The following is a 63,392-nucleotide window of genomic DNA, read 5'->3' on the forward strand; positions in this document are numbered from 1 at the left end:
CAGCCTCCAAGGTCGGCGAGCTAAAAATAGATCGGTCTTTCTCATCACAAAAGGAGTGGTAGAGTTGGGATTGGGAAGTTGAACAAGGCAGAATTGAGCTCACCGACAAAGTTTGGCCCGTCAAGACGCGAGATCAGCTTAACATTGATTTCTCCTGATGTTTTTATTGGTTCGCTCATTTATCCAGATTTACATCATAAGAATGACGTTCTTTTTCGGCTTGACCTTCGTTAATCGGATATTATCAATCAAACATCACTGAGTTCCATTTCGTACGAATGATGGAATCTTGGAGTTTTTCTTCAACACCCTATGAAGAATCTGATCTGGTTGCCCTAAAGGGCCTAAGAATAAGAGGAAGAGAGGAGGAGACCTTGGTGTACTCTTTCCGGAACAAAGGAGTCTTTGCCTGGCGGGGGAGGCTTCTATTTTAGGAAACATAACGGCCTTGCAGTATGACACGAGGATAATTTCTTTCCACACCGAGAGTAAGCTGAATAAGAGCGACAACATCTCCGGGAATCCACACTGTGCTTGGCTACGGGACGACATGGAAACCAAGGAGAGGGCTCTTAAATATCACCATAGATGTACATAGTACGAGCGTTTAAGTAACGGAGGCAATCCCACTTTCGCTTCGCTTACTCAATGCAAAGGCTCCCAAATGAAGCCATGTCCAGTTGTCCAGTTGTTCCCGGTCGTACTTTCCTTGTGGCAGAGGAGTATCGTCAAGGCCAACGTACTGTATGAGCTCTTCCAATACCTAGGTTTGAACCAAACGGGAGGAAAGGAAGGGAGCTAAAAATAACTTGAAGGTCAATCCCACCCAGTCAAAGGTTCACAAGCAGGAAATTTATGGTAGCCATTCAAAGGGAGCTCTTGGTAACGATCCCAACTGTTGTTTGCCCTTGCGTCCCTATGAACAAGTTTTTGTTTCTGTTTTTCTGTCGTTTTTTTGTGGATCGCCAAAAGTAACCGTGAGAATAATGGTTGGAGTTCTTAAACTGGAAATTGGGATGTAGAAATATTTGCAGAAACTTTGTTCCAGATTGTCTTGAATTTCTTTGCTCTCAACAACAACTCATACAATGGCTTGACGTCAGAATCTATCAGAATGAATCAACTTAGCTCTGAGATTGATGCAAATGTGACGCAAGCGGTTTTCGATAAACAGTAAAACTTTCTGCTTGTTAGTGCTCCTTGAATTCAAACTTTCAGGCATAGGTGCGAAGAGATTTGGTCCCATTCTTAGATGCACTTCAACGGCAACTCCTTTTGGGACAGAATGTCTGCTTGGAAATAGAGGCTATGCTATGAATGAGAAATAATAATCAATTGGGACACCCCATGACGCATGAAAAACCGATTTCAAATAGTAAAGACAAGTGTCATCTTGACATTTACGACCAATTGCTATTTTCAGCTACTGCAATGACGATCCCAGGCGGCAATGTATTAATTTGAGACTGCAGCTGTTTTGAGGAAATGCCTTCTCTTAAGAATGATGCGCCAAATCTGGCCCTTGAATGACCTCATAAAATAATGCCAAGCGAGGCTATTACGTTTTGCACGAATACTATAAATACCCTTAGATAGTCGTAGAAAGAACCTTCTAGAACATGGTTTAAGAAACCTTGGTGCGATCGCTCTGGTGTTGTAGTGAAAGGGTGGAGAAACCTCTGGAATTTCTTGTCCTCGTGTTCTTTTCCCCCTTTCCCCGCAAGTTTTCAACATGAGCCGTCTCATCCAAAACGTAATGGCGGCTGTGATGTAAAAGCAACGCAAATGACGTCATACCAGACAATGACGTCATGGCCCGGGACCTCCAAAAGCCTCCAGTGCCTTTCCTAGAGGCCCAAGTGCGTGCCTACCCCATAGTCTGAGGGTCATGGTGAGGTTCTCTCGTCTGACTTTCCACCTGGCAATGGAACCCAGCTCAACCCTGCACACCATCTATGTACAATAGTGGGCGAGGAAGACGGGAGTGCAAATCGCCCTGCCTCAAATAGCCCCAACTCGGAAATTCGAAAGGCCCAGGTCTGACAAGTGGAAGTTAGGTGCGAGAGGATTGGTACCTCTTACTTGCACATCTTGAGCGAATGCAAGGGGCACGAGAGTAGTGGAGAGGAGGAGAAAGATCGAAGGAGAGGGAAGAAGTAGCAAAAGAGGCCTTCGAATGGGCATGTCGTCACCACTGCTACGCATCCATCTATCTTCTCCACCCCTCCTCTTCTCGTCTCTTGTTCTTCTTCTTCCTCATTCGCCTCCTCCTCCTCCTCCTCCTCCTCTTCTCCTCCTCCTCCTCTCCTCCTCCTCCTTCTCTCACCAAAGGCTGTCGTTTGGAGTGCCATCATCGTGTCGCAGTTCGCCAACACCGAGAACCTTGTTGCAACAATCGAGGATGGTATTGTACTACTATGAGATAGTATCTGGCTACGCTCGTCTTGGCGAGCGTTTCCAAGCAAAACTTGGGTGGACTTCGAAGACAGAGGAGGAGAACAAGGATGGCCAAGCTCTTGGTTCCAAGACACGCGCGTGCATGCTTCCACGTACGTACGTACGTATGTTCCTTGTTTTATTCCGCGTGTGTATGTGTAGTGTGAACATGGTGAAAGTGGTGTACGCTCTTTCGGGTGGTGTGGATGGTTTTCATGTTTGGAAGAGATGGGTTTGGGTTTATTTTGGGCCTCGAGCGCGTCACCACTGCGGCGTCGAATGATGTTGGTCCAATGTCCAATTTCGGCGTTCAGATGATCACTGCTGTCTTGAACTCAGTTCAAGTGACACGTCCAACTCATTTGTTACCCCATTGCAACCAAATGTTGAAAGGTAAGAAAAAGTCCAGCCCCGAATCATTGTTTGAACTCTTTTTAACCCCATATTATTTCGTACAAGTGAGGGGTGAAAGCGATTTTTTGAAAGATTTTGATTGGCTCAACTTTAAAACCCGGGTATGTAGTAAGCTTTAGAACATGTAGGAAATAGGAGCATAATGAGGTAATGCCTAGAGGAAAAAAGTCCATCTGCCATGTTGACTTCGTCATCTACCTACTCATAGTGAAGCCATATAAGGAAATGAAGAGAATTTTCGAAATGTTTCCTGGCTTGGTGTACTTCGTCATGATAACGGCCCGATCAGCTCTAAAAAACATGCTTAGTTCGGCAATTCAATAGGCGCAGATCAAAGAAAACGGATTCATTTATTAACTTTTTGACCTTAATTGTAAATGACTAACTTAATTTTTTTTGCATTTGTTGATTGAAAATCATTATCTTCTTTTGATGATGTCAGAAATGAAAAAGAAAAAATACAGACCAAACTGGGTTTTCAAAATGAGCTTGATTGCAAGTTAATAGTGAATTGACGGGATGATGCAAGTGGGCCTAGTGATGATTTGATTTTTAATGAGACATTTCATACTGGCCAGCCCAAAAGTTTTCTTGTTTATTTGTCCCAATCTGCTTCAAAGGCTCTGATGACAATAACCAAGTAATATTTCACTTGGGAAAGAGCTCGAAAGTGAAAAAATTGAAACTCCTCCGATGGTATCGAATGTGAAGCGTTGTGTGTCTTTCATACTTCAGATCATAATCCTCTTCATCAACACCGTCAATACCAAAATTTGAATAACAATGGTCGAAAGATTTATTTCCTTTTTATTAGTTTTTAAGCATTTTCCCATCATATCATACACCAGCTGTGATCTCTTCTCCCAACAAAAAGTCTTTGCAATGTGTCAAATCTACTTTTTTGTAATCAGGCCGACATTCATTTTAAGAATACATTGAAATGATTCATTATTTGACCCTACAAAAATGAATTACTCTAAATAAATAGCCTTGAAATGTATTTTCTAAGGTATCAGAATTAAGTCATTGGCCAAGACGTTCAATACTTGAAGCATTTATATTGTTTAAATGGTAGGACAATATTTGGGCCTAAGGCGATCTGTTTTATAAGAAGGGTTATCAAAGATAAACATTTTCCCTTTCATACGTAGACTGACCTGCTTGAAAAAGTGCGATGGTATAATTGTCGATTGTTAATCAGAACTGTTATGACATAGAAGGCCAAAATATATTTCAAAAGCTACACCTCCTCTTAACTCGTCTCGAACCTGGACAAAATAGGCTTTATTCCGTAAACATAGAAAATATTTAATCTATAGGTACTAGTGTAGGTGTGAGTCTACATTCGAGTCTTTTACTAGAAGAAACTTTAGAGAAATTGGCTGGATTCGAGTCTTATAGAAAGGAATCGAGTCCGAGCTCGTAACAAATTTTCATTTGTATGGATTTCTTTAGAAAACGAGTCCTCTGACCGACATATGTCTTTTTTTTAATTGACTGGAGTCCGGACTTGGGGAATGAGGCAAAGAAATTAAAAACATGCAGGTCTCGTTGAGTCCACCTTCTTGCCGGCCTCGCCCAGCAAGTACTAAAACGAGCATATAATTACAGATGCACCCTAACACGAGCTAAACCAATTGATGAAATACTGGAACGTACTGAAGTAGTGTATTAAATCACAGTAAAAAGTGGTCCTGAATTCCAATGACATTTTTGATCCATGTCCATTGATCCATTAAAATTTGCGACATTCAAACGACTTGTTATTACCGTTTTTTCCTGCTTGTTAAAAAGTCTATCAATAAGTGATAATTTCAGCCCATTTATAAAGTAACAAGGATCGAAATTTCAGCTTCATCATCAGATAAACCCTTATATAATTCAAGGCAATACGAAACGCTACGCCTAAAGCTGCATAGAGCATGTTTAGTTGTGTCTTGGTAGTGTCTGTGTACTTGAGCATATGCTGGAAAGAGTCCTCTTCTTAAAGCTAGGCCTTTTCTGTCGAGCGGCATTCACATGTGTTCATACAAAGGACTTGAAGTAAACTCTAAAGGAATATTATTGCTCTTATTCTTTATTGATGTCTAAATGGCATTCAGTGAAAAGGCTTGGCCTAAGAATTTTTGATCCAATGTGTACATCTCATGACAATACTAGGGGAAATATGTATCTCATATTTACCATCCAAAGCCAAGGGCTAACTTTCACTTTGAAGCCAAAGCTGATCAAACTATAATTTAGTCATAAGTTCGCCTTAAGAAATAGCAAGATTATGTAATATGATATGATATTTGTACATTTTTGATGTCAAAAATGGTAGCAGATCGATTCTCCGATTATGAGTCTGAATAGGCGTCGAAGTGTTCCTGACTTGAGAAAGCTTGGTAGGAGATTCGAATTTGCGAAAGATTTTATAATGGGGACTCTGCAAACCACTCTCCCCTCCTTGCATAAAAAATAATGAAGTGATTAATTTTCGACTTTTTGATGATTGAAATAGGACACTGCAAGTTGAATCCTATCACTAGAGAATTGTATATATCTGTAATTCTTATACGTATAGTGAATGAAGCTAACTCGGAGTTTTACAGGTAAAATATTCGGATGAGCCCATCTAACTAACAACTTTGCTCCATCAGATCGTTCATCAGTTCTCGAAAATTGTTGAGGGAATCTTCCCCACCTGCTTGAACGACCGATTTGGAAGTGTGAGGAATGTAATATCCAGTGCTGCTAATTTTCTAAGGACATGGTTGAATCAATTGTATTGCGACCTCCTTTGGAAGAACTTGAGATCCGCATTAAGGACAGGAAACAAGAAAAATACGGAAGAACGCATTAATTTTCATGCAACCACTTATTTATTGGTTCATTGCTCTACTGGTTGGAGAGGGTGACTGAAAATCTTAAAACTACATAAATTTCATACATAAAATAGAAATAATGCTATGTCAAAATTTCGAAAATACGAGATTTAGTGATGTTTAAATATCTCGTTTTATCTCATCTTCTGATTCTTGTATCGTGTTCCTTTTGTTTTGGGGCAAATTTTATCTGCCTTTTTTGATGAATTTCAGACGCCCTTGAATTTCATTACACTCTGCAAAAAGGTATTTTCATTAGAGAGCCCATAACCTCTCAATAAACTGAATACTGTTGGACTACATCAGAAGATAAATTAAGAACAAAATCAATCTCAATTGCTTTTAAGGCAGGATGTGATGTAACACACTGTATTTAGGTTAGAAATAATAGGACTCCTCTGTGTCTGTCAAACAAGCACTGAAGATTTTCAACTCTTTCTCCAGTTCCCATTTCTGGCTTGTTTGCTTTTTATGTGCTCCTTTGAAATGATTTGCTTGTTTTTGTTTGTTTGAATCCCTTTTAAGCTGGAATCGGCTGGCGCTTTCACTTTCCAACTTTTCTGCAACCTTGAATTTGAAATTTGGTTTGATCCCATCACTACTATTTACTAAACGTTAAGAAATCGCAGAACCGGTTTGTTCGGTTTGTTACAAAGTCACATGGTAGCTTGTTCGCTTGGCCTGCTATCTGGATATTCCCACCTCGTTGTCTCAGCCAAAATTTAATTATTACCCACCCTCGGGAATGACTACAGGTTCGCCCATTGAAGTTGATAAAGCAGAAACTTATGCTGCAATTTAAATACCATAGAGAAGCTTGGACTTGGCTAGCCTGGGTTCGCAAATTGAAAAGCGGATGCGCTACCAATATGATATCCAGCAAGCGTAAGCAAAAATGGTTTTTTTTTGCAGTTTAAGGCCCTCCTAAGGAACGGTAACAGTCTTATTTTTTTGATAACGGTTCAAGCCCTCATTAATTGACGTTCGGCGGCGTTATGTCACAAAAAGCAAGCTAAATGTAACCAAAGACTGCGTACAAATAAAGTCAAACAGGCAGTTCATGTCAAAGTAAAAAGGCAAAGGAGGTGGGAAATTCAAACTGAATGGAAATCGTCTTTCTCAAGGTCATAGTTATGGATGTCCAAGTCAATAACTTTGTCAAGCAGGGCGTTCAAAGAGGAGGGGAGGGCCAAAAAACCAGCACTTCTGCTCTTCCTATTTTTCTCCAGGCTAACTCCTCCTCAGAAGCCTCAGATCTGTCTAGCTCCGGTCAGTATATAAATCCAAGAAGAAATATGTTAATTTGGGAAATGCATCAATGTTTCAGGTCTAATGTTGAAGTAAGTTAAAAGCACTTCAACAGTTAGCTTAACCATTCCTTTGACCACACATTGAATGCCAATTTTGATTATTGAAATGATTCCAAATTTGGCTTTTTAACCTGGCTACGTTAAAACAAACCGACTTTTGAATGGTAGATGGGAAAAGCTTAGGAAATGATAGCTTCAGATGCCAACAACATTAAGTCTTTTTCAGCAAATTTTAGCTCACGTTCAGGTGAAAAAGGCAATGCATTAAAAACTAAATTTCTTTAAAGTCAGGCCCAATTATCTATAAAAGCTTTCCTCACAATGATGTCCTGAGATTTTCAAATTTATCTTATAATGGGGTCACTTTAAGAAATATTTACATGGTGAAGATTTCTTCACTACGTATAGCAGGGTTTTCACTCTAATGGGGATCACTATAGCAGTGTTCTTCAGCCCTTCATTTTAACTGTACTGGGAATCACATTTCCCATAGAAGCAAGAAAAGCTTGGGAAAACAAATCCAAAACTGCACCATTGTTTCTAAAAAGGGCTGCACCATTGGCTGCAAAGAAGGTCGCATAGATGGCTACACTTAGGCCCATGCAGTTGGTTGTACCAATGGGCACCCTTGGACATGAAGAGGGCCGCTAGAGGGAATCTGAGAAGGTAACTCAGACCAATGCTATTATTCAGGAAGTAATATGTTGACAGTACTGATGGTTATCATATTAACAATCACGGGAAGTTGCGACAAGGGCTACCAATTTGCATTTTCAATGTTCTATGACGTTACTGATAGAATGTCCGAAACCCGTTACTTAGCCTTAAAAGGTAACCCTGATTCTTCCCCCGTCAAACTAGGATTGATTTTTGCGCAAACTTAACTTTTTGCGTTATTGATGGAAAAGGCAGGTACTTTCACTTTCTATATTTTCTAGCAACCTTGAATTTGAAATTTGATTTGGTCCCAGCACTAGTGGACAGGGAGTAAAATGTGGAATGGAAGATTTTATTTCAAGCGAGTGTGCAATGGCCTGGGTTCAGCGATTGTTAGGGTGGAAAAAAAAATACTTTATCTTTGGACGATTCCTGTTTTAGAATTGAAACCAAGTCCAGTTCTTCTAAGCTTTCTATAATTATAGGTCAGTTTTCGTCTTTGAACTTGAGCTTGGTCGGACCGACATTTTTGGCCAGTTTAATTCTAGACTAGGCTCTTGAGGTATGGAGATATGACAGATTACTACGTGTCATCAGATCAGGGCGATTGGAAAAGACCAAGTCCAGAACTCCGTTCACATTGGTGGTTACCCCAACATGTGGAAAAGAAATGCGCAAGATTGCAAACTCCTCCAGCTTTTCAAACGACTGAGATGCCGATTTCAAAATGGGAATGTATTCATCTGGATTAGCTTCCCATTCTACAAGTTCCTGAAAATTGAAGTCCCCTACAAAGAAAGCCTTCAAACAAACTGCCTGGTCCAACTCATTTCCTTTGAATTTGATTAGAAATTTGAACATGTTCAAATCATTGCTAACATATACGCACACACCCCTATATGAGAAAATGGGACTATCAGGGCGTACCCCATCGCAAGGCTTGTTTTTTGTCGGGCCAAGTTCGCTAAATCTTGGTCCATCCATTGTGGTTCCTCTATCGGTTGCATCATAACACTCGGCTACAATAGTTCCTTTGGATTGACCAAGCAAGTATGGTTTGATGATAGTGATTGTTATAGAGATCAAAAGTACAGGTGAAACTGATTTCAAGTTTTATGTGTCTGTTTTGAAGTTTTGGAAAACCATAAAAATATGATAAGGCAGTCTGACCAACTCTACTCGAGAGGTCTTCAAAAAGAAAATTTTCTCCCTCTTGACCACTGGTTTATCCCCTTTACAGTTTGCTAAAGTTCTAGATGTAGATAAGTCACTCTGGAATTAATAAGGCTTCAACAAGCTCTTAGCTTCAACGACTTGTTCGAAATACTTTTGTGGAACCGAAATAACGCAAATTAAAAAGGCCCTTGAACAAATATTTGAATCGGTCAAGGCTGCCCGTTCGCTTTACTACAAGAAAAAAGGTTATACAAGTAACCTTAGAAAACTAAGAAACATGAACAGAATGACTAAATTACGTTTATTGAGTAAAAGTAACATCTCATAAAATGAGAATCAAAAGGGTTGTTAGCTAGCCATTGAAGTTCATCTAACAGCGCCTTTTGAGGTCCTTCAATAACTAGAAGTGGGTATATTTTCAGGAATTTTTTAAGCCTAAATTTTCTCTATTTGTTATTGCTCTCATCAAACGCACATGGTAAACAATATAAAGGTATGGTGAAAAATAGCTAGTTGTGTAATTTAGCCTCTGCACCACACCTGGTTATTTAAAGGAGCCAGAAAATAATGCATTTAGTTTGATTTATGCATTGAAACATGATTTCTTTTTCAGGTCATATTGTAAATATCCTTTTGAAAGACGGAGGTGGTGGAGGAGCGGGGCCATCATGCATCAAAACATGAGGAAGCCAATAGATCCGCTAAAGCTTTCCCTAACCGGATTTAGTTGGTTCCTTGAAGCCAGGAAAATATATTTTTCTAGTCAACATTGTCATGATTTGCTATGCATTTATTATCGAGAACCTAATGAAACATACAGCCTTGTAGCATATGTAAATTTCAGCTTTGGAAGACAACTCCAACAACTGACAATGAGGTACTCGTTGCGTGTGAAAGTCTTGAGCTCTGGGCTTCGTCAGCCATTCCAAAGGCTTCTTCTTCTTCCTCCACCACTACCACCATGATCACCACCACCATCGCCCTCACTACTAGAATTCTGTTTGTCGTATGCCTTGGTTGTAGATGTTTCGTCCGTAAGTTTGGCTTGGCTTCCTTATTCATCCGATTAGCAATCCCTCACCGGACTGAGGTCTCGCTACCATCCCTCCATGTATCCATACATCCTACTAGCCAACCATCGGGTATTTAAATTGGAGAACATCAGGACCTGACCGTCAGTGCGGTTTGGAATCATCACTTCTCAACACCTGGGTTCACATCCGTCCAACAACTTCAAATCAGTAAGACCACATTGTTTTAAGCTTTGAGTTCGATGATGTGCCAAACCTAAATTTTTCGTCATTGATGATGATATTTTAAAGGCATTTTTTCTTATCGTTGCTCCTCAGTAAAGCTCAATGGTGATATACCTTTGATAAGTTTCAAGGAACAAATATGCTTGTTCGTTATTTCAGTCAATCCTTTAATGAAGCAAACATTGTCCTCACTAAATAGATGGCCAATGAGTATTAAGGCTTTTATATAATTATATAAGCCTTTTGAAAAATACTTTCTGCGCTTGTCTGATTGCAGGTTAATCAACCCAGACTACGCATGTTCTGCGAATGTTCACTCGTATTGAGGACATTGGCCAAGGAGAAAGGAAACAACCCGAACCTTATCTTTCAACAGCTGCTTTGACACGGCGCAAAAATCCCCACGTGGACTCTTGTGCGTGTGACAGCGGCTATTGCGAGATTTGATAAAGCCTTCATTGGACATCTACATTGGTCTACTCTTCATCAATTGTCATGATGATCATTACTGTCATTGTCGTTAGTCCCAGCAAACAAATATGCTTCACAGAAATGTAACAGAACATCCGTTCGTTCATCAAACCACCCACGTATGTATGTACTCCTATTCATGAGCACCGTTTAAACTTGGAAATATTGGATGGTAGAGAACATTCCATAAGCAAACAAATAGTTCTTGATTGGATAAGAAAATTTCCATTGTTCAGAGAGATTGTGATATTGAGGAGGTTCCAACACTAATCTAGAGGGCTTGTCATTTACTGTTCGGCATAATTTCCCCTTAGTTTTCACCAATGGGACTCTTCACTGAACTATCCAATTAGCTTTTGATATATATCGTGTCCGTTAAACGAAAAAAAAGAGTAAGCCAAGCTAATGCAAATTTAGAAACTACTCTTTCACCTTATCTCTTTTTAAAACCGGTTCTCATGGGTAGAGTCTTGCCTCTCAAAAAGAAAACTAGACGCCGTTGTTAGAAACTTTAGTTCATGGACTTCTGTTCACAGTTGTGGCTGGAAAATATGATTTCAGTCATTAGTGAACAGAAAGTAGATTTCCATGTGGTGTAGTGGTTACTACAGTGTCCTTGCATGACAGAGGCTGATTTGATTCCCCTCTTGACCTATCTCTCAAGGAAGCTGTTAAACGCTAACCTCACCTAGATCCTACCTTAGCATCCAATAATAATATAAAAAAAATCGTTTTCACGGAAAGACGAACTCCTCAAAGGTATCTTGACCATGTGAGCATATTGACCATATTGACCATATTGACCATACCTTCAAGCATCATTTTACAAATTTTCATACAAAGAAAGCAACGCCTTAACGGCTATTAAATGATAGGGGATATGAAGAAAAAACAAACCAAGTGACTGAATTCAATGAATCAAAAGTACAAGCAAGGTTCCGAGCCAACCTACACCATGCTTGGATAACATTAGTCAATGAGTTCACATTATCGGCTTGTTCGAGCAAACGTTACATAGATATTGAGCCGTGATAGTATTACGCTGTCAAAGCTAGACCAAAAGACATTTGCTTGCATTTTGTAAGACAACTCTTCCAGATGTTGAACATTTATTTAGCTCATTGTGCCCGTTGGTCCTGAATTTTGCCTTTGCTTTTTCCCTAGAAAATGATAACAAAGGCCAAAATCAGGGCGACAATCTTGATTTTTAATTCCTTATCCTTCACTTCACAAGTACAAGTTGTAAACTGAAAAAAGCTACCTTTCAAAGTTCAAAAATAGAATTAGGGCGTTATCATTTTATGTGTGCAGAAATCTAAGCTGTTTCCGTCAGCGCTCGCTGAACAGTTTTCAAATGTTAAGTCGCATAAAACGTGGTGTTGAGAGATCTCGGTCTTGGTTTCCATTAAGGCTTTCTATCGGCCCCTTCGTGGTTGGTCTACCCCTTCTATTAAAATCATATACATATCTCTTGGATTTCATTGGGACATTCGGAGGTTCCAGAGAGTGTGATGATAAGAATGAGCAAGCAATGCCTTCTTGTGGTATCACAGAAGTATCATAACTTCACCGAAATCATTCATTTATATTTGGGAATTTGAAAAACTTCGGAGCTACTGAAGATGGAGGTTTTGTGATGTAAGTAGATCATGTTACGGGAAAAAACTTTCCCCGTGCTTAAGTGTTTTTTGGCCTACTTCAATCATTTATTTTCTTAACCAAAAGGGTAACGACTCGCACAAATGTCACAACACTTTTAATTAAATCAGGCTTGTGATAGGGATTTGCTTCAATTCTCTGTCATGATGATACCCCAAGGGTGAACGCGGATCTTCTCTTAATCGGCAACAGGAGTCTTTAAAGCAAAACAAGAGCACAATCAGACATGGATAATACATTGTAATAAATGTGATAGGATCGTTTTCTGATATGGCTATCTTGTCTTTCTTTTTCTAGTGCTTATTTGTCTTACCTTAGCCTTGCCTTCCTTTTCACCTAAGGCCCAATCAGGTTTTTTCTGCAAAACGAAAGATAAATTGATAGATGCTTCTTGATAATTAACAGCAACGAAGTTTTTGCCACACTTATCAAAAAAAATGTAGTCTAATAAGTGCACAACTGGAATTAGATAGTTATTGAAAAGCAGGCAAACAAATCCTCGAATATGTTTGACAAATTGACAGTTCTTGGAGATTTGTGCAAGCCAACTTTAATTAAGATTTTTTTTATTATCACCCAACATTTCTGATTATGATACTACTTCACCGCCATGTGCACTTTCGGGGGGTTTACCTCCTGGAATAGAAAGATACGAGTTGGAATAATGTTAGAAACGAATAGCCTAGTTGAGTATTATACGTACTGCAGTTTCGTCTTCAGCGATTGAGAATTCCTTTTTCTTGACGGTTTTGAGTTGATTTCTAAAGTTGAATTCCGCCGCCTTCTTCTGCAATTTCGCGAACTTATTCTCATATTTGGACACCTTCTTCAACGTAGGTTTGATGCTGAAAAGGTTTTAATGTTCAGAAGCGAAATGTATTATCAAACCTTGTCAATGAAGTCCTTACAATTTCCCTCGCATATCATTCACAGCAAAATTGAGCTCGTAGATCTAAAGTCGAAAAGGAATATCAATACATTCAAATGTGCGACGTCTTCCAATATATCTGCTCTTTAATACAAGCTCACTTGCAAGTCCTTCATGGCCAGAGCTTTCTCCAAATCGTATTTGGACCATTCAATCCCCATGATCTTCTCATAATATAACTTACAAATGGACTTGAGCTCGGCTGAAAAAGAGGTCCAAGAGGCTATATATGTCACCAAGTCTTCGAGGAATGCACACGTATGCAGTTGGACACACATCCGTAAAATTGGGAGGAGGCCTACCTTCGGAAGTGTCTGCTCCATGACGAGGTTTTCCACAACGTTCCTCTATGACTTTTCTCCTCTCGGCCGCATTCAGTTCTTGCTCTTTCTTTAACTCCTCGGCAGCTTTCTTACGCAACAATAACTGGAAATGAAATCGAATTCACATGTGTTATCAACTAGACTTGGGTGGGATAGAGGTAGTGCACACAAAAAGGACAAATCTATGTGTGCCATTTCGAACTACTTGTGCATGATCATTGATCATGATTTGAACGCGGGAACTTGAACTCAAAAGCATGTTTAATGAGTGCATTGTTAATGTGGTCGAAATTTTAGATCGCTGGTTTACTATTGTTCATTATGATCATTATCTTTAAGCCAGTTTGTGTCAATAAAGCCAGTTTAATAATCCAGAATTCATAATGACTTCTGTTCGTTCATTTTCCAGTTGCTATTTTCGTCGGTCGTTGTATAGCCAATGATTATCATCCTTAAAGTAATCATTACTAGTGTTTTGTTTTGTGAAAGCGAGATCAAGAAACACAGAGATTTTTTTTTTGAATCAAGATATTGTTTTCAAGAAACATATCTGTCAAGGGAATTTCTCGATTGTAAAGTCTCCAAGTTGAGCAATAATCACTAAACTCAAGTCAACCTTAATTGCATTCTCTGATTCTCCTTTTCAGATATGGAATCCACGGAAAAAATTATTAAGGTTTATTAATTAGTACATGTTAGGTTCAATTCCTTTATTGTCGATGACCTGTTGAATAAATCAAATACATAGCATGTCAATCTTTACATTTGTCTTTTCATCTGCGTTCCTGTAATTAGCGTTCGATTTTCACATACACCAATATATGGTACTACTGTAGACTCTCTTTCTCTTCTCGAGGATAAGTCTAGGACCAGTTTTTTTTGACGATCAATACTTAAGAAGCTTCCGATCATTGTAGAATTCCTTTTGTTGAATGTATCAAAACTATCATTTCAGCTCCTCATGGAACATAATGCTTTCCTGAGTTATGGAATCGACACAGTTGTCAAGAATTTATAGGAAAAGAGTGCAAGTATTGACGAAATATTTTTGTGAAAGCAGCAAAGACGAAGGACTTCGGTCACCGATCCAAAAATTCAATCTTTGTGAAAACACAGGTCAATTGACCACATTTTGGAAAAGTAACAGAATCCTTAGGCATCAATCTGTGGAATATGAAACGGATGCCAGGGTCTAGAACTAAAATTTTGGAAGCGAGTATACGTGGTGAGCTATCCTTGCAATGAGACAAACTGCCGGTAGCTACTATTAGATATTACATTTTAATTTTTAGCTTGATTAAATAACTGGATCAAAATTAATGAACTCCCAAAGCGCAATACACACCGGGACACAAAATGAATCAATCCAAGACATTCATTTTGTGTTGTGTTATGTGAAAACCTTTAAAGGGCCATAATTTTTCACTCAGTCATTCGATTTATCTGAAAATTGAAAGACTTAGGGCGGCTTTACACTTGGATAGAAAACCGAGATTGAATCCGGTTTGAGTATTGAAGTATGATGAGTGCTGGGGCGAGTTTTTGGTGTACGGGGCGTCTTTTTATTCCACTTGAGTGACTCTCCCCATCACTAGCCCTAATACTTCAATCCTCAAACCGGATTCAATCTCGGTTTTCCATCCTAGTGTAAAGCCGCCCTTAGTCGTATCGTCCTAGGGTCAGACTCATTTGAAGAGGAACGCAAAGCCCTGACTCGATTCAGAGAGGTCAATCCTCGACCCTAATAACCCTGTCCATATTCTAGTGGTTTTTTGTACCTAGGTTGCCTTGGGTTACCGTGAAATCCGCATCAATTGAATGCGAACGTACGTTTTCTGTTGGCAATAATTGGAACCCAAAAAAGCCTTCTTTCAGACCAGGAAGTGGGCCTTGTACCAAACACGAGTTCCATACAAAAGCTCCAGAGACGCAATTATTGAAACTTACCCTGAGTTTCTTTTTCCTCTCCGGGGTCATGAAACCTTTCTTCTTTCGACCAGAAGCGGCTTGCTCCTCCAGCTGTTGACGGATCTTGGCCTTGCGGGCCTCCTTCTCACTTAAAACATAGTTGCAAAAGAAAAACGATACGTTAGGATATTCGGAATGGAATTCTTCCGAGGTACCTACTCATCTGCTCCCATCACTTGAGGAAAAATATCACTACTGAAGAAGTGATACTAATGGAACAAGATGAACTAGAGATCAATGTTTGGACCTTGCCGATTTCAGACTCTTTGTCCAAGAGCTTTACAAATTTCGCTTATTGACAATAACCTTTCCCACGTACAGGTGAGTGAAGTCGAGCCATTTTCGTCTCAATATTCCACACTCTCAACATGTCACTGGAGAAATGAATCGAATTTATTCGGGGCTGACCAAGACGCAGGCAGTTTTGAAAAATGTCTTCAACGTGGGAACTCAATTATAGAGAATTTTCAATGGTTTGTTCTTTCTTAAAGGGCAAGACAATTCTGACAGAATTTAAGCAGTGTAAAAAAAGAGGCGAAGTCTGTAAGGAAGACCCGTCGATGATCGTTGGAGAGTGAGTTCATTTGGTGTAACCTTTTCCAACTATTTTTTTCTGCACAATGGACAATTTTCACGAGTTTGGAAGAAGGCCAGGAGTTGCTCTACTCCCTCCGCTCTGAATGAAATTCCCTCTCGGCAGTCGATTCACTATCAAAAATGAAATCATAAGGACATATGCAGCGGCTCAACAACACATGAAACGACATTTACTGCCTTGTAGAAAGAATCGTGTTTCAAATGGGCGAACTTGACATTTACTTCGTGCCGTTAAAGCTCAATTGCGTTTCAATTATGGCGTAACAAGGCATCACCATTCGTTGGAAGAAAGATCAAAACTACGTATGTAACAAGAAAAAAACATGATCACAAAGGTAACGTCTAATTATTTCATTTTTTCGCGGAAAATATTTCAATATTGAACACAAACGGAAAACCTTTTGCCACCGAAATGTATTGTTCAAAACCACGCAACCTCAACAATAACATAAAAGTTCAGGCGATGGAACTTTCTATGATTAATGTCGAACCATGATTGAATAATGTGTATGTATTAAAGAGGTAAAGTTTATACTTACTATGCTCTGGTCAATTGATTAAAGTTCAAATCTTTGTTTCCGTGACAAGTTTATGAGATCACAAAAAACGGCATTGACAAACAGATATCAATGTATCTTGGTCTATTCTTTTGAACTCGTTTTTTTAGCTTCAACTGAATGAAGAGACTCCTAGCCATGCTTGCCACGAATTTCTATTGATATGGCATTTCACATGTTTGCTTCATAATTTTGATGAATCCAATGTGCAATATTTAGGTGCATTTTCCATCAATAAAGCGCACTCAAATTTAATGCCTTCAATGTTAAGGGACGGTTCAATGTCAAGCGCATTTGGTCGTTCATGCATATTGCAGCTTTATTGAAAAACTCGGCAAGAACTTTCGATAAGCCCTTTAAAATCGTTCTTCCTTTCAAGTTCCTGGGCCTTCAAACTCATAGGTCCCAATGAAACAAGATTTTTGCTTATCCAGAACTTTTGGAAAAAGGAGCGTTATAAATAATGACTTCCAAAACACAACTTGAAGTTAATAGCAAATGTCTCGAAGCACATTTTTTCTTATCTATGGCAGATCAGCGCATATATTGACCCATTTAATTCTCACTCGACCATAGCAAGGCAATGAATGAGAAACTAACCGATGCTGCCAGTCTTTGGACTTTGATATCAAGACGTGAGACCGAAGCCATTCTCCGAGCTCTGAGCTCTCGTTGGATTCTCTCCTCCCGTTCCACTCACATGGGTTGGTTGGTTGGTTGGTTGCTTGCTTGCTTGCTCCATCCAAGCGGGTTGTTACGGGAGAGCATCAAATATGGATGTGATCTTTGCCATGTCAAGACGGACAAGGATCGCGGCTGGGGAAAAGCAGGGATTTTTTTTTCAACCTCAGTCATGAATTTTGAATGAGAGCGGGCTGCTCTCCGAGATGGTATCCGAGAACGCCATAGGAATCGAATTAAGATTCCCGCCAAAAACCAGACGCATTTTTTCTTGAGCGGCAAAAGTGTAACAATAAACCAAGTCCAAGATGAAGCCTCTCCATTTGGGCGAGCATCTTGAAAATGATGACGGCACCAAATAGCGATCTTGATTGGACCTCGACTGTTACGTTACGGAAATGAGGCCAATGGTGGACCACATTAGCTATTAGCCAGCTCATTTGTTTGACCGCACAGACAGACCATAACGACACAAGGTCTTGCTCGCTTAGCCTCGCTGAGGTCCCGAAAACTCGACGAAAGAGATATTAATTACAGAAAAATTGGGCAACGGTTAAGAGCATGCAAATAAGTATTAGTTTGGCTGGAGAAGACCTGCGCGACATATTGGGGACGTGCTTATTAGCACAAATATAATGAAATTAATTTTTTCAACTCAAACTGCATATACGTGGTCGACGATGTCTAGTATTGAACATGTGTGCAAAGACATCATTTCGAGACTTCTTAGATTCAAAATACGTTTAAGCGCAATTGATGACAAAGTTTGACATATTTCAATAGTTGGGCCAGGTTTTTGCTTTACTTTGGGCATCAAAAGTAAAATTAAAATTGGTCATTTGCTTTTACGAAGTATTTGGCTTTTTATCAAAAGCAGGATTGGAATATCTGACACAATCATACCAACACCTTTTTGCATCAATTCATATCTTTTTTGGTCCATCTCATGTTCAAATTCCAACATTTCCATAACAAATGGAACATAATAAATTGTTTTTCTATCATAAAAGTCGAAATTTTACTTTTATGTCATTTTAACAGCGTCGGTAAACAAACTTTGGATTGAGCCAAACAGGCTTATATTATCGTTACTTTCATTCACAACATAACTTTATTTCTTTTAGTAGAGTGTTGTGCCACGGCAGTTTTCAAGTGTCTCCTAGAAGAAGGATCGTGCATACTTTAGTGGAGAACCAAGCGGACTCGTCTCTTCCGTCGGTGGTGTACGTACATACGACAAGAACTAGCCTTCCCTACATGTGCACTCTTCTCCACGACTGTTGGCTTCTAATGTGAATGTAATTGTGGAACATATGATAGATTGATGTGGGACAGTTTTTCCACTGCATCAAGAATGACCGATGGTTGTCCCGGTGGTGGCGGTGTGTGGGTGAATGTAGGATAGAGGAAGAGGAAGAGGAAGGGGAGTAAGTGAGTGAGTGAGTGTGTGTGTATGTGTGCATGCTTCCAACTAGTTGACCTAAATGATGGGAAGGACGACACCCAGAGGATCTCTAATTCCATTCCGATGAAGCCGGGGATGGCCTTTTTCCACTAGATTACAACTCATGAACATGACCAAGTATCAAATCCAACCTTGACGATTCGTGGACAGGAATTCGTTACTATATTATTCATTGATATGCCCTGGTTTCCTCTTTCTTTCTATCTAAACATGTCTCGAAACCAATTAAGAGTCTATTCGAAGAAACGAAAATTGCTTTCTGAGGTTGCGGCATTATTTTGAATGTCAAATATGTCCTCCAATGCCCCAAGCTATCCTGTTAGCAAATAGGCGAGCGAGACGTTGATGGAAAATGTAATCCGCCAGACGCCAATCCATGCGGATTTTTTCATGCCTGGATTTTCTTGTACAAAAAGCGAGCATAGTGGGCGAATGACTTTCAAGATATGAGGACCATCCTCCTCAGTTCCAGAACAGGCATTTTCTGCTGGTAGTGATGAAGAAGTCGCCAGATTCTCCTCCTGCCCCACCCTACTTGTCTCTCATACGATGGAAAGACCAAGGAAGTATCGCACGATCGTCTGCGCGTGATGTCACGTCATCGTTAATTTTTTATCAGTATTTTTCAGAGTGTGTAACCAATCTCGGACCCACGACTGCACTGCTCTGTGGAGTCAATTTTCTGAGATTCCCGGAATTGCCGAGGAGTTTGACTCGGCTTAGAGTGCTCAACACTGATAAAGCTCACGTAGGCATTGCTAGAAGGACGTTGTTCATTTGCGCCATGAGATTTTCAATCTTCAGTCAAAATACATCTCTCTCCAATTGTATACCTAGATATCACTGTCCTGAAAACGCGGCTTATCTCTATAGGGACCTCCAAACAGAGCCGCTCCTTGAACCATATTTGTGACTTTGTGTAGGAAGCATCTAACCGAGTCAGATGCTTCGTCTTCTTCTTCTCCTTCTTCTTGATAACGTGTCCAAAGTGGAAAACATTTCGAGATGCCAAAAGTCTATTAAGAAGTGACTTCTTCGGATAGAAACTTTCGAGAGCTAGCGAGGAAAAGAATTAAGTCCGACCCTTCTCCGGATACGAAAAAAAAAATAACAAATCTCAGATGCCACTCAATGGCCAACAGGAGGAGGAATACAGAGCTGGAATAAAAGCACCGCACTAAAACATTGATGCATTCGGCCTTCATGCTACATATTTGGACAGGCTGAGGAGCCATGAGTACATTTCTGAAAATGGAACTACCTAATACCTCTTGGGGAGGGCGAACAAAAATCGATGGCACTTTTTCCATAAACTGGCCTTATTATAGCTCTGTTTTGGTCTTAGTGTCAAGCGAGTGCCATAATTTTCATGTCACTCTAATGGATGTTTACGACCAAGAGTTTGCGGTGAATCTGGCCCTTGCGAGTGGAATCATTATTACCTCAAAAAGAAAACCAGAGCCCGAACTCAAAGCAGTGGTACTCCTTGCTAACCCATGACAAACGCAGGACTTGCCAACAATAGAAAATACTGCATATAAATATTGACGTCCTGTACGACAATCGAGATGACGTGTTTGATTAGATTCAGACGACAAACCATTATTATTTTCAATTCTCCACGGGCTTTTCAACTACTTCGAAAAGGGACATGCACTGGACAATAATACTCAGAAAATGTCATCAAGATTACGATCCAATCCCTACAGTATAAGTCTGTCCAGTCTACATTGTTATTACTATCCGGCCGTAAATTGGATCAATGCCGTCGAAGTAATAATTGGCTTGAAAGCCCCACTAATACCCTCGTCCTGCGATCAAGTAATGCAGAACCCTTGCGGAGGAGCTCGTAATATACCGTAAGTAATGCCCATAATGCTTGTTGCTTGAGTTGGGTATGATCAGCTAGCTCGGCTCTTTCCCCGCGAGCTTGGCTGGCCACATTGAAATAATATCATGCTATATGGTTAAGTCGTTTGTTTGCTCTCTTAATGGCCCTTTCACTCACTCATCAGACAGATGGGTTGTGGTTCGTGTCAGGACTGGTGGAGAAAACATCGACAACTCGAGCCGGGTAAAAGTGTTTCATTCTGGGCGGGCCCCAACCTCGGCGTATTGTTATTATTGATGATGATACACGTACCACGATGACGTAGGAAGCCAGAGTTGCTCGGATGCGTTCACGAATGAAACCTGAGCCCACTTGTTGCATAAGCAACCCTGGGTAAAAGAACGGTGATATCTAGATTGGGTTTGGAGTGACCTCAAAAGGCAATTACAGTGTTGATTGCTTTTTGTCAACACACTTCTGTGCCTGTAAATACTTGACTGACTCTGTTAGTCGAAGGCGGCTCCACAACCCCCCTTAATGATTTCAGGGGACAAGTCACCTTGTCTCATAATTGAAGCATAAATTCCCCTCCAAACGGGCCAAAAGGCCACCGAAGGCCGGCCATAGGGACAAAGGAAACCGTTTAGCCTACTGTTTACCGCTGGGCTATGTATGTAAGCCATGTAATGGATCGTTTTGTCGCATTTTACGACTAACCCGCGTTTTATTTACATTTACGATCCAATGCACATTGCCATGATATCTTTGAGTGTACGAGTGTGTCCTGTGCAAGAGTCTATCGGCGGATTTCAGCTTGGTTTGAACACAAACTTTCAGATTCCCAGACCTGATTACGGGGTTGACTTTAATTTGGATCCCATGTTCGATGACCGATTTTTATCAATGCAAGCGATGAAAGCTAAAATCAATGCTGCGGGATTAAATAACAGTCGGTACATCGACGTGTAATATGGGTTCCCTATTTTCGTCGATTGATTCAGAAGCACTCGAATTAATTAAGATGTAACAGCTTCATTATTGGAGGAGTGCGTACATAAGTGTTTCAAAAGCCTCAGTCGTCCTCGCCCTTGAGGCCTTCAAATATTTATCTCTAACTGTTGCTCGCGTCTGTTGGTGTTTTCCTGTTCTAAAATTTTAATCAGATCATAATTGATCAGTTCAGAATACAAAGAAAGGAAAAGGAAACAGCAATATGGCTGGCTGCACTCAGGTCTCGGCTGAGATGACGAAATATTACGCCATGGGGAAACCCCCTTCTACCTTATTCATAAGGAGTGCAGAGCCTTTTGGGATGGAGGTTAATATTGCATGAAAAACATGCTGCAAACATTCGTGCATTTCTGATCTTTGCCCAGTCAGTTCATCAATGTTTTAATGGATAACTGTGGGGCTTCACGTAGATATTAGACCTATTGTTCGACTAAAAAAAAGACCATGACGATCTTGAGCGAAAAGTACAATAAAAAACAAGAATTAAACAACGCCAAAATTTGTTATCATAGCTTTAGCTTCATGTCATTTCAAACGCTCTTTCAAGAAAAAGCCAATACATTGATATGATTCAGATTTACGAGATCACGTACCGAATTGTTCAATCGGTTCAAAAAGATGATGGTGGGTACACTGTTTTTTCATTGGGAGGCAATTGACAATTCAATCAAAATCCAAACGTTGGTTATTTCCTTGAAAAGGTCTCCCAAGATTTTATGGATATTTAAAGTGATCTGTTTTGTCGGCATCTCCTCAACTGGATGGCGCGAGTTTATAAGAAAGACCGATATTTTCCACATTTAAATTTAGATGGAACTGTTGTAAAATGCAAGGTGCAATTTAAGAACCGATAAATGGAGGGTGAGTCCAATGCAGACTCATGGCCATGCTTCAAATTCGATGTTCAATGGAAAAAGCTCGATGCCGTGATCTCGTGCATGGAGGAGAACACATACGTACACATACATACGTGAAAGACAGAGGTAGAGAGGGATCATCAATTGAATTTGTCGATTCGAATGAAAGCTTTGAATCCACGGAGCACAATAGGCTTTGTTTCAAATGGTTTCATCCACTCTCCGAACGACCCGTGCACACATATCCCCGTCAAAATGTCTGAGGAACAATCAACAATGAGAAAGAAGATATCCCTTTCAATTTTCTTTGTAAACACACACTGATCAAGTTTTTTAGATATGATATTTCGAATAATGATCTAATTTTGACTGGAATCAATGATCAATGATTTAGCGCCAGAATTCAGGTTGTGGGAAGCATGGCATTGATATGGAAAGGGCACTGGAACATTTTGGACAAAGTCTGTCAGTCGGCTTCGGGGTAAAATCAATACACGAAGGTAAAACTTGAGAAGGCCATAAACTTTTGAATAGATTTTCTCATGAGCCAGTTGTTTCCCTCAATCTCGGGATCCTCCTCTCAAAAGATTGCCATTTCCAATTTCCATTCACGATTGTCGTACAATTCAAGCTCTATTAAAGGCATTCATAGAACTAGCTTGGTGCTGGCCAAGCCTTGGGAATTTCGGACCTTAGTCCAACGTATAACAAGGAGATCAAGGTCCAGATTTTCCTTCTCCCATGCCTCCTTTGGTTTGTTCCAATGTTCAAATTGCCTCAAACCTGGACCTGAAGTAGGATCGAGCGAGTCAAGAAGACCCTTGTCAGAAGGTCTTCAATAATAGATTAAGCAATGAAAAGACTAATCAGAAGTTGTGAGCTGGATGCTGGAACGAGAATCGCCTCACCCCCAACAAAAGAAGGGCAAGCGAGAAGGAAGAAAACTTACCAGTGGTCCGTGATATTGAAGAATCTGACAGGAGCCTTCGAGCCAACGGAAAGCAGAGCAGGATTTATGTCATGAGTCGAACCATACATCGTTTTGTGCCTTGCTTTCGACAAATAAACCAAGATCACGACGTAAAACTTGCACTCAATGGAATGTATGGCGAACCAGAACCGCATTTGCCGCTGTTCTTGAAATACTTCTGGGAGAGCTGGAGGATCTCCTCGGTATTCCTCAAAGGAGCTAAAGAGATTGACACTCGTCCTTTCCAAGACAAAAGAGTGCGAACAAGTTTAGTTTTGGGTGCCAAATCGCGTCAAGATCGTACCCAATAGACTACTACAGCCCTTATCGACAACTTTCCAACTAGTCAGAATGTTCCCGGATTGGTTTCAACAACATAACTTCAGGTGTCTTGGGCCCACTTTGAGTCAAGTTCACAAGAGCCGAAAGTAAGTTAGTCCACATATTGAGCTAAAATCAAGTGGCCGAGTGTCCAACCAGTGAGGTCTCCCAATATTGCATCCGTCGAAACAAATAATGAGAATCAGATTAGTCATGGTAATCATATCAGAATTGCTTTCTAACCATCTCTACTATAAAGGCATATCGTCTATTTATTCATTCCTGATTCAAACCATCCCATTCCCCTTCGTTTTATGCACTTGACAGTTGATTTACACTGGGGACCGATTTTTTGTTGTCGATTACACTCGTAATTTTCCATTTTCCGTCATAAAAGAGTGCGTTATTATTCCTGGATCTTTCTACCCCATTATTCGTTCAATTTCCCCAGAGACCCAAGTTGGCATTAAAGGAATGGGGCGAAAAAAAGAATGAGCAGAAGTTACAATTCCTGGCTGGCTTTCTTTCTGTTGCCTCGGTTCTCGTCTCGTCTGGGTCTTATTTCGTTGGTAAACAACTTTGAGGTGCAAATCAATGGACTATCATAAGGCTGATGAAGAAATTGTAAGATAGGAATGGTCAAACGTAGGGACTGACTCTCTCTCTAAGAACAGAGTGCATTTCACACACTTGACTAAAAATAAGCCACCTAATATGCGTCTTTGCTCGCGCACCAATCATAATAGTAAAGGGAGTCAGATTTGCGTTCAAGATTGTGAGAGCTTGAGAGCAGAGGAAGGCTGAGATTTCAGTTATGGTGCTTTTTCAGCGGCTCTCTTTTTTTTCCTTCCTTTGTTATACGTAGCCTATTGTCTTCTTTCCGTTCCTCTCGAGCTTCGATTTGGATCTCGGAGGGTGTTTCTCCTCGCGACTGACGGTTAAGCTTTGTAAGGAGAAAAACTCGCAAGCTCCGGAGAGCGAAGAGAATCGGCAAGCAGCGCTGGGGAAAAACGAGAAAGAGAGAGGGGAAATGAATGGTATTGCCAGGAACAGAGAGAGAGAAAGAGAGAGAGAGAGGGAGAGAGAGAGAGAGGGAGGGAAAAGCTGTCCTGGCCGAGAAAATCATGCTCCACGGTCCAGTGGTGGTAGTGACAAGCCGGAGCGGAGGGAACCTGGAAAAGATTAACTCTCCTCGGGCGATTTCGCCGCCATGAGCTTTCAAAAAAAACCATATTTTTCGGCAAATATCCGCGCTCAAGCAGACACTCGCATACACATCGAATGAACTCGTGAAGAGGGACAAAGAGAAAGGAAGGAAGGAAAGAAAAAAAGGAAGAAGAAGAAGGAGGAGGAGGAGGACGATAAGGAGGAGAAAGAAGAAGAGACGGTGGACAGGGAGGACGACCCAGCTGCCGAAAAAGAGGATCCTGCTTTGTTCCACTCACACTCATGTCGTTTGACTTTATTCAGGTTTGCTAGTGTGCCCATACAGTCAAGACTGTGCCTTCGACACTCACTACAAACGATCGTGACTACACCAGAATAGTGCTAGCCGTCATCTTCAAAATCAAGTCCCACCACTATCTAGTCGTGTTTGTCGCTCCATTCAGCTCTCTCGTTGTCTTGGTGTTCTTCGCTCCTCGAACTGGAATTGGGGCTTGAAAATTTAATCAGTGTCAGCAGAGGTTATTAATATTCCCGGGCCACATTACTGCATACTCGAGGCTGGTCGCTCCCATAAACTATTTATACCCGACTAAAGGTTTGTAGTAAGTCAAAAATCCCGCCGGGAGAGTACCTCGGCCTTCATTCATCGGACCACCACCACCAACAGTGTGATTAAGCAATTTGCCACTTCAAGACACTTGTGGAGCTCCCATGTAGTCAGAAATTCCTCGACTCGTTAGGACCCGTTGCTTTGGCAATATTGCTTCAAAGCCATCCCATCACAATCGTGTTCCATCACGAGGCAGACCAAGAAACTTTGAGTCCGAACCTCCTTGGCTATCACAGACCACAGTTCAGCACTTACACAAACCCATCCATCATCCTTCTGTCTGATTCGTTTGCCACTGTTTCCGTTGATTTCTCTCAAATGCAGTTGCACTTTACCTCCGAGAGCACCTCTCTTAACCGCTTCCTTGGTTTGGCCATTCTCTGAGTGATTTGTTGTGCCTAATTTTATGTTCCTTCTCGTCTTCATGTGGAGACTCCGAAATCCAACCTCGCCAATTCGGTTGTTGGCCCTCCCAGTGTGATCACATCGCAAAAACCATCATCAAACAAAGTCACCCCAAATCCAATCAGTCCAATCGGCAGCAGCACTTTTCAAGCACTCAATCACCAATACCACCACCAACACTACCAAGTCAGTGGCTTGAGCACTTTGAAGCAAAAACTGGGGTCCTTTGCCAACATGTACGGGATGATGTACTCTCCCGAGCATCACCCTCATCACCATCCTCATCATCACCATCATCATCACGCCCATTCTGCGCATTCAGCGGCCAAAATGATGATGAACAGCAAGCCCTTGGGCTCACCCAGTGGTCAATCGCCCAATTGCTTCAGTGGTAGATACTCCCCCACCTACAGGGTCCCAGATCAAATGAGAGATCCCATGAGGAGATGCATGACCAATCCACCGGTAAGTCCGAGTTCATTTCCTATTTGCAAACACAAGATATCCGTGAATTGGGGATAGGATTCAAATTTGTGAGGCATCTGGATATACAGGAGAAGATTCTTAAATTGGTTTTTGTTGTCGTGTATGTCTTTCCTCATGAAAAATTGAAGGGACACCAACTCCATCAAGAAACCTGGATGCTTTTAGCCGGAACTCGTTGGTAGAGTTCTGTCAGTAAAAACAACACCAGAGGAATGGCAATTTGGATGTATTAAATATTTATTCGGAAGCATAATGAGATAAGTGTTTTTTCTTCTCTTTTTAACAATTAGCTAAAACAGAGTTTGGCATTTTCGGTCCTCCGTAAAGATTTCAGTCCTTTCAGACTTCCATGAATCGGAATGACGGAGAAAGAAGGTTTTTTTTTCAAGTTTCTTTACTTTTTACTTCATCTCGTTTTTGGAACTGTGCTAATTCCTTTGGAAACTTTTTACCCCTCGAAGGCCAATCTAATGTTGCATTAGTAGGATTTTTACCATGAATAACTAATTTGGGAGAGGCAGCAAGCACTACACTAGCATTCAAACGACTGTGTTCTGCAGAAGTCAGTTCATGGTAGGGTCCGTCTAAATGAGGATCGTTTTGTCATCCAAAAGCGTGTCTCCTCTCAACAGACACAATTTTGGATGAAAGGAGATATATGAATACCACATACGCGTATAATTTCAAGGGAAGCCCGTCCTTGAACTGAAGGAGTTGTCCTAAAATAAATATATTCCCAGGTATTGCTCCTTGGAACTGATTGCCAAGCTCGGTCTGTTCTGAAGGATACTGGGCTTGTAAAGAACGAAATCAGTGAGGTTAGCAGAATAGCTTTTCCATTGAGGCGTATTGTGTCAATATGACAAATCACATTCATCACTCAAACCTATCCGCAATCCCCAGCGCAATATCATGCAGACTCATTACAATTAATGATGCCTAATTGTGAGTTTTCTGCATCCGGCCATCGGGTTCCACATTTTCCGCGTTTCTCCTCACATGATAAATTCCATTCCCTATTTTGCTCGAGTGCGAGACGACACTCGGCACTGTTCGAATTCTCTCTTGAAACAAAGATGACAGTCTACGCTAAATGGGAACACTCAAAACGAGAAAGTCTATCCAAAGAGCTACTTAACCCTATGCCATAAATTATCAAGGCCAATGGGACTGATTGAACATATTTTGATCAGTGTGTATCCGTTAGATTGGAGATTCGAGTGAGCAAATCTCACCTGAACCTTCCCCACCCCAGAGGACCTAAGGACCAAAGGAGGTGGTCTGTCTGCAATGTTCTGACCGTGGTTCAGCGTGACAATTGGGATTACTAATGCTTTGACAGAGCGTAGGCCACTGAACTTGTACGATTGGCCTGCCTACCACCATGACGAGAACTCAATGTTTATCCTCTGAGGGTGTTTCACAATCTAATTGTTTCATTAGTTTCCCATTCAGGGTGGCCTCATTTGCTCATGACAAGTTCCAGGATGTTAATAGTGGTGATCATTCACGCTTACTTAACCCGTGAAAAGTTCATCTAAATAAGAGGGTTTAGGTGTGTGGCCATTGAACCACACACACAGACCAAAGGCCACATCATGGACCATTGTGTGAAGCAATCAGTCTATGTAAACCCCGTTTGAATTTCCGTCGTGTCAAGTTTTCTAAAAATTCAAATAAGCGCTAAATATAGCTATCGATCAAGATGGCACGGTACTTAGTGTCTGTGGAAGCGATCGGTTTTTTACTGACAACACACCAGTAATAGTATCAATCATTGCATTTAATCTCGACCAAAAGGGAAGCATTAAGGACCTTAGTTAAAATTATGGAGGAACTTTGATTAAATCGGAAGCTGCGCTATGTTCCGTAAGTACGTACTCTCGAACGAGATGATGGTGATCATGCGTTCCTATTGATTCATGACAAGGTAATTGTCATCTTCAGACGTAGATTTGGTAGAGGATCGCCCTACAGAACTTCCTAAACAGCACAAAAACGGGAAGGGAGTTGCGGAGGTTTCAGAAGCTGTCCCTCTCGTGCTCAGTCAGAGGTGGGCTAGTACTGTCGTTCACCTACGGTACCTTTCTTCCCTACGTACCTACCTACAAGACGAATAATACACCTGCTTTGTCAGTGCAAGTAAAGACCATCTTTCAAAGCTAACTTGACGGCCAAGTCAAAGTCAACCACGATCCAGCTGCGAGAACACAAAAAGGACTCAGTGGAGAGGTGTATCATCCTCACTTTGATCAACTACCAAATTGCCCTCGAGAGCTTATTAGAGGCTTTGATGGCAGACAAGGAGATGTATCTTCACTACGTGGAAAAAATCTCGTTGTTTTTGAATATGTATGCATAATCCAAAACTCCGTGTCAGTGGCCGTCGGTCAATAATGACAACTGCAGGACGAGAAGCACACCGCATATCACGTATTGTAACTACCCTTTTGCGTGTATGGTTATTGTCCCGAAACCCCTGTCTTTCCCTAGTTTACGTACATATCGTATACTAAGCACACACACACCCACACCCATACACACATGTAGCTGGAGACATGGACAAATTCAAGGGGTGCCATAGCTATCACATTGCTTTTATTGGCCACATGTTGGCTTTTTATTTTTCCCTGATGAATGGACGTTTGGCTGAACATGTTCCTGTTGTTGCTGAATAAGTGTATGTGTGTATGTGTCCATTGGACGAAGCACAATATCGTCCAACCACGGCTACCACAAAACATAAAGACCGTCGGAAAGCGAGTGGTTCAACAACCAACGCAAGAACCAGTCAGTCACCATTCTTTTGTGCCTCCTTTTGGCCGCTGGTTGTTGCTGTCGTTGCCTTTGTGGTTGTTGTTACTGTTACTGTTGTGGATGGTGATGATGATGATTGCTAACCACTTTCATGTCCTCCCTGGTCGCCCTTCCAAAACCGAGGGGAGTTCGATTCGAAGTAGCTAACTCAACAAGAATGGCACACCTGTTTGGAACAATTAAACCTCGACGCATAGACTACCTACAGTCTTGCTCACACATACTACCTGAATTGGAGCTTGATACGAACACAATGTGCTTCCTGTTTCAGGAGCACAAATATGCCCATGTCATCAGGAGTCAAATTCCATTGGAGAACATACCAACTGTTCAGATACTTGGTCCGACAAGAGGTGTTTTTTGAGAGGATTTTGTGATTTCTCCTCATTGACATGCACTTTATGACCACGGGGTTCCACTTTGGTTTTTAGGACTTGACTAACTGTTGTGGAAGCAAGTGTGTTGGTTCAACATGTCTGTTCCAAAAGAGGGAAAAGGGGGATCCTTGATGAAAATAATGATAATGTGCATACTTCTACCATACCATCCGCACACCTGGTTGATTGTTTGCCAAAGACTAGCCGGCCTGCCGTTCTAATCTTGATGTCGAAGTTGCCATATGTGCTTTTACCATTTGTGCTAAACCCTCCATGATTGCAATGATTCTGCTGGCCAGTCCTTTCAAAACCAACTCGTCCATTCTTGACCCTATTTGAAAAGTACCGATAGTAAAAATAGACCCTGTTGTAGACGGATTCAGGATGAAGGCACACCATAATGTGAACAACCGTTGAAGTTTTTTTCCCAGGTCGCCTCGCGTGTATTTCCCGATTTGGACGCATTTTTTCTAGGATGAGCTCTGACATCCGATGATGTGTATGCTTTCATGATGGCTGTAGGTGTATCCCTGGCATTGGCTGTAATAGTAGAAGTAATGCCATGATGAGATTTTTGGTTTTTGGAGGGGTGCATTGCACACACTGGTTTGCACGTTCGTTCGTGTATTCAGCGGATTGTGTGTTCTGTCAGAGTTCATCAACATCCCAACGAAAGAAAGTCGAGAGTAGTCGGAAGATTCTTTCACCTTTGAGATCCGAGGGGTTCGGAACCTGGAAACTGGAATCAAGAGAAATGAAAAAATCCCTGAAATTAGCCTGGAACTTTATGTCCTCATCAAACAATTGAATGAGACCAGTTTCAAATGGGTTATTGATGTACTGAATGTGTGTGTACCATGTACATATTACGGACTTGGCTATGGAAATGGCAATTTGATTCTGGGTTTTGATGGGTACATTATAGTCTGACTTGGTAATGGGTGGTTGATGGGGAGAAGGTGAAAAAAACGGGAGCTGAAGAGTCCCATTAATTTCGTGGTAAGACCACTCACTCACTCACCTACTCTGAGGCAGGCAGGCAATTGTGCATTCAATTTTGAATGGTGCAATTGTGTTTCTGGAACAAAACCCCTTACAAACACACATCATGTAAAAGTCGCAAAAAGTTAATAGCTTTTCCGTGTAAAAGAGGTAGAATTTGGTCCAATTTTCATGACATATGACAAAGAACATTAGGGAAAGGATACCTTTCAGCCACAACACGTCGGTGACGAGGCTTCTCTTCTTCTTTTTTGTTGTCGTGGTCCACCACTACTACTACTACATGGAACCTTTCATTTGTTCCATACCTTGATAAGCAAGCCACAGGAAGGGAACAAGAACAAGACGAGGAAGAGGAGGAGGAGGAGGAGGCGGAAGGGGAGGTGAAGGGTTCCTCCTTGTTCTTTCTTGTTCTGTTCCAATTCCGCAATTGGCTCAATAATGGACTCCTGAAAAGCCAACGTTGTAGCCAGTTAGCTCCGAACCTTACCTTTTATTGAGGAACACGAGCCAAGAAGCGCCCAAGAAGTCCATGGTTTGGCAGTCTTAAGGTGACCGAGGTGGCGCATGTACTAATTTCCACTTTTCCTTGAAATGTAAATATGTACGTGTTGCACATGTTCTCGCACTGTTCGTGGCTTCCCGGCCTCGACGAGCCTTTGAATACTGACAATTTGGAGGCCATTGATGGCAGACTTAGTGAAGTGTTCGCCTTCCCCCTTCGATTCTCGAATGTTTTCGTCTTAAATATCGGTATTGCTTGCATATCGAAATAAGATCCGACGAGAAATTAGACATTCTGTTCCACGATCAGAGCGGTGGAACAAATTAGCTTCAAGATCGAGGGATTGAATCAAAGAGAGTCCCAGATCTGAGTCAAAATGTCAAACTTTCTTCTTTGGGGGCTAATTACTCTCCCATTAAAAAATCCTCTATGACAGAAACTTGAACTCTGACTCATACTTAGACTCATTCTGAGTGAGCAAACCTTCACTACCACCGCCACTCTTTTCTTCAAGGGACACATACCGAGCGTAGGTATAGTAGGCACATGTAATCGGAGGAAGATGGCTTTTTTATTCGTTGTTGCCACCTAATCAAGTATTAACACTTGCATACTTTCGCCAAGCACTTTCACTCCCTCATTTCTATCTTATGACTTGGCAATACCCACCTGCACACAAAAAGCAATATCCATTGAACGAAAAATCCAATACATTCAGCAAACAAGAGGAGACAATCCATGAAACTGTTTTGGAACCCTGAATCTACAAAAATGTTCCAACTTGAATCTCGAGAGCCAAAAGCATTCAAGTTGTTGGGAAAGCCATCGAAGGCCAACGACGAACTACGCGACAGCTGTTTGTCAAAGTTTCAAAAAGCTGCTGCCCATTAATATTGATGAACATGGGGAAGCCCTTCAAAGTCTTGAACTCGGAGGAAATGCTCCCCACAATAAAACATCCAAAATAGCACCAAACTGGAGGGAAGTACTCCGCATTCAAAGATCCCGGGGTAGAATGTCAAACCTTCCTTACACCCTCACTCTTGCGTTAGCGCTCTGCTCTTTTACAGTACATCTCCACAAAATTACGTTGACATTTGGTGATTGCAAAACAGATCTTTGAACATCACAGAAATGAAAGTCAGGGATACGAGATCCTTTTCTGGGTCATCGTGAAGCACCGACTAATCCATATAGCGTCTGTTGTCGAGACCCATGTGCAACAACTTTCTCCTTTTCTTTCTCAAGTAATGTATTATTTAAAGTCCCAATGCAATGTAAATGAGCCTGGTGCACACAAGGTAGTCTACGAGAAGCTAGGTCTTGCCTTTGAGTATTGTGGAAAGTGAGCCATTCGCTTTACCGCCATTAAGATGTCTTGGAATTTTCTCAAGTCCTTCAATCCACGCTCTGGGTATCCCAGAGTACATGTAATCCCGGTTGTACGTGAGTGGATCATTGTTAGTTGTTGGCTGTAGTTGGCTCAGACAGCTGAACCTCCTGGACTCGCTCTGATTGATTAATTTTTAAGCAGATGCGTACGAAAGAACAACTAGTACACTCCTGCTTCCACCTCACCTTTCTTGTGCGTTGCTAACGAAGTGCATTCCAAGTTCCAAACGGTCAGTGGGACATGAATGTTAACCCTGGAATACTCCACCAAGAAGGATCAATCATAGTGAGACCTCTGGACGATGGGTCAACCATACAAGAAGGCAACACACGTTTGGGATATCAATGGTCATCCTTATTTGCATCAAGAGTACCTCGCACCATCCAGAGTGACTTTTGATAATTGGATTTGGATTCTTGGCTCCGACTGGCTAAACATGAACATTTGAAACGACAAATTGAGATGATTTGGTCAAATGTTGTTTGGCAATGAAAGCAAAATTTTTTTTTGCTAGTTTTTCTTTCAATGGATGGTGGTGATCTTATACATCATGGGATTGGGAAGGTGGAAATGTCGCTATGGAACAAAACCTTTGAACGAATTTGACCGAGCATATTTGAAGAGGAAATTGTACAATTGGCCACGGTTTGCTCGCTAGATCGTGAGCAATTCAATGATCAGAAACTGGTCACACCTCTGTATGCCAGTGTCTTGAGCCATAACAGATATTGACTTTTCCAAACCCCTTTGGGAGGGGTCTTTTCATCGTAGGTTTTAGGCAATGTTTGGAGCATATTGAGAAAACGCCTGTTTTGCCCGATGACTACTGACATTTGAAGAATACGACGAAGTTGCATGGGGTTTCATACTCCCTATACCAGGTCATGCAGTCAGTTAGTTAGAAAGTCAGTCAGTCAGCCTCTCGTTGGCTTTTGGTAGTATTTCTACCAGATATTGACTTTCAAACACAAACAAGGAAAAAAAATAACAAGTTATCTAAGCCACTACTCTACTGGCATTATTTGGCTCGCCTTATGTTAAATATAAAATATAGGTTTTTTTACCGCCGGTTCCTTGGTTGTTCGAAAGCCATCCATCTAAATTTTGCTCAATGCGGCGAATACCGACTCTCCCATGAGCTCGGATGATGGGAGTGTTTGGAACATTTTGAATAAGTATAGGACAATTTACCAGGAGCATTATTCCTATGTGTGTGACAAATTGCGTCTAATTCATTCTTTGTTGCGACGGTAGTCGTCAATAAACCACCGAGGTGCCTGATGAATTGTGAGTGAGGGCCCTTTTCATTCTGGCAAGAACGGTTGAGGTTGTGGTCGTTGTTGATGTTGTTGTTGTTTTTATTATTGTAACACTTAGAAGCTAATCTTTATCGAACTTTTGAAGGCTCGTTGATCCAAACCCATTATCTCTCGCATTTTGTTTTTTTTTTCTCGAGTCAGAAGAAACTATAGTAGAGTGTTTCAAAACCATAACGCATAACTTGTTACAAGCCTGTTACATTGAATTAAAGATTCGCTCTCCGAGACCCCTTGACATTAGATTCATCAAAAAATTTCGATACATTTACTTCATGCTTTTTCAAACTCAGGTCAATGACGAGTTGAAGCAACCTGTGCTTTCACTAAAATACGTGTAATGATACGGAAGGCATAGTAACGACAGTCCTGAGGAGCCTTTAGTTCTATGAGTGAGCAATAATTGCTCCAAATTTCCCATGTAATCCAAAGTGAGTAAGTGGGTCTCGGAAGGTCCCTTCGTCGGTTCCGAAGGCAGAACTGATGATTAAAAACCAAGTATAATCATACAAATTTAACAACCTTGGGGTCTTTGTTGATTCTTTTCTCCTGCAGGATAACCCTAAAAGACAAAGAACCCAACCATCTTGAAATGAGGGTTCTCCTATCTACAGTAGAAAGAGAATATCTCAGTTTTAAGCCCCTGTTTGCATCCACTACCTATGAGACCCGTCTCTTATAAAGAGATTAATGGGCCTTGGGGCCATGGAACTAAAGTCTCCCTTATAATCAAAGGGGCTTTGTTGAAAATGAAGAGTGTGTGGTATCAATGGCTGAAGGGCCGAAGTGTACATACATACGTTTCCATGCCACGAGCCTGTGAATATTTTTTCTTTGTCCGCCCTTAATTTTGAAGGAGCCCTTTCTTTGAAACGCGCAAAAGGTTAACTTGAGCGGTATTGTGTAACGTCGACTGGACAGTTCGAAACTAGTCTTCACTCCGATGAGAGCCAGGAGCCGATATTGATTTTTGCCCTCAATCATTGTTAGTCACAAGGCAAGCTACCGACTTTAGGAGTGAAGAGAAACTTCAGTACGCCTAGTGTCGATGTTTGTATAACTCTGACCCAATTGGGCTCAGACCGTTCAGGATTTCATATTTGTATGCTCAAAGCTTCCACTCGTTTTGAATGTGCCCAAGAAATGGGTTGCTTCTTTGAAGCCTTTGTGTCTCGGCCAAGGGGACCACGAATTTTGGACGATGTCGCCAGTACGTACTCAAGACGCTTTGAAAAGTCCGACTGAAAGGCAAAAGCCAAAAGGGCAATTCATCCTCGTTGGGAGCAGAAAACAGCTGCTCGCTCTTCTTTGGCTCTACCTCCCTGGTCGCCCGAAAAAGGTGGTCCAGACAAGTTGGACGCAAACCTCTACCTACTGTCAGGAAGAAACAGCTGCTGAGCTCATTTACAGGAACAAGACGAAGAAACCGAACAAGGGCCAAGGGTTCATTCCCAAATGAGTGTATTTGTGCGTGTGTGTGTGGCCGACACATCCTGGCCTCCACCATGCATGCATGCTTGCTTGCTTGCTTCCCTCTTTCCTTCCTTCCTTCCTTCATCCGTCCTCCTCTTCTTTTCTTGTGTTTCTTGTTCGAGTTGTGGCCTCTAGAGAACTCGGAATGGCGATAGAGGCTCGGTCGAAAGGAGGCTTCTCAGCCACCACCCACCAACCCACCAAAGAATCGGAGCCGGCTCAACTCAAGTTGAATGCTTGCTGTAGGTTGCTGGTTGGTTGCTGGCCGTCGGCCAAATAGGACAGCTCGGTCCTCGTGTTTGGTTGGTGGGGGGAGGGAATAAAGGCTCCAATGAGGAGGACGACCAAAGCAGCTGGGTCTTGGTGGCCTTTGACTGGTGGGCGGCTCACGGGAGTTACGCAGGTTTTAATATTTAAGACCTAAACGTCTGATGTAAAGACGAAAACGAAAGTGCAATTTTTAAATAATAATGAGGTGTAAATGCGTACGAATGCCATCAATGATTCATGAGGAATTCACGACAAGGAAACAAAACAGGAAATCCCCCCGAAAGAAGGAGACCCAGTTGAGTTGCGAATCCACTTGGACTAGGATGAGTTTTTCTGATCGATAGCGGTTTAAAGCAAGTTGGAGAGTGGTTTAAGAGATTTGTTGCCTTTGCCATACCGCTTGGGACAAGCTCCAAAATGGTGGAAGAGATGGAATTCTTTAGAGATCAAAGGATTCCTCTCTTTCTCTCTCTATAAATACAACTCAGAGACCAGGTCAATGTTTGTTTTTGAAACGGGCTTTTATCTCCTCCTAAGGCTGACCTCAGATGTGCCACTGTATATACAGATATACAGTCGCACATAAAAGCGGACAAAGTTAAAAGAAAGTAAGAAAATGACTTGGTGGTTAATCAGTTTAGAACAAATTTCACTTCTAGCCTGAGCTCTTTGGCCTCAACGACGGTTCGTTATTAAGTCGAGCTTCGGCAGCCGATTTGGTCGTGGAGATGAAGCACCCCGCAGTGTCATGTACCACCTCGCTGCCCTCCCCTACGTCAGGGGGCGTGGGTTCCGGTGGGTTTCACATCAAGACTGACATGATGTACACCACAGGCATTCCTGTGTCAGGTGTGTCTTCGGGCGGATCCACAATCGGAGGCGGATCCTTGTCCCTGAACTCTCGGATTCATCAGGTAAGAAGAGGCACAAATCCGACGAACGGACAATCGGACAATTCACCTAGCAAACCCAGACGAATTCTGATTTATTGCTTCGCGTTTCGCATGACTCAGACGGGGAATAGGAGAAGAAAGAGACTGGCCGGGATTAGCAATTGCGAGCATTTGTGCTCTTTTATTGTGTATGTACGTACAATGGTCTGGTTTCACAGAGGATTTCACGTTTGATCTTCGTCCTTAAATACATTTTTGAGTAGTCGCCCGGGTAGTGCAGCATGTGGAGTGCATACATTCAGATCTCTCCAGGGATTAGAAACATTGGTATTAACATCCTTTTTGTACGTAAGCGAGATTCCACCCTCCTCATCTGTACGAGAAACTCGACTGATGAACCCTTGGGATCCCTCATATCCATAAAGGAAGAGGACGACAAGAACGATGAGCACTACGTACTCTCTCCTATCGAGTGCAATAATGTACTACTTCCACTGGAGAGCGAGGGTCCCATCCCGCAAGTGAGTTCATCGCGTTCAAAACGACACACAACCGACTTCGGCAGAAGCCGAGCATCAACAACGTGGAGCAAGTTGTGGAGCTTGATCATGAGCTCCGATCCCGTAATCTGCCGCTAATGGTTGGCACATGGACCCACCGTCATCAGGGTTCCACTCACCCTAATCACGTCATTCAAAATGGAACAAAAATAAACCCAAACCACCGAAATGGCCTCAGGCTGGGTGTTCAATTCCCTCTTCCATTTGGTATCGATTAACACAAATCTGTGTTGTTGTTTTTAAACCTTTTTTGGGATTGTGATTGCACCAAAAAAACTAGCTATGCTGACCTAAGATCGTAATCATAAAGAGAGGAGCACCTTTAGAGTTGATAATTCCACATTGTGAGCATCCCCAAAAGGTGCCTTTTTGGTGTTGTCCCTAGTTATCTCTGTGGTGCTCAAATTCCCCTCCCATCTCTCCTGAGCACTGAACACCATCAAGAGCAACAACAGTAACAACAACAACAACAACAACAACAACATCATCATCATCGTCGTCGTCGTCGTCGTCGGAGTCTGCTGATCTCTAATCTGATAATACCCCCATACAAATCAATGGACAACTTGACTTGTTCTCGAGAGGGATTACAACAGGATGGACAGTGAATCTTTGATCCACTTAAGATAATCACAAAATTGTTTTGAATGGTCGAAAGTATTAGCCAATAGTTGACACTTTGTGAGGAGGCCCGGAATGTTTGCTTTTTCTTTGATTGAGATCGTTCACATGAAGTGGATGCTGATGACGATATCCCTTCCCCTCCTTCTCATCTGTTTTCCAATGTGTTTCCAATGGAGTCTTCGTGATGGTAGCTGTGGTGGTGGGGACGGTGGTGGTTTGACAATACTCTGCACAGGATGGAAAATGAATGGGACTGGGAATGTCATTGGAGATGATTTCATGGCACTGAGGGAAACAAATTTTGTGGTAAGCTTTTGATTCCCAAAATTTGCGATGAACTGCAGTTTATTATTGGCAATTGACAAAGGAAATGGTTTTATGAAAAGAATGTTGTTTTCAGTTTGACTTGTCATGTGGTCAAGGTATTATTCTCAGTGCTAGCCAACAGATGGTCATGTTCACTTTGCCCCAGCAAAATTAGAATCCCCATGCGAGAACAGCTATGTACAAATAAGCAATTGAATAAACGAACCATAAGGTTGTTCAAAATCAACTCTATGATGAAAAACGGGACAAGAGTTGTCTTTCTGAAATAATCCAGAATGGAGTGAGTCGACCTCCAAGCGTGCGATTGCTCCCTGGTTCCAGGTTTTCTCCATCTCTGCTTGGCAGCATTTCCATTTCAAAACTTGGTCCGTTTCATCTTGGCATATTGTACCAATCCTCCTTCATCCATCCATTTGCGTAGGCATGGTAGTGTGGTCCCTAGGCTCAACCGTCCAAGAACCCATTTTGGATAATATGACAATAGGATCTCTAAAAACCCGACCGAGGGGCATGCGGCGGCTTTCTTTCTTTCATACTTACATACGTCTACCAGATGGTCCTCGAGAATAGGGTCTCTTTCTTTGGGACTCGAAGTTCCAGCTACCTCTTACCTAAAAACTACGGTATTGCAGACTCTCGTCCTGTGTGTGTAGCCTACTACTTACAACGTTGGTTCTGGAAATGGGTGCGTATGCATTGAGTTGTCTAGGTGAATGTGGGCAAATCTCAAGGGAGATTTCCCTTTCGAGAACTGACGAGAACGAGAGATGGGTCCTGCTCCCACTCAATTGAGCAGATCCCCCCTATTGTGTACAAAGAGGACACATACACACATATACATTGGGACAGGTCCAAAGGTATTACTTAGCATGGAGAAGAATGCTTCTAAAGTGCGATTATTATATTTGCCAGAGATACAAAATTCATGAGGAATTGCTTTATAAATGTATGTCAGCTTGGCGAGTGGGATTGACAGACAGAACAATGGTAATACAAGCCCCAAACATGGGTAACGACTATTTAATTGCTGTACGACGTTTCTTCTCCCGAAATTGGAATGGAAACGCGAGGTGGCAAATCGTGGGACATTAAGCATGTCCAAGTGGAACGTAGTGGAACATCTCTCAGCATTTCTTATTGCCTCTTGCTTCACTTCACGTGGAACGGGAAGAAGGAGACGAGAAGGAGAAGGAGGATAGAAAAGGGTTAGGCAAATGTTGTTGATTCGACACGTTTCGTTCAATTGAGCGAAAGGGAATGGGGAACACCGCAAATACATCTAGAGCACATATGTAAAGGGGAACGAATCCAAAGAACAAATTCTGGACGAACCGATCCACATTGGAACAATTTTCACTTTACAGTATATATTCAAACCAAACTCCTTTATGGTAGTAAGTTTCACTACATGGTGTTATCTTTCTTAAATTTCAGATGGACCACATGAGTGGCTTAGAGATGTTGGGTAGCCCTCATTCCACGGGTGGCGGTAGCACGGGCAGTGCCGGAGGTCCAGCCATTGATCCTGTGTCCATAGCCATGAGCGCCACACCCACCCCTCTTCCGCCCAGTAGTATGTCCTCGTCAGGCGTGGATCATCACTCCCAATTGGCCGCCATGGGCATGTACTCTCACCCCTCCTCCATGATGTCCCCTCACCCACCCATTGGCCATCACCACTCCCACCATCATACCACGTCTGTTCCAATGCAAGACGTGGATGCCGACCCAAGGTAAGTAACCGTCCAGATCATTAGTGACTTGTTTTTGTCAGGTGTCCAGGTGTTAGGTGCTTGGATCACTCCTTCAAGGCCAACGATTACTAATCGCTTGTTTTTCTGAACAGTCCGTTCATTTCTAGAGAGTTGGAGGCCTTTGCAGAGCGCTTCAAGCAGAGACGCATTAAACTGGGGGTAACGCAATGTGATGTCGGCAAAGCCCTGGCCAATCTTAAGCTTCCTGGCGTGGGTGCCTTGTCCCAAAGCACAATATGCAGGTACGAGTCTAACTATTCATAGTCTACCATCTGTTCAGTGGTGTGTGAACCAAATCACGTTTTCACCCGACCCCTTCTTTGGTGATCTCCTTGAAGGTTCGAATCTCTGACACTCAGTCATAACAATATGATCGCCCTGAAGCCTGTCCTGAGTGCGTGGCTGGACGAAGCCGAGGCTGCCAAGCGCGATCCCGATGGCTGTCACGGTGTCCTTCCCCCTGGAGAAAAGAAACGAAAGCGGACCTCAATCGCAGCCCCCGAGAAAAGGTCGCTCGAGGCGTATTTCGCCGTCCAGCCACGCCCATCCGGAGAGAAAATAGCCGCCATTGCCGAGAAACTTGACCTGAAAAAGAATGTGGTACGCGTGTGGTTCTGCAACCAACGGCAGAAGCAAAAGCGAATGAAGTTCGCCGCACAGGGTGGTCTCTGAGGAAACGCCGCTTGGGGAAGTCCATTCAACTCCAGCCAAGCCTCCAACTCGTTGATATCCAATCCTGCACCTTATGGGGATCCGTATGTCATGATGTCCAGTGGATCTCACCATCCCAACCATGGAGGAACCCCAAGCGGAATCGTTTCTGATCATGTCTTCGTCAAGCGGGAATGCTTTGATCCCTATTAGTCCAAACCGTACATCTGGTGGGGACGAGCTCGCTTAGCAAACTAACAAAACTGAACAAGATGAAGAAAAAATCTTCTTGTCTTGTACTACAACCAACCAAAGAAATACTCTAAATGATGGAGAGAAAGAGGGCGCTTTCGAGCCATCTTAGTCAATACTAAATGCCGTGGAAACAGACCAAACTACAAGTCATTACTGCTACTACTACTATTACTATGATTATCATCATCATCACTTTTGCGACTAACACCAAAATGAACCACTCAAATTACTCATATCATCCTATCATTACGATTGAACAACTATCTCTCACCATGTTACAACAACCTATCAATACCACTCGGATGAACCCTAACAATTTGTGAGTCAAGCTTTTCATTGATCCTCTTCGCACTTGAGGGTCACTGAATTTGCTATCAACAACCCAACCAACCAACCAACCAACCTACCAACCAACCAATCAATCACACGAGACAATTGCCTTTCGTAAGAATAATGCCCAATTATTAGTTAAATCATTCCCATTGTTATTGTAACCATCCTATTCACTCGGAACCATCCTATCTAGTCAAATCTGTACCAAAGATCGTTTACCCACTCATATCCCAGTCCTACTTTGGAACTCTTCCAAAAGTGAACTTTATTTACTTACACTCCAGCTGAAGAGAAACATCGGTGTGACTGGTTTTTTTTCGCACTGATCACTTCAAACCAGTTAATCATCATCATCATCATCATAATCATCATACTCGCTGACAGATCATTTGACTATTCACTAGCTTACATACAAACAGACTACACAAAACTATGTCCCGATTTTGTTCCAATACCTTCCTATTCTTGTTTAACGTTCGATGGTTAGACAAGCCACCTGTTTTGCTCAATTCATGATTCTCATATTCTGTTTACATCCTTCTCTTGTGATCTCCTCATCAGCCCATCAATCATATCAATTGCAATGGAAATAAAGATAAAGATAATCACTACGAACATAGGTTGCCAAAACTGCGAAAATGGTATGAATCATTGGAACGCCTACAAAAAATGATATGCCCCGTACGTGCATTAGATGATGATACTATATTTAAAGCTCCCCACTCGCTCATTCCATTCACTACGACAAAAGGCAAATGTCAAAGAGATTGGCTGCAAATTGAATCTTTTGCCGATCTGGTCTCTGCGAGTAAATCTTGTCAAAATTTGTTCCGAGAGCTGATCACAGAGATCCAACCAACGCGGAAGTATCTGATTCTCTTGGGATGTCTCAGATCCAAAATCCCGGAGCCATCCTCGTGACGAATCCAATCATCACTATCTAAAGAGAAAGAGCTAATCCAGTCTGTCCAGGTTCACTGATCAAACAAGAAAAATCGAACCGGAATAAAAACCGAGCCCCTTGAGTTCCATACCCAACGCCAAAGCTCGGTTCAAAAACCGATACAAAAACCGGGTTCATAAAGGTTACCAATCATTAAACTAGTTTCATGACAGTCTAGGACAAAATTCCCAAGGGGGAAAACGAACCTGGTTATCTCAGTCGGTGGCTTTCATATGAACAACCATCATCATCTCATTTCCATTCAACACCACTCTACTTGTCATGGAGTAATCTGCACCGACCATTGAGTTGAACTGGTAAACGTCACTCAAAATCCGCCTTTGTAAACGCTATCCCAACCATGATGATATGCGTTCAGGGGGTTACAGCAGCCATTTTTTCATTGCTCTCCATTTCCATTGATCCCCCCGCTTGAAAAGAGGTTGACCCGAAGTCTGTCATGAGTGCATTATCCGTGTGTTAAGCCGGGCACGCATCAATGAGTTTAACGATTATTTTTTGCTCCTGTCAAAACTGATCTCCGTGAACATGTTGTCAAAACACAAGACGAGTCAGAGAATGGTACATTGTCCTGATGAAGGGACTGTTGCCCATGGTATGATTTGAAGCCATTAGAATAATCGGATCAGACAAGGATCGAGGGCGATGACGGGGAAAATAACCAGAAAGATTGACCGAAAGCAAGCCCGTAATGGCCTCTAATTGAGGACAAACGGAAATCAATCAATTGCTTTGAGGGGTTCAATGATGGGAATCAAATGGGCCGAAAATAATTGTCAATCATTGGCCATTTTTGCCATGCTTTACTGAAACAACTAAACGAGTTCCATTTGAGATGAGTGTGTGAATGTACCAGTTGCCTCTTCGTGCACATTTATGTGGAGCACTAATTTCATCTCAGAATGTCAAACTTGTCTTTGTCCCATTCTAAAGTTGGGCAAGATTACTCTCTTTCTGTCTCTGTTCGTTTCTCTCTCTCTCTCTACCTTTTCAGGTCCACCTCATGGCAATGGAACAAGAATAGAGCGAGTCTCTCCACTTACCTCTCAGCCCGTGGGGGAACCACATCGACATTGGAACACCAAGAAAAAGCAAGACCAAGATGGAAAACGCTTCAGGCGGCGACAACGGCAGTAGCAGCAGTTATTCAGGCTTTCTTCGCTTCTTCATCTACTTTTACCTCCAATTCCAACGAATTGGAGTTTGGAGGTACGCTCGGGAAGACTTGGTCCCTCCGTATAATGTCCGTCCATGCATAGTGGCAGAAGCATGGTATTCAGTAGCGGAGGCAGCCATGGCAGGGGCGAACAGAACCTGGTACCATTTAAGGTGAGCTAGAGCACCAAACCGTAGAGAGAGCATAAGAAAGCGCTCCAAGAGAGACAGAGAGAAAGAAAGAGAGTGGTGGGTTGGAAATGGCGGAGGTGACGGCAGACATCGGGATCAATTATTCATAAGGCGGGGTTTAGAATCAGGGAACGAACGGAAGACAACTGGGAAGGGAGGGGAGCGAGCGAGAACGACAACGAGCAGGGAAGCCAAGATGAAGCGAAGGTGCTGCTACTCTCTGACTTTGGCTAGCTTCGTACCATCCTGGAATATCGTCATGAGCCGCCTTGGGTGATGCAGTTTGTATCCCAGGATGTACATGTATTCAAGCATCTGAAAGTCTCGGATGATGCTTGTCTGAAATGACATACAGAACAGAACACTGCGGGAAGAGGACTGCTTCAAGACAGATTTGTTCGCCGAGAACGACAATGAATAAGGGAACATTCAGGCAACCTCTGCAATTTGAATCCGGTTCCACTGTCTGCATTTTTTGGGCATGCTGCAAAATATTAGATGAGTTTGCAAGCAGAGGAAGCACGCAGATTGCACTTACAATTAGCCAGTAACTGGTAACTCACCAGCAGGATTTGATTTGCATTCGGTGATCTTTCAGGAAAGGCGAGCCGTATTGAATTAAACAACCCAACAGCGAGAGCAGAAAATACTCGGTATTTTGATCCCTATTATTTTCATTGCAAATAGAGACTCTTGAAAATAAAATGGTGTTCCCCATTGAGTCTGCCTTTTGACGGCATTGTTCCAATTACGTAACCTGACTTCCAAAATCAAATAAATTTCCAAGAGCCAAATCAGGCTAGAATGAATTTTGGAAAAAATGCCTCTGACATCTGTTATCCCAATTTTTTTTTTTGTCTTTATAATGGGCGTTACTTTTTTGACCTGAAATTTATTCAAATTCGGATTTCGAAAAGCCGATATGGTCAACACCTTAAACTCGGTCCTCTTTTCATGTCATCTCGTTAAGAAAAAGCTCATGGTGAGCTCTAACTCCTTGCTTCAATAGGGCTAGTCAAGTAAACGCGTTCATGGACAACTGACGTTATTCCATGGAGTAAAATCAAAGACAACATGCCCAGCCAAACCGCACTGTACATGCATTGGATTTTGACATTTTTTTCCATTTTACATGCTTTTCTAGGCAATTAGCATTGTGGTATTGAGCCAATTTGATAGTGTATTCACTTATTAACACCAAACATGCTCATTTAGTAGGGTTTTGTACCACAACTTGCTCAAAATCACTCGACTGTTGAAAATTCATTTGGCTTATAGTGCGACTTGACTGTAACGTTTGTCTTAGTTCTCTCTCCCCAAAATGCCCAAAATCAGGATGCCGGACCACATTTTTCTTTGAATTTCCTTTACTTGACATCCCCTATAATGAGAAATCTGTATGCATATCCCATGAAAAGAAAACAAATAAATTTTAGGGCCAGATAAAGCGTGGATCTTTTCCAATCAAAGCATAATACATTTTTCCCCAGAGACTACTTATTTTCTTTTTACTTGGTGCCGGAGAAAAGAAGACAAATTAGCAAAAACATGTCATGAAAGACAAGGTTACGTGTGGCGCACTGGTTGCCGCAATCCTCTACTATAATGGAAGTCCCACGTTTGATACTCCTCTCCAACCTTTCTCAGGGGAATTTATGGGCCGCTAAATCCGTACCTATTGACTTTCGAAATGCATGCGAGGTTGCCATCTCGCAGGAAATATGTTCAAAAGAGCAGATGATGCTCTGAAGCAAGAGGCCAAATAAAGCACAGTATTCAAATGGCTACCATACTTTACTAGAGCTTCGAAATGGTTAGGAAATAATAGAAAGTGCAGATGTTTATCCGTGTATCAAATCTTAACATCTGACAATATCGTAAAGAGCTCTCATAACAAAGTTTTGGCAAAATTAAAATGCAGACTTTATGATTTAGAAACAGACACCCTGTGAATGCCAAGAGCTAGAGAGAAAAAGAAAGGAGAAAGAGAGGGAGAAGGCAAGCGCCCATGTATTCTCGGTCACCTTGCCCTGGGTGACCATAATCAGACCAGTACAAAAGAGCAGGGATGAAGACTAGTACAACAGACTTCATTTGGCTATTATGGCTTGTTTAGGTAACACTCATGAACCAAACGAACAAGAGACTTGAAGAATGAATTAGTTGACACACCAATGCTCTGCCAAAAATGCGCCAACCAATGAGGGGTGGCTAAAAAGAGGGGAGGAAAAGTCAAAGAAAATCAAAAAGAATCCTACAAAAGTACGGAGGTTGTATTTACTGAGCATCGTCTCCAGTCTTGCGCCCTTGAGCCGGTAGAGGGCGATTTCAAAAGTCAATAGACGCACTATCCAACTAATGCCGGATATGACACTACTTGTCGATAAAAATACCAATGTGCCAAGCGAGACGCAACCCTACGGCCCTAGAATCTGCCAGTCAAAACAGAAGAAACTAAGAAACAAAAAATGTGAATTATCAAAAAAGGTCACCTACGCAACACATCTGTCCTTTGGTCGAACACGGGCGGACTTTTCTTTTCTGACCATTTTTAATTGCCCGATAAACTTATCCCAATGCTTTATAGCTTCACGACGACGGGTACGGTTTGTGCGCTCATTATCATTATCATGTGTGAACAGGTATGGCAGTTTTAAGCGATGACAAAACATCCTTGTCAGGTGTTTTTAAGTTTTGATGCTTTTGGTCCTTGATGGACATAACCAATGGAGGTCTCTAGGATGATGGAGTTACTCTAATCTAGGAGATCACTGAGGCACCTCCTTGACGTCACCCCTCACCTAAATTTTATGTTCAACTGGTTGTGGATTTTAGCATATGCCCCTTCCGTTATTCCTCTGTTTCATTTTGCAATGTGGGTGAACTCTGTAGATCCTAATTCAGTGCTGCCAGATGGCGGTTTAGCCCGGCACATTTTGCTACTTCTGGCGTTTTTAGATTCTGTCTAGCGGGGAGATTTTTCTTTTGGCGGGGAAGATGTATCTGGCCGTTGTCTGGCGGTTTTTAATTTTGTGCGGCGGGGAAATTTTCAACATTGACGGATAGTCTGATTTAGGTGGGTTGCTGGCGTTTTGACTGACTTTAGGCGTTTTTTGACCCAAATGTCATGGAAATTGGCACATTTTTCCTCAGCATTGAGGATGCTTTGCAAGAATGCAAGTTGTGCCTCGGCAATTTTATCTCATTGCACTTTCAGTTTCATACTTCAGAGCAATTGATTAATGTACTTCACACTTTTGGGCACAAATTGACGCGTTTGAATGGTTTGAATCCATCACATGTAGTATCACCAATTCATTTCTCTGGAAATAACATAGTGATGTGTTTAGTGCAGATAGAATACATAAGTTACTTTTTCAATAGAGGTTTTCAAGGTTTTGAAGCTGCTGGTTTCAACTTCAGAGGCAATCATTGTTCTCACGGCTGCTTTCTCAATAAATGTATCAGATGTGGCACAATTTTGGACAAAATGGCAATGCATTTTTTTCACTGAAATCAAGGTATGGCCAAATAAANTTTTTCACTGAAATCAAGGTATGGCCAAATAAACACAATTTTCACTTGTTTCAGCATTACAAAAATGTCCCCGTCCTGTTCCCCTCTTTTGAAAAACCAAACCATACACGGTTAGTTCCTGGCTGGATTTAGTAGTATGGTGCTTACAATGAAAACCATTTGACCTGAGAAGTTCATTGATACATCACCTTTATAGTGGCAAAATATTAAGTTGATGTAACTTTAAAAATTAACATATTTCAATCATTTGGCATATACACCATTGCCAATTTCAAAAATACAGGCTTGCGAGATCTGGACCATCCAAATGCTAGATTTTGTTAAAATACGAAGGCTGAACTCGAAAACTCGAATACTTGAGTCTTGTTTACTCGACGGGGTTTAAATTCTTACGCGAATTATGCGTCAAGTGTTAGTAATTTGTGAAATGTGTGAAGTTGGCATTTTTTTCACTATTAAAGTCCAAAGTGGCGTAACTAAAGGAAGTTCATTCATGAAATGTCTGTCTTTCATCGTGTTTGAAACATTCAAACCATTCAAACTCATGAATCAATCAATATGACAATGCCTTCTCTCATTGGAAAAGCAACTCTTCCACGATGGGAGATGGTGTTTTGAGTGTTACTGTGACATTGAAACGTGCTTGAGCTTCCCAATCTTCATCTGAGTTGCGCTCAATTTTTCTTCATCTCGCTCTATCCATCACTTTGCCATGTCCTACACGTATGATTTTTGCTTGACCATCTAAGGACAACCATGGAAATTCTGTAAAAATAAAGACGCCACCCTTTTGGCGGCACATTTCCCAATAAAACCAATGTGAATGAAACATCATCGGGCATTCCACTAGGAATTCAAAAAATGTTTGTATTTTGGCGCACAGTTGGAAAATAAAATTAAACCTCAATGATTTAGCTTTTGGAAAATAAAATTGCGAGACTGAATACTACTGTATAAGAATATCCAGCTCTGAGGCTTTGCTTTAAGATTATCTTGATCGAGATTTTGTTCATCCTGGTTGAAAATGACCAAACTCTCCTCTGTATAATCTGGAACTTGTAATTGATGTCACAGATCTGGACCAGCTTATTCACAATTACGATAGCGTTGGGCACTTCTATGACGTGGGTTGATGGGTATATTTTTAGGAAGCAAATCGTGAGCAGTTTGCATGTGGTGGTCAAAACTTGTGGGTTATGATGAAACTTACAGATATAACCTTTGGCTCGCTCTCTCGTCAACTACACTTTCTTCTTCATCACTGCAGGCATATTAAAGTGGTCGCGAGGACTCATAAAGTGAATCTTCATTCTCTATTACACTTAACCCACTTACACTTAATACTTCAACTGTACAGAGGCATCGAGACTTGAATTGTCCATGGGAAGAGTTTTTCGGTGCAATTAATCTGTTTGTTGATTTTTTACGATAGACTAGCAGGGATGCCATTCGTGTCTTGAAACCTGAAAAAAAAAGTATAACCAAATATCTTGTTCATTGTCAAAATTGTTTTCCACGGCTCCAAATGATTCAGTTTTGGAGGGTGATGGTGATAATAAATTTCTTATGGCAAGAGAATATTATTTTTTGAAGCAACTTTGCTTTTGATTGGTACTAATTCGCATTTAATCCATGAACTACTGGTATATAGTTGAGTTGGAACTTGCAAGCCTGTAGGGATAAAATTTACTAAGGTGTAATCCCAAATGATGGAAAAATAATATTTTTTTAAAAGTACAGCAGCTCAACATTTTGTCGACAAATAGGTGATATATAGATGAACATCTCAGGCCAAATGATTTTCGTTGTAAGCACCATATCACTAAATCCAGCCAGGAACTAACCGTGCATAGACAAACAGACAGGGCCACTATGAAAGCTTTCAGTGTTGAAAAACTTTTTCTTTCATCGATTCTAAGATGTTTGAAAGTGGACTATAATTTTCGGCAGATGCCACGTCACTCACATTTTTACGTGTGAAAAATGTTTAAACAGTGCACCTCCACTAAAAACTATGAACCATAGTTTTGCTTTATTGAATTGTGAAATCCACAGAGCAGGGTAAAATATCTGCAACTCTGCTAATTTACGCTCCACACTCTTAAAATATCTGGTTTTAATAGTCCGTGGTGAAAGCAAGTTCTGTGTATGACACAAATAGTTAATGGAAGGCCAGTAAATTCAATTCATGCAGAAGAGCATCTGATTGTACATTGAAGTACCCACGAATACTAAGAGAATATTTGACGCTTTTCTGGCGCTTTTTAAAAATATATTTGGCGGTGAATGTCTTCAATTGGCGCTTTTGGGGGGGTCATCTGACGTTTTTAGCCTGTCGCCACCTGGCACCACTGGATTTTAACACCCATCCCATTCGTTGTCAAGTCCTTGACCGAGAAGGAGGGCTTGTGTCTGGACATTACCTCCGGAAAGGTCGGGCTCCCAACATTGTTAACATTGTTGGGCCCTGACCTGGGCCGCACAATGGTTAAGGGCTCGATTTTGGATGAAAAATGTGTCCATACATCATTGGCATATTGGGGTATGAATTGATATAGTTTGAGGAATTTCGAGAAGGTGGCATTAACTGATTTGAGGGCAGGTTTAGCGAAGTTCGCAAGCCACAGGTAAAGGCCAAATAGAAAGATGGGGGTAATGAAGGTTTGGATGAGTTGAAGAACGAATAGAAGCGGCAAATTTTTGATGGGAAGCTCATTGCAGATGTACCCGATCCGAACTTTGGTCTTGACTGTTGCAGATTTGAGGTTATTGGTGAAAGATAGTCCAGTGGTTAATGCGTAACCAACATAACTAAGATTATTTACGATTTCAATCGGGCTTTTGTTGACGTGGAAGGACCAAGGGAGATGACCATGACCTTCGTCTTGATGTCTTTAACTTTTGACAAGTTTTTAACAATCATTCCAGATTAACCCGGACAGATTAAACAAAAATATTGATAATGAATCCTCCCTATAGAAGGCCGAAGAAATTGAAGTAGCAAGGGAATAGTTCCTCGCCAGAACGACTGGACCATCTGAGTCCTGCCTAAATGTGCCCAAAAGGGCACAGATTGAACGTGGTACTCCCCAGAGTTGGTGTTTTAGGAATAAGCTCATTTCGGTTCACCTTGTCGAATGCTTTGGAGAAATCCATATAGCATCCGGACACTCTCCTCTCAGTTTTGACATTAGAATACATAATTTCATAGCGGAGAGTAAGGGACGTGGTGATAGAGGGGCTTCTCGGGAAACCGATTTGAAACTCGGGAAAAACATGCCTGTCCTTGGCCAGGGAAGGTTGCTAGAAGGATGGATATCATCTTCAAGAAGAGGTTCGCCATGGTCGTAGTCTCATGGTTGTCTGCAATCTCCCTAGGTTCCTTCATATGGATGAAAATAAGATTATTTCTGAGTCCATCCTCTGATGAACTATCTGGGCTAAGTTCCGAAATAGTAAACGTTGGAAAAGTGAAACCTGCCATGGGGGCTGTCTTCTCTAAGGCCGGCCATTCTCATCTCTGGTTCGGTCAAGGGATGCTGTTCTTCTGAGGAGCCTTTGACTTCCTGCATTACCGTTTCCGGTGTTGATAAAAACACTTATTAAAAACTCATCAAAGCAGTGTTGTTTTTGGCTATATTTAATACATCATTAACAATTTTATGATTCCCTTTTTTCGGCAATCATTGCCTACTGAGATTTAAACTCCTTTTGCCACCAATCAAAAAACATGTGTTTCCATAATACACATCATAAACCACCAGAGTCCACAAATTGAAAGTAGTGTTTGCAATCATGGAAGCAAAAGAAATTGTGAAATATTGTCCCATTTCAGTCTGTAACTTTTTACGATTATGTTCAGCATCCGATTTGCAGTATTGAAACCACAATATTTTCGACTCGTTGTTTTTTAAATAATCCTCGATCACTGGCTTCTCTAACTACTACAAGGAATGTTATTCCTGGTACTATTGAAATGAAAGATTATATTTCGTCTAATTGTTATCACTTAAATTTGACATGTTATTTGGTTAGCCAACGAATTTGAGAATTTCACGTACTCTTTTGCAGGTAACGAAATTGCAGTAATTCGTTCGTTTGTTCTTAAAAAAAGGGAGTGTTGTAGCGATTCATATTCACGGAACCTTGATTAAGGATTTACTCTCTTAAATTTGCTCGCTAATTAAACATGCTAATTAGCGGGTGATCATTTTAGCTAGAAAGATTGGTGAAATACACGAGAATAGACGTGCCCCTTTGCTTACTAAGTGTGAACGCCAAAGTGGTGACCCCGACGTGATCTTTCACGTTTTACCTCAACGCGATGGCACCTCCCACGTTGACCGCCATCACTGAGTCTACCGAGGCCAACAAGAACCTTGTCAACACGGTTTCCAAACTGATCAAGGGTCAAATTGAGGCAACCCGTGTAGCCGCTGAAGCTCAGGCTCGCGCTGCCGAAAAGCAGACTGATTTATTGGAGAGGCAGCTCAAGATCCAAGAGGATGGCGCAACAAGGACTCTGGAGGCTTTTGATTGACAGATGAAGTTGGCTGACGAGGCATGGTAAACGTTATTCTTCACCGATTAGTTGGCAGTGCTACTTTTTTAAACTTGACCTAACCTTATCAAACCTAACCTAACCTAACCTAACCCAACCCAACCTAACCTAACACGATATTAATAGTCTTTAAGGTCTCTCTCCAAACCTTTCTAACAGTTTGTCACAAATTTAAGAATGAGCACCGCCAACTAATTGGTGGAGGATAACGTTTATCACGAGGCACAAGAGAGCCATAAACAGTCCATTTTGGAGCAGAAGCATCCCAAGCACTCACGTATACGGCAACATCTGTGGGTGGCAGCAATCCAGTCATCGCTGGGGAGAAGTTCTCAATCCCACCATTCTGGGATGGCCAGCCCCAATACTGGTTCCATAAGTTCAAGAATGAGTGCAATGTCTGCATTCTGAAGATCAAGGCTGACACGGAGAAGTACTAGATGCTCCTGAAGACCTGCCCAAGAAGGTGGTGGATGAGATCTTTCCCACCAAGCGGAAATTGACCTCAACCTCCCCGCCAATAACAAATACAACACCCTCAATAAAGCCATGCTCAATGTGTTTGGGGTCTGTCCAAGGAGCAACGCCACGACGTGTTCTTTGCCTCTCTCAAGACCGGCAAGGGGACCATATGTTTGCCGCAGCTTTCAACTTTATGAAGGCCCATGTCAGAGAGGAAGAGTTGTATCAGGCTCTGTTTGTGCACGCATGCATGCCACTAGCACTCAAGATCCAACTTGCTTGTGAAATCAAGGAGTTGCCTTTGTTGGACCTCATCAAGAGAGCTGACATAATTGAGAGGAGGGCCACAAGTGCCGCGACCCGCTCACCCGCGCCCACCATCAAGGCCATATTTGGCGACGACAATGAGTATGACCTAGAAGAGGCTGAGTTCCACCCGGAATGGCTGGCCACCCATCCCCCCGTCAACACTATCAGAAAAAAGGTGGCATGCACACCCGGAGTTCGCGTCACAGGGCCATGGTAAAAGACGCCGATCTGTGTGGGAATCACTCACGCTATGGTCCAAAGGCCCAGACGTGCCGGGGTTCATGTTCTTGGGACACAAAGTATGCTCCAGTGCATGGTAGTACTCCATAACTTCTTAGTCAATTGAGTACCTTCCCTTGGATCCCAATCTCATGGAGCCTGTTAACAAAAAAGGCCATGATCTACCTTGTCAAAGGCCTTGGCAAAGTTGAGATAAACTACATCAACTGATTCATTAACCTGCTCTATATGTTCAATCAGTTGGGTAACCGTGCTAAAATGTACTTGGAACCCATGCTGGCTAGGAGGAAGGACTTCATGGATATCAAGAAATTCAACAAGTTTGAACTTTATGATCATCTCAAACACTTTCGCAATATTTGAAGTAAGAGAAATCGGCCTAGAGTTACTAGGGAGTGACTTATCTCCCCCTTTGAAAATTGGAACCACATGAGCTACCTTCAGAGAAGAGGGGAACTTGCCCTGGTCCAAGATGCAACGCATCAAGTACGAGAAAACAGGAGCAAGAACCTGTGAGCATCTCATCAGAAACTGAGATGTCACCCCATCAGGGCCAGGGGAGCTCAAGAGTCTCAAGTCCCTGATGGCCTCTAAAGGATCCTGATCTGTGACTACAAGATCATCTAAATGGGCAATTTGACAAGCCTTACCAGTCCCAACGAATTCATCAATAGAGCAATGGACTATTGCTTGTGTTTGCCGTATTGTATTGTGTTTATAGATGATCTATTGGTAGCCTCTAGTTTGACTGAACAACATGAACATGATTTACGTGAGGTCTTTGGACTGTTAGTGGCAAATGGGATTGCAGTGAACAAAAAAAATGCGAACTTGGCTGATCTGAGGTTCAATATCTTGGACATATGGTGTCAGCAGCAGGGGTTTGCCCACTGGATGAATGCGTGGCTGATATCCAAAGCGGCCCAGCGCCACGAACAAAGAAAGAGGTCCAGGCGTGGCTGGGCACACTCAACTTCTACCAAAGATGCCCAATGGTCGAGGCCATCAAGGGTTTGAAGTCCAAGAATGCACACATGGACCGGACCCCAGAGTTCCTCAGCTCATTCAACGCGGGCAGAGATGCTCTTACAAATGCCGTAATGTTGCATCATCCTGAGCCAAATGCCGAGATCGCCATTTTGGTTGATGCCTCCCAGTATGCCGTCAGGGTAAAGTTAGCCCAATGAGATCAAAATGGGTGGTGGCACCCTGTACCGTACATCCGCCTCCGTCAGGGTAAAGTTAGCCCAATGAGATCAAAATGGGTGGTGGCACCAGGTGTCATTCTTCTCTAAGACGTTACAGCCAGCAGAGGTCAAATACTCCGCCTTTGATCAAGAGCTCTTGGTATTTTCCTTGCAATTAAGTCTTTTTGGCATCATGTGGAAGGACGAAAGTTTTGCGTTTATACGGATCAAAAACCGTTATGCTTTGCCCTCAACAGTTCGACGGACTGCTCTCCACATCAAACAACACACCTGGGCTTCATAGCGCAATTCACCTCTGACATTCGACACATATCAGGAGTAGACAATATAGTCGCGGACACACTGTCACGCCCGCCAGATCCGGAACTTGGCATGACTTCTGCAATCGCTTCCAACTCCCTGGACTACGCTGAATTGACCGCAGCACAGCCAATGCAGGCGGACGCCCTCCGGTCTTGCCGGAGTTTCTCACTTGATTATGTTGAGTTTAACGGCGCTCAAGTCCTCTGTGAGATGTCTAGTCCTCTCCTGCGCCCCCTTGTGCCTGAGCCTTTCAGGTTTGCTGCTTTCTTGACCATTCACGCCCTCGCCCACGCTGGTCCCTGCCCCACAGCTCATGACGTGGCTATCCGTTTTGCTTGGCCTGGATTAAAGAAGGATTGTAAACGGTGGTGTGTGACCTGTCTGGATTGCCAGAAGTCGAAGGTGGCCACTCACGTGAGAGCTCCGCTGGCGAGGCGCCCAATTCCGGATCGCCGTTTTAGGAGCCTTCACGTAGACATAGTTGGTCCACTGCCGCCCTCCAAGGGATTCACGTACCTCTTTACGATCATTGACCGCACATCTTGATACCCAGTTGCTGTGCCCATGACTGACATCACAGCCGCCTCTTGCGCCTGCGCCCTTGTCGTGGGTTGGGTCCAGCACCACGGCGTCCCAGATGATATAAAGACGGATAGGGGAGCGCAGTTTACCAGCCAGCTTTTATCAGAGGTTGGTAAGGTTCTGGGGGCTTAGATTAGGGCTGCTGCCCCCCCAAAAGCATTGTAAGATGTAAAAAGATACAAAAGAGCAAGAGCCAGGTCCAGTTCCAAAACAAGTGACAATGGGGTGCCCCCGGGTGGTTTTGTGCACGCAAATTTTGAAATGCGACAGTACTAAACCGTACCCAGTCGCATTTTAAATTATGCGTTCATGAAACTATCTGATACTTGCGGTAGATGCAACTGGGTACAAATGGCATCTCAAAATATGCACTCATGAAACCATGCGGGGGTGCCCCATTGCTTTGAAGTGAATGAATGCACCCCCTCATTTGATGTAGTGAACAATTCACCCTCAAAATGTTGCCAAACTTTCACAGGGTTTGGTTCCTTGTGTACCGGCTTTAAAGTTACTCAAGAAGGACTTGACCAAGAAGTGGTAATCATAAACCACAAGGGGACTCAGTTGACAAGTAGAGGCACAAGAGAAGTTAGTTTGCAGACGTCAACCACTCGAAAGAAAGACTTTGGTTGTTCCTTGCCAAAAGAACCCAAATTTGGATCTCTCCCAGATTTTGATTCCATGACAGACAGGAAGTTTGTCACCATGACAAGAATTCAGACGAACTTGTTCAATTACATTCTTAAATCATCCAAAGATATTAAGGACTCTCAAAACATAAGTTGTGGTATGAAACTTGCATTATTCTTGGTCAAATTGAAGTTGAGTGTTTTGTATTAGTCTTTGAGTGGTATATTTGATAAAGGAGAACATTCTGCCAGCCGAATATTTTCAAGAATTCTTGCTGTCATGGTTGAAATTGCAAAAACCAGAGTGATTTGGTTCAGTAAGGATAAAGTGAAAACTTGTCTACCACCCAGTTTCAAAGCCTTGTATCTGAGCTGTCACATCATCATTGACTGTTCTAAAATCCCCTGCGAAGTACCTAGTAGCTTGAAACAGAAAACACTCCTGTACAGCCACTACAAATCAAGACACACCATCAAATTTTTGATTGGTTGTTCTCCATCTGGAGAAATCATGTTCATCTCTCAGATGTTTGGTGGCCATACAACCAACACAGAAGCCACCATCAAGTCCGGATTTGTGTCCTTAATTGAAAGTAACAATGCTGTATTGGCAAATAAGGGATTTTGAACCATTTAGGGTGATCTGAACAATCAAGGCGGCCTTTAGTGATGCCTGCAGTTAAGCAAAAAACCGACACTGTTCTACCAAGGACAATCAATTTGGATATCAATGTGCTTCAATTTGAGTCCATGTTGAAAGGTGCATTGCCCAAATAAAAGTCTTTCAATGCATGCATTCTGTGAAACTGTGCGAATTTCAGCATATTGATGACATTTCATGTCATCAGCTTCTTATGTAATATGGGGAATGACCTGATCAAGCAGGACTGAAAAAAAATAAGAAAACGCAAGCATACAAGGATATTTTTTATTTTAAGATTGCATATTATACACTCACTCCCATCATCCTCAATGATGAGCCCGTCCAGCAAAAACCCAAGCCACAGCAAGGATTGGTTGACTATCAAGCCACATTCATGGACCTTTTTTTATAGCGGACTTTGTACTGCTTTCTTGTGATTGGCTCCATGTCACATCCATATTTCATGGCTCTTGTAGGTAATGTCTTTTAACAAGTATTTGATTTGCAGTTCTCTTCTAGATGCCTTGACAATTTTTTGTGCGACTGATGCTGTAATACAAAACTTTCTGTGCAAAAACCAACAAGGATTTGAACTTTGTCCAAGAGTCTCCACAAAAATGCCCAATGGATCTTCAGCTGATTGCTTAATATTTTTTTTCATAAAAAATCGAAGTGATCATTGCTCATCATCTGCAAAATTTGGGGCTCTGGCTCAACTCTTGAAATTGGCTTTCAAAGGATAACTGTGACTTATTGTCGCACTGTGATTTCTATTGATGGAATGTCCTCCTGGCGTGATCCGTCAAATGTTAGTGTTTTGAAAACTGAGCTGTTGTGGAAAGAGTGTTTCTTCATTAGATTTAATACCTTGTCCATATCAAAACTGGAACCAGAGTAGTCTCGTTTCATTGGCTCTTTGTTGAAAAACAGCTTCTGAATAATTTGGCCTTTGGGATACAAATTGTTCAATTCTTTACTTGGCTTTGACCGTGCTTGCTCACTGTCTGTGCAACTTTCTGGTCGCTTGTTGTTAATGGAAAGGAAAATGGCTGCACTGTGTTCACAAATGCCGTCAATTCCGGCTACGCAACTTCATCTAGCTGAAATGATGGCTCAATCATTTGGAAAGCTTTCAAATGTTATTTGGTATGGCTTCTCATTGATGGACATCTCATAATTGTTGACAAGATCACCTCACCAAAGATGATATCCGAATTTTGAATCTCACAAACATTAAGGGTATGATGAACCATTTCTTGGCCTTTCTGGAGGATGGCTTTCCAAAATTTGACGCCTCGTATTTCCTCAACCCCCCCAAAAGTGTGACAATTCAAAAATTTGCTTCCATCTCTTCCTCAGATCTAATAGGGAAACGCTCTGATACTCTCTGTAGATGCGTTTCCTTTGCAACTAAAGACTTCCCTTTGTTGCCAGTTTTGGTCGCATGGTGCGCTAGCTGTTTTGTTTACATTTTCCAGTCACGTGCGAATACATCAGAAAAGGAGAGCAAGACAAGGCTAGGTACTTATGCAAGGTGTTTTGATCGACCCGTAACTTCAGTTCTACGCCATGCAGCTTTGAGCTTTGTTGGTACATCTCCAGCCTAGCGCACCTTGGTTTCAAACATTAGAACATGATCTCGATTTGTGCCGATACAGTGTATGTTCCATTTAAGGGGTGATTAAGTCCATGTATGATGAAACTACGTAACTTCTCATTCTGATTGTACAGGGTATTTCACCTAAATCTGGACATGTTTTAACAGCATCTAGATCAAAAGGAAGAGTTGTTAGAGAGTACTTTTGGGTCTCATTTGAAATGTTACTTTATCAGCAAATAATGTCATCAAGTAACAATGAAGGACAAGAAAAGGTTTGCTTGAACTTGCTTGGACGGCCGTACCCCAGGGGCACGGTTTATGACGTCTACAACAGGGAGGGAGGAGGTTATGACCAAGAGAAAGCCTCACCCACCCAGAAGTGACAAGAAGAGGACGCCCAAATGTGTGGCCGACCTCAAGAAGTCCATCAAGGCCAATCCAGGGACTGCAATGTCGACTCTTGCAAAAAATCGTAATTTGAGCATCTCCACATCAACTGAGCCATCAAAAACGACCTGATGATGTCCAAATACAATCTTGACACTCGCTCCATCCTAACTGACGCCATGAAGGAGAAGAGGACCTTCAATGGAACAAAACTGTTGAACAACCTGAAGTCCTGCATCAGAAGAATGGTCTTCTTCAGCGACGAGAAGAACTGGACATTTGACAGGTCCTCTAACATACAAAATGACCGCTGGAGGGCAACAGACAGGTCCAATGCTCCCCATGTTTACACCACCAAGTTTCCAGCCTCTGTCATGACCCTGGGCGTTGTGGGAGCAACGGGTCCATTCTTCTTTGACCCATGGAGAGGGTGGGTACCAACAGGTACTGCGATGTACTGGTGACTGTGGTCATTCTGTGGATGAAGGCTGAGGCTGTGGGGGGGGAAGTTATCTTGCAGCAAGACTCGGCCCCCGCCCACAAGGCCAAGAAAATCCGTAACCAACCTCCTCAAGGCCCAGAGCTGCCCCCCCCCAACTCCCCTGACATGAACCCCTTGGACTTCTAATTCTAGGGGAAGTTGGCAAGACAAGTCTGCAAGACCAGCCACAACAACCTGAAGTCACTGATGGCCTCCATCAGACGCCACTGGTCTGCCATTGATCCTGCTGAGATTGTGAACCCTTGCATGTCCTTCAGGCCCAGAATCGAGAGGATGACCGCGGTCAAGGGTGGTCATATTGATTGAATGAACTCTCAAATATATAAGCTTCAAAATAAAACCCTTAAAAGTACTCTTCTAAATATACTTTTTGATCTGGATGCAATTGAAAATTGTCCAGATATAGGTAAAATACCCTGTATATGGCCAAGAATGTAATGAGTATTATAGGTTCAATTGAGATTAACACTGAACTGTTTTGACAAAAATAACATTGCAATATTCAATCTTACTGATTACAGGATGGAAGCAAAATTGTTCCATGAACTCAAGTATTTTTGCACAATCATCTCATATCAAAACACTTTCAGCCGTCAAATTAAGTTAATTTTGATTGCAATTTCTATTTGAAAAATGCAACAAGAGAAGGCACCCTGTGATTGGCGAACATCTGCAAAACTAGATTATAAATTACTTTGAATTTGCTTCCATGTTGTTACGTTGTTTATTGGCCCCTTTCCCTCAGGTAATCTTAAATTGATAGCTGCTTGGCTAGGGTTCCTATTTTCTAGATGTGGTTTTAGGGTTGGAGACTTGAACCTTACTTGGCACTGAAGCAAGCCATAACATGATGCATACATGCTTCCATTGGGCAGCCTATATCAGATTGATTCTCTGTCTATGGGTGTGGTCAAGGTCCGAAAGGTTCCTTGGGAAAGGGTAGGGGAAAATCAAACCAAAGATGTTTCTCCTGATAAGAAACTGTGTTCACTCTGCCGTCATGACCTGGCTAGTCACAAAATGAGGTCTAAAACTGGATTCATATTAGTGATCAATTCAATGACGTCAAACAGTATCGTTAGGCTAACAGGGAATTTATTGATCACTAGTTTTTGAAGCAGAAATCACCAAGAGCTAGTTTGTTGTAAGATTGTGAGGTGATAATTCAGTAAATATATGTAGTGTCATCTAGCTGGTTTAGTCCGGTGTTCTCAAACGATTTTCATACGTCACATTATTTTGAGAACTCTCTTTTATTCACAGGGGGGGGGAAGGGTAGATATCAGCCATAATAATAGTGTGTACGTAGCGGTACGTAGGGTCAATTTCGACGCCCACAAAATATGTTAGTTTCAAGTTAAGCAGAAACTACAGAAGTTTGGCAGTTTATATGCACGAAACAGCTGTACCGAGGCACTGGGATCCCTCACGAATTTCCAATCGACATTCGAACAACATTTGTTGCCGGGGTCTATCTGAATCATTTTGCCAAGCCAGATGGACCGATTAAAATCGGTTTTCATCCGGGTATCCATAACGTTTACCTTTTCATCCCCACTGCCCTTACAAGAGCGCCCTCTGTAGCCTAGAGACAAAACTACTGGCTCCCAATAACAACAAACCCACATGGGTAGTGCCAACGAGAGTCGAGAGACGGTTCCCTCCCCACCCAGTGAGTGACTGAGTGGTACACAGTAAACAACTACACCACTACCTCCTTCCTCCCCTTCCGCCCCTTCCGCCCCCTTATCCCACGCCCAAAAGATGACGTCTACTCTGAAGGACTACCCGCATTTCTTTATCAGCACCGAGCCCGGTGCGGGCGCTCCAGATCCAGTTTTGGACCCCAACATAACCCAGACGGCCTCAGCGGGTGAGGCGAGTAATGAGAGTGAGGATGACGATCAAATTGGAACGGAGGAGAAAGGTGTGTCTTCTTCCCCTTCAGTTCAACCCCCTTCCAAGAAAGTCAAGTTATCCGAGTTTTCCGAACACGCGGAAAAGTAAGTCCCAGTCTAGTCCCAACCAGGGTTACGGAGGAGGAGGAGGAGGAAGGATAGGGGTGAATTTGATCGGCCGTTGCCAATTGCCGTTGCCAATGGGACCTGGACCTAACTTTATTGGGATGAGGGCCAAGGCCGGGTGTCCCAGTGACCTTGTGTATAGGAAGGGTGGGCTTGTTCGACGCCCTCCATGCCGTCATAGGATGGCGTAAAGGATTGACCTTGGCTCCATTGGTTATGAGGCTTTAGTTCCCGGACACTTGTTCGATCGGGCTCGTTAGTTGTTGGTCCCTCAGGTTATAGCTTAGGGGGGGACATGGGTTGGGATCCAAATTGCCATGGATATTTTAGGAGAAGTGTATCAATCGAAAAAAGGTTAGTCGAATGATTCCAATGATACTTCGATTTCGACCAGTCCTGATTTACCAAACCACGGACATCTAGAGATATGGAATACAAACGGAAGCAAAAATTTCTTATCTCCTAGACCGTTCACTTCATTTCAAATAAACACATCATGCGACCACCAGATCTGGTTAAATAGATGAACTTAGCCCAATTTGAGCCCAATACTAGGCTTACGGAACTTACAAGATATGTTCAAAGTTTTGTTGTAAACGCAACCTAAAATTCGAATTTTCGGCCTACTGTTGGTCAGCTGCATAAGCTTTGTTTCAAAGTTATGTTGCCCAATCTACTTTATAAGTAAATGATATAGAAAAGACCTACCTTTAATTGAAGAGATCTACGTTTCTTATTTTCTTACCGTGATTCGAAAAGTGGGTCAGAGTTGCTATGATCAAGAGCAGGCCGATTTGACCGGAAGCACGTTCACAGTCCATTTTTCTAGAAGTTCGTGACCAAACCCACATCGGAAAACGCAAGATCAATGTGAGATGGAATAAAAGTTTTTGAGTTTGAAAATGCCTTCTTAAAATGGCAAGTTGGACCCAAACTTTTCAAAGTAGATAACAATGGGTTGGTTTGCCCAACACAAATGAGAGCGTTCGATTCAAAAGTCAACCTCAAAATCAATGAGTACTGCCATCTTTGCTACTCGTAATATGATTAAATCAGAGTATTTGAGTTGAAAAGATTCCAGAGAAATGCACCTATTTGATGTCACCCAATCTCATAGATTTAACATCTAGAATTGTTAAATGATTTTCTGTGAAGGCCAGATTCGAACCCACGCCCTCTGGGGGCCGATGTCGTGCCTTTATCGGATGCATTCGACCACTCAGCTACCATGGCTCTTTAATGGAATCCTGATATCGGCAACAATAGAATCCAAAGGTTACGGCGGCGGTCATGTGTGCCGTGGAGACAAAAGTTCCGGGGAACAATCGAGTCTTAACAAGGGTCCCAAAGGCAATCTTTGCACGATCAAATGTCGATCACGCACTCAAAAAGTGACTGAAGTAGTTATGTTGTAGAGGATTGACCTATAAAAACGAGGAGTAGTGTCATATTTTCCACTTTTAACGACTGTCTTCTTCCCCAGGCATTTGGAGAAATTCTTGTTTGGCGCCGGAATAACGAAACCAATTGTCCCTAAGGTAGAAGATGCGCTCATTCCTGAAGATAAATTCGGCAAAGCACTTCAGGGCCAAACTGATCCGGCGGTCCCGGTTCGAAAGCCAGCTTGGGAGGATAAAGCTGATCAGACCACGTAAGGCTCGCCAAGATCACTCACAGCTATTTTTGTATTTTTTATATTTAACCTTGATTGGCCTTTTTTAGCGTAAAAGAAGTGGCTTCGACCTACGCCCAAGCTCATGGCAAGCACGGTTCCAAGGATACGTCTACCGACAACTATTCAAACTTCATTCGCAAGAAGTTCCTGTCGATTGTGGGTACGCCTAAATGGGCGGATCTAAGCGTTAAACGCGATCATGACGACGAGGACTCCGATGACGAGTTTTTTAGGGTAAGGAGAAAAAAAAGCATCACCGAATCGACGAAGCAAGGTCTTTAATTCATAGCAATGAATTTATCAATAAATCATGGCAATCCTTTTAGGAAACCACAGACATGCTCGAAAAAGGCCACCAAGAGTCCATCGCCAAAGGTCGTCTCGAGAGTCGAAAGCTCAAGGATCTCAATATGACGGATTATAGCCAAGGATCTGTCATAACGGCCACGGAATTCCACCCCAAATGCACTGTCTCCTTGGTTGCGGGTCAAAATGGCACAGCCACCTTATTCCAAGTAGATGGCAAGCGAAATCCCAAGATGCAGAGCGTCAATTTCAAAGATTTCCCCATCAAGACCGCCCATTTCTCTGCTGACGGCTCTGAGTTCATCGTTGGATCCCAGCACTTTGGTCATTTTTACACGTACAATATGGAGAAAGGCGTCACCTCAAAAATCCAGATCCAAAAGAACTTGGAGCAGTTCAATATGCAGAAATTCGAAGTGTCACCCGCTGGAGACTTATTGGCCTTCCAAGGTCGATTTGGAAGCATTCATTTCCTTCACGCCCGATGCAAAACGCGTGCCTTCTCCCTCAAAATGAACGATGATGTGAAGGCAATGGCATTTTCTCCGGACGGAAAGCAGCTTTACTCGCATGGAGGTAAGACGAAATGAACGAAAGATTGTTAGCCCGGGAAGACACGTGTTAACATGAAGTTCATTATTGGATTTAGGATCCGGTGAGGTCTACATATGGGACATCGGGGCCCGCGATTGTGTTCACCGTTTCTACGATGATGGCTGCATCGAGGGTACGGCTTTGGCGGTGAGTCCGGATTCTCGCTTCTTAGCCACGGGTTCGACGTCCGGCGTGGTCAATGTCTATTCCAAAGACAAGCTCCATCTATCCCGACCTAAACCCGACAAGATCCTCCTCAATCTGACCACCTCGATCAACGAGGTCAGATTCAATCCCACGTCGGAAATCTTAGCCGCACGATCCATGTTCAAGGAGAATGGCGTCAAGTTACTTCACGTACCTTCTATGACTACATTTGAGAACTTTCCGAGTTGGAACTTTAACTTCAAACGACCTAATTCCTTTGGTTTCTCTCTGAATGGAGGTTACTTTAGCATTGGGAACAACCACGGAGCGGCTAATCTCTACCGGTAGGGATTTTTTTTCATTGCAGAAGATTCATTTTGCCGCCGTTAAACTAATGGC

The 63,392-nt window shown here is 42.3% G+C and overlaps 3 protein-coding genes across 4 annotated transcripts; 2 read left to right on the forward strand and 1 right to left on the reverse strand.

Annotated features, from left to right (window-relative positions):
* Positions 1-12,271: 12,271 nt before the first annotated feature.
* Positions 12,272-15,785, reverse strand: LOC131878034 (troponin I-like). 2 transcript variants are annotated; one of them, XM_059223934.1, is made up of 8 exons: positions 15,625-15,785; positions 15,445-15,553; positions 13,477-13,600; positions 13,276-13,397; positions 13,155-13,198; positions 12,949-13,091; positions 12,560-12,606; positions 12,272-12,442 (listed from the first exon to the last, which is right to left on the reverse strand). In XM_059223934.1, the coding sequence occupies exons 1-8, from the start codon at positions 15,636-15,638 to the stop codon at positions 12,425-12,427; spliced, it is 621 nt and encodes a 206-aa protein (XP_059079917.1). In that variant the 5' UTR covers positions 15,639-15,785; the 3' UTR covers positions 12,272-12,424. The 2 variants fall into 2 exon arrangements, with proteins under 2 accessions (XP_059079917.1, XP_059079918.1); XM_059223935.1 differs by having other exon boundaries at positions 13,276-13,376; positions 15,625-15,784.
* Positions 15,786-25,174: 9,389 nt separating this feature from the next.
* On the forward strand, positions 25,175-41,592 carry LOC131878025 (POU domain, class 4, transcription factor 3-like). The gene is made up of 5 exons (XM_059223924.1): positions 25,175-26,402; positions 36,236-36,490; positions 39,415-39,713; positions 39,827-39,976; positions 40,073-41,592. Exons 1-5 carry the CDS (start codon positions 26,172-26,174, stop codon positions 40,404-40,406), a joined length of 1,269 nt encoding a protein of 422 aa, XP_059079907.1. The 5' UTR covers positions 25,175-26,171; the 3' UTR covers positions 40,407-41,592.
* Positions 41,593-59,832: 18,240 nt separating this feature from the next.
* LOC131878018 (U3 small nucleolar RNA-associated protein 18 homolog) lies at positions 59,833-63,337 on the forward strand (the record flags this gene model as incomplete). Its single annotated transcript, XM_059223913.1, is given in 5 exon segments — positions 59,833-60,250; positions 61,755-61,922; positions 61,994-62,180; positions 62,273-62,828; positions 62,902-63,337. Coding segments are annotated over 5 exon segments (1,586 nt in total), but the record flags the coding sequence as incomplete, so codon positions are not given.
* Between the last annotated feature and the right edge of the window lie 55 nt (positions 63,338-63,392).

Source organism: Tigriopus californicus, chromosome 3 (genome assembly GCF_007210705.1).
Source record: "Tigriopus californicus strain San Diego chromosome 3, Tcal_SD_v2.1, whole genome shotgun sequence".
In the NCBI taxonomy this organism is placed as follows: Eukaryota; Metazoa; Arthropoda; class Copepoda; order Harpacticoida; family Harpacticidae; genus Tigriopus; species Tigriopus californicus.

Coding starts and splice junctions, on each gene's coding strand:
- LOC131878034 (XM_059223934.1), bottom strand. Junction 13,092..13,154: donor AATGATATGCGAGGGAAATT/GTAAGGACTTCA, acceptor AAACCTTTTCAG/CATCAAACCTACGTTGAAGA. Junction 12,607..12,948: donor CGCTGAAGACGAAACTGCAG/TACGTATAATAC, acceptor CTTTCGTTTTGC/AGAAAAAACCTGATTGGGCC.
- LOC131878025 (XM_059223924.1), top strand. CDS start 26,172: ATGTACGGGATGATGTACTCTCCCGAGCATCACCCTCATCACCATCCT. Junction 36,491..39,414: donor TGAACTCTCGGATTCATCAG/GTAAGAAGAGGC, acceptor CTTAAATTTCAG/ATGGACCACATGAGTGGCTT. Junction 39,714..39,826: donor GACGTGGATGCCGACCCAAG/GTAAGTAACCGT, acceptor TTTTCTGAACAG/TCCGTTCATTTCTAGAGAGT.